Raw genomic sequence first — 72,089 nt, forward strand, 5'->3', positions numbered from 1 at the left:
AATACCAGAGGAATACCTTGTGTGCTATCAAACGTCACAACGTAACTGGGTGAGTATAAAGATGCTTTACACGTATCTCCGAAGGTGTTTGTTGGGTTGGCATAGATCGAGATTAGGATTTGTCACTCCGAGTATCGGAGAGGTATCTCTGGGCCCTCTCGGTAATGCACATCATAATGAGCCTTGCAAGCAATGTGACTAATGAGATATTTGCGGGATGATGCATTACAGAACAAGTAAAGAGACTTGCCGGTAACGAGATTGAACTAGGTATGAAGATACCGACGATCGAATCTCGGGCAAGTAACATACCGATGATAAAGGGAATAACGTATGTTGTCATTACGGTTTGACCGATAAAGATCTTCGTAGAATATTTAGGAACCAATATGAGCATACAGGTTCCGCTGTTGGTTATTGACCGGAGAGGTGTCTCAGTCATGTCTACATAGTTCTCGAACCCGTAGGGTCCGCACGCTTAATGTTCGATCATGATTTTGTATTATATGAGTTATGTGATTTGGTGACCGAGTGTTGTTCGGAGTCCTGGATGAGATCAGGGGACATGATGAGGAGTCTCGAAATGGTCGAGAGGTAAAGATTCATATATAGGACGATAGTATTCGGACACTGGAAGTGTTCCGGAGGTACCGGGTACGTATCGGGTCACCGGGAGGGGTTCTGGGCAACCCCCGGCAAACTATATGGGCCTAATGGGCCAAGAGAGGGACAGATCAGCCCCTAAGGGGCTGGTGCACCCCCTATAGGCCGAAATAAGGGGGAAAGGAAAGGAGGGAAGGGAGAAGGAAAGGGGAGGATTCGGCCTCCCCCTTCCTCCCCCCCCCCTCTCTCTTTCCTTCCCCCCTCCTATGCATATGGAAGGGGGAGGCCGACTAGGAGGAGGAGCCCAAGAAGGATCCCTCCTACTTGGGGTGCCCCTTCCGGCCCCTCTCCCTCTCCCACCTATATATATGTGGGGGGCACCGCTAGAACACACAACATTGATTCCTAGCCGTGTGCGGGGCCCCCCTCCACAGTTTACGTCCCCGGTCATATTGTCGTAGTGCTTAAGCGAAGCCCTACGCGAATCACTTCACCATCACCATCACCACGCCGTCGTGCTGACGGAACTCTCCCTCAACACTTTGCTAGATCAAGAGTTCGAGGGATGTCATCGAGCTGAAAGTGTGTAGAACTCGGAGGTGTCGTACGTTCGGTGCTTGATCGGTCGGAACGAGAAGTTCGACTACATCAACCGCGATGTCAAACGCTTTCGCTTTCAGTCTACGAGGGTATGTGGACACACTCTCCCCCTCTCGTTGCTATGCATCTCCTAGATAGATCTTACGTGAGCGTAGGAATTTTTTTGAAATTGCATGCTACGTTTACCAACACTTTGCGTCCCGCCGCACCATCTGCGGGTGATGGCACACAACCCGGAGGACTTCTTCGTCATCTTGACGCAGCCTGCCCACCACGACAATGCGGTACGCCGCGGCTCTCTGCGCGTTGACGACGCCAACTTCGCCATTGCGTCGTGGAGGGAGAATGACCATGCTGGCCACGGCACCTTCAACCTCCATGTGCACTGCGTCATCGAGCATCTGCCACGGCAATACTGGACGCTCGAGGGCGTCCAAGAAGCCTTTGGCGACAAGAGGCACATCGACCGGCTCGATAGCCGCACCCTGGAGCGCGACCACACCAAAACCTTCGCCTGCTGGGTTTGGGTCTAGGACATGGCGTTCATCCCGACCAGGCACACCTACTAGAAGCTTCCACAAGGCACCGACAGGGTGGAGGAGATGGAGGGCTTCTAGCCACCCGACCGGAGGGTGCCCCCCGCCCGGCATGGAGCGATACGACCTGCTCATCCATGTCGACAGGGTCGAAGACTGGTCCCCCCGCTCCCCGAGATCATCGCACTCCGCTCAAAGTGGCCTGCCCTCCTCCGACTCCGACCACGATGACGACCTGCCCCGCACCTACCCCGGCACCTGGATCGTGCACGTCGAGGACGGCCAGCCCATGGAGCAGCACCGCCAACAGCAGCGCGCTCCCGTGGTGGACACAGGCTGCCGCGGGCTCCTTGGGGGCGAACCCCTCCGCGACCATGACGGTCACGACGGGGGTGGTGGTGACAGCCGGTCCTGGAAGGACACGCTGCTCGGCCGAGGCCGTGGCCACAACGCCCAGGCTGATGGTGGAGAGGCCACGAGCAAGGAGCGCCAGTGTAGCCGCTCCCCTCTGGCTCGCCATTCAAGGAGCTCTAGGGGCCACGGGCGGCACGGCTGCCGCTCGTCCGCTCAGGCCTACCCAAGCAAGAAGCAGCATGGCAAAGCAAAGCTCGCCAGCCAAGTCCACGTCCCCACCCCCGCTGCGTCCACGCGCACCCCAGCTGCGGCTCCGATCGGCTCCAACGCCACGCAAGACGACATCGCAGAGTTCTTCGCCACTGCCGAGAAGGCGCTCGCCACCCCCTCCCTGGGCGATCCGACCGCTGCGCTCCTGGACGAGGAGATCGTCACCTCCGTCGCGGTGCCACTGGAGTTCCAAGGCCATGCCAAGCCGGGGAGGGGCAAGAACGCGGCCAGGGAGCCGGACGTGTTTGGCCCCACGCTCTCTAGACCGCACCATGCTCCGGAGCACTTCAGCTGCTAGACTCCGACATGCGCTGACACGGTCGCCATCCAGCTTGGTGCGGTGACCCAGCAAGTCCAGCTCCTGGAGATCGAAGAGCAAAGGGAGGTGCCTCGACGCCTCTTCCATGACAAGCCTGCCTCCCTGCTCGGACCGGCACCGACCAAGCGCAACTCTGCCCTGCCAAAGACGCGGGCGACCTCTGTCCCTCCTCCACGCCAGAGTGCACGCTAGGCTGCCCAAAACTGCAAGGTGCCTGTGGCGCAACGCGGCTCACTCCGGCTGGTGTAGGGCCTCGGTCTGCTGGGCCCCAAGGAGCGGATGACTAAGAAGGTGGTGGAAGTGCTCATCCGCAAGTTCGACGAGCCCCTCTCAAACGAAGACATCGCCATCATTACGAAGCTCACCAACATGGACAAGGGCGCTCTCTGCATCGCAGCTGGGCTCTACGGTCCTGACGGCGTCGCCGAGGAGGCCGCAGTGTGATCATGTTAGTGTGGCCATGGTTCCATAGTAGTAGTAGTAGTTTCCGGCGACGGCCAGCGCTCGGTTGGCTAGAGTTAGGTTTCGTCCCCCTCTGTTCTAGTGGTAGCTTGTGGCCTGAGTTGCGCCGTTGTAGTTTGGGGCCTATTGGTGGTCGACGGCGTCCCCCGGCAAGATGGTGGGTGTACCAGTGCAGTTTCTCTCTTAGTAAGTGTAGTCGCCGGAGATCTCTCTCATGTGTCCCCATGAATGACGACCACTCCACACCCCCGATCATGAGTTGGAATGTGCGCGGGTTAAACTCACCGGCCAAGAGGGAGGCAGTGCGTGAGGTTGTCGCGGCACACCGTGCTGCCATCCTCTGCCTCCAAGAGACGAAATTAGATGCTTGGACCCCAGATCTCGTGCGCGACATCGGTGGTGGCACCCTGCTCGGCTGCGCCGTGATACCAGCCATTGGTACACGAGGAGGCGCAGCCATTTTTTGGAACAAGGATGTAGTTTCAGTAGACACCCACGTCGTAGGTCAGTTCGCGACCACGGCGAGGATTACCCTTGCCTGCAACCTCACACGTTTCTGGCTCACCACGTTCTACGGACCGGTGGACGACGCGAACAAAGACTCCTTCCTCGCCGAGCTAGCCAAGACTGCTCCACCTACCACCGAGCCCTGGCTCATCAATGGTGACTTCAACCTAATCTACAAGGCCAGAGACAAAAACAACCACAACCTAAATAGAAGGCTCATGGGCCGTTTTAGAGCCGCGATCGACGGAGCAGGGCTACGCCAGATCAATTGCAACAATCGGAAGTTCACCTGGAGTAGCGAGAGAGAAAATCCAACCCTAGTTAGCATAGATAAGTTCTTGTGCAACACGCAATGGGAGACCCTATTCCCGCGAGTCCTCCTCATGGTGGCATCTACAGCATGCTCCAACCACTGCCCGCTCCTGCTTGCGGATGCGATAGGGCCTCGACGGCGGGGAGTGTTCAAATTTGAATCCTTCTGGCCGCGCTTCCCGCACTTTCTCGACACGGTCACCGCAGCCTGGTCACGACCGGTGGCCACAACCTGTGCTTTCTCCCATCTCCGCATCAAGATGAGTTGAACTGCCAGGGATCTTCGCATTTGGAGTAGAAGTCTGATCGGGGACACAAAGCTTCAGTTCCACATTGCATGCGAAGTAATCTTGCGCCTCGATGTGGCCCAGGAGCGATGGCAGCTCACGACTACCGAAGCGGAGCTAAGGAAAGGGCTGAAGACCAAGCTCCTGGGCCTGGTGGCGATTGAGTGCTGCAGGAAAAGGCAAGCCTCTCGCCTCACCTGGCTGCGTGCGAGTGACGCCCCCACCAAGTTCTTCATGGCCAAGATCAGCTTGAAGAGGCGCAAGAACTTCATCCATGCTCTGAAGATAGGTGGAAATGTGGTGACGGTGCACGAAGACAAGGAGGAGGCCATCCACGAACACTTCAGTAGCATCTTGGGCACATCCCAACACTGACCCATGTCGATCAACTGGACCCAGCTCCAAATTCCATTGGTGCAGGGAAGCGGGCTGGACAACCCATTTTCGGAAGAAGAGGTCTGGGCTGCGATTAAGGCCTTGCCAGCTGAGAAATCTCCAGGGCCGGACGGCTTCTGTGGAGTGTTCTTCAGATCATGTTGGAGCATTATAAAGGAAGATATCATGAAGGCATTCCATCAATTCTACCACCTGGCTGGCCAGAATCTTGGGGCACTGAACTCCGCAATCATCGCGCTCATACCCAAGAAAGACGGAGCCGGCTGCATTACCGACTATAGAACGATCAGCCTAATCCATTCAATAGCTAAACTGATTTCCAAGGTGCTCTCGATCTGCCTCACAGCAGTAGTGCAGTCCATCATCTCCCAGCCCAGATGGCTTTCCTGAAGACCAGATGCTTGCACGACAGTTTCGTCTACGTCCAAAATTGTGTCAAAATTTTGCACCGCAGGAAGACGCCGATCGTGCTCCTCAAGCTATACATCTTGAGGGCTTTCGACAATGTATCCTGGGAATACCTCCTCGAGTTGATGATGATGCTAGGTGTTAGTGCTCACTGGAGGGATTGAATCACGCTGCTGCTCGCCACCTCATCCTCGGCTTTCCTGCTCAATGGATCGCCCAGCGCGCAGATTGTTGATAACCCACAAGTATAGGGGATCAATTGTAGCCTCTTTCGATAAGTAAGAGTGTTGAACCAAACGAGGAGCTAAAGGTAGAACAAATATTCCCTCAAGTTCTATCGACCATCGATACAACTCTACGCACACTTGACGTTTGCTTTACCGGAAACAAGTATGAAACTAGTTTGTAGGAGTGATGCTAGAACTAATTTGCAAGAATAAAACTAGAAGTACTTTGCAAGATAATAGAAGTTAGGTGTTTAGTAAAAGGGTTTGTCTCAACAAGAAAGTTATTTGTCCCTAGGCAATTGATAACAAGTACCGGTAATCATTCTTGTAATTTTATATGAGGGAGAGGCATGAGCTAACATACTTTCTCTACGTGGATCATATGCACTTATGATTGGAACTCTAGCAAGCATACGCAACTACTAAAGATCATTAAGGTCGTGAAACCCAACCATAGCATTAAGTATCAAGTCCTCTTTATTCCCATATGTCATACCCCACCTACTCGGGTTTAAGTTTCTGTCACTCTCGCAACCCACCATAAGCGAACCATGAACATATTGCAACACCCTACAGCGGGGGCCCCTCAAGTTTGCGCGAGACAGAGGGCGCCGTAGGACAGCACCATAAATAAAATATACAATCATACCAACCAAGATCACGATGAACCCATAGGACAAAACGGATCTACTCAAACATCATAGGATAACCATAGATCATTGGGAAATAATATATGGAGTTGAGCACCATGTTTAAGTAGAGATTACAGCGGAGAGAAGAGGTGTTACACCGCTGCATAGAGGGGGAGAAAGTTGGTGTTGACGGTAGCAAGATTGTTGATGTAGATCGCCGTCCCGATCCTTGCCACGGTGGCACTCCGGCGCCACCGGAAGCGAGGGGGAGAGAGCCCCCCTCCTTCTTCTTCTTCCATGGCCTCCCCCCTAGATGGGAGGAGGGTTCCCCCTCTGGTCCTTGGTCTCCATGGCGGCGAAGGGGCGGGAGCCCCTCCAAGATTGGATCTCCCTCTCTGTTCTCTTCTATTTCGCGTTCTCCAGATCTGGCCGAAAACTGTTTCATATATTCCCGGAGATCCGTAACTCCGATTGCACTGAGATTTTAACACGATTTTTTTCCGGATATAAGATTCCTTGCGCCCGAAGTAGAGCTCCAACCAATGTTCGAGGAGGGCACAACCCACCACCACGCGCCAGGGGCCTCTAGCGTGCCCTGGTGTCTTGTGGGCTGTGTGGGCCTTCGTTTGCGGTGATTCCAACTCCCAAAAATCACATATATTCCAAAATAATTCTCCGCGAAATTTTATTGCATTTGGACTTCATTTGATATGGATTATCTGTGATACAAAAAACATGCAAAAACAGGAACTGGCACTGGGCACTGGATCAATAGGTTAGTCCAATAAATCATATAAAAAGTTGCCAAAAGTATGTAAAAGTTGTATAATATTGGCATGAAACAATCAAAAATTATAGATACGACGGAGATGTATCAGCATCCCCAAGCTTAATTCCTGCTCGTCCTCGAGCAGGTAAATGATAAAAAAATATAATTTTTGATGTGGAATGCTACCTAGCATAAACTTGATCATATATCTAATCATGGCATGAATATTAAGACATAAGTGATTCAAAGCAATAGTCTATAATTTGACAGAAAGACATCAATACTCAGGCATCCCAACAAATAATCACATCTTTGAAAATATCAATGCTAAAGAAAGCTATCCCCACAAAATCATATAGTGTTGTCATGCTTTGTCTTTTTAACACAAAGTATTTATCATGCACAACCCCGATGACAAGCCGAGCAATTGGTTCATACATTTTAACGTGCTTCAGCTTTTTCAACTCTCACGCAATAAATGAGCGCAAGCCGTGGATATAGCACTACGGGTGGAATAGAGTATGATGATAGGGGAAAATATAAAGAAGACAAAAAGGTAAGAAAGTCTCACATCGACGCGGCTAACCAATGGGCTATGGAGATGCCCATCAATTGATATCAACGTGAGGAGTAGGGATTGCCATGCAACGAATGCACTAAGAGCTATAAGTGTATGAAAGCCCAATATGAAAACTAAGTGGGTGTGCATCTAATCCTATAATGAAAAATTCCCACTAGTATATGAAAGTGACAACATAGGAGACTCTCAATATAAAAAATACGGTGCTACTTTGAAGCACAAGTGTGGTAAAGGATACTAACAATGCCCCTTCTCTCTTTGTTTATTTTTTCCTTTTTTTCTTTCTTTCTTTTTCTTTTTTTCCTTTTTCTTTTTTTCTTTTCTTTTTCTTTTTCTTTTTCTCTCATTGTCCGGAGTCTCATCCCGACTTGTGGGGGAATCCTAGTCTCCATCATCCTTTCCTCACTGGGGCACTGCTCTAAAAATGAATAATGATGATCATCACACTTCTATTTACTTATAACTCAAAAGAAATAAAAATTACGACTCGATACCTATGACAAAGTATGACTCTATATGAATGCCTCTGGCATGTACCAGGATGTGCAATGATCTAGCGTAACATGTATGAAAAATGATGAACGGTGGCTGACCAACAACTACTATGTCAGCTATATGATCATGCAAAGCAATATGACAATGAATACTCAAGTCATCAAACGGAAGCGGTGGAAGTTGCATGGCAATATATCTCGGAATGGCCATGGAAAAGCCATAATAGGTAGGTATGGTGGATGTTTTGAGGAAGATATAATAAGGCTTATGTGTGATAGAGCGTATCATATCACGGGGTTTGGATGCACCTGCGAAGTTTGCACCGACTCTCGAGGTGAGAAAGGGCAATGCACGGTACCATAGAGGCTAGCAAATTGCGGAAAGGTAAAAGTGCGTATAATCCATGGACTCACATTAGTCATAAAGAACTCATATACTTATTGCAAAAGTTTATTATCCCTCGAAGCAAAGTACTGCTACGCATGCCCCTAGGGGGATAGATTGGTAGGAAAATACCATCGCTCGTCCCCGACCGCCACTCATAAGGAGGACAATCAATAATAAATCATGCTCCAACTTCATAGCATAATGAGGGACTATACGTGCATGCTTCGGGAATCACAAACCTTAACACCAATATTCCTACTAAACACAACCATTTACTAGTACCTCCCACATATTACCATCTCTATATCGCTAAACTATTTCAAGGAATCAAACATATCATATTCAGTGATCCATAAGTTTGATGTAGGATTTTATGACTAACCATGCAATTGACCAATTCCTGTTGACTCTCTAAATAGATATAAGTGAGGCATGAGAGTTTAATTCTTTCTACAAAAGACCATTGTCGGTGTCAAAACCGGCGGATCTCGGGTAGGGGGTCCCGAACTGTGCGTCTAAGGATGATGGTAACAGGAGACGGGGGACACAATGTTTACCCAGGTTCGGGCCCTCTCTATGGAGGTAATACCCTACTTCCTGCTTGATTGATCTTGATGAATATGAGTATTACAAGAGTTGATCTACCACGAGATCGTAATGGCTAAACCCTAAAAGTCTAGTCTGTATGACTATGGTAATGATTGTCCGTCTACGGACCAAGCCCTCTGGTTTATATAGACACTGGAGGGATCTAGGGTTACATAAGGTCAGTTACAGAGAAAGGAATCTACATATTTGATCACCAAGCTTGCCTTCCACGCCATGGAGAGTCCCATCCGGACACGGGTGGAGTCTTCGGTCTTTGTATCTTCACAGCCCATCAGTCCGGCCCATGGCTAACAGGCCGGACGCCCGAGGACCCCTTAATCCAAGACTCCCTCAGTAGCCCCCGAACTAGACTTCAATGACGAGGTGTCCGACGTGCGGATTGTCTTCGACATTGCAAGGCGGGTTCCTCCTCCGATAACTTCAAAGTGGTATATTCGGCCTTGCATTTAAGGTCGTACCCCTCGGCTTCTGTGTATCAACAACTTTAGCTTCCACGTGTCGAGCGAATGCGAGAGGTCAGGGTATTTTTACAGATAACACCCCGGCTGGGCGAGGAAGAATGTCTATTTAAAGAGATTGGATCTCGGATCCATTCGGCACCACGCAGAAGAATCCTCAGAGATTGCTAGAAAAGACCACTCCAACATGGCTAGTGCTCCTAGCTCCTCCTCCCATCCCTGCGGCCCAGAAAAAGGAGAGTGGGAGAGGTGCTCCGTTCCCCATAGTTAGCTCGAGAAGCTACAAACGCAGGGATTTCTTCCTCCTGCGGATCTAGTCCCTGTTCGAGCAGGTTTGACCTCCTTCAACGGTGAGACCCAGGCGGAGGACTTCCCCAATCCGTCTGGGGGGAACGAGTGTGCTTCGTCCCCTATCTGCTAAGAGGCGTCGGATTTCCAATTCATCCGTTCCTCCGAGGGCTTATGGAGTATTACGGTCTCCAACTGCACAATTTCACTCCGGCCTCCATCCTGCACATCGCGGGTTATGTCGCTTTATGCGAGCTATTTCTGGGTTGTGAGGCCCATTTTGAATTGTGGAGAAAGCTATTCTACCTTGTCCCACGTAACCACGAGGGATCAATATTCGAGGTGAGCGGAGCCGAAATATGGCGCATCGCCGATACCGGATACCTGGCCGGCACACCAAGGAAGGCATCCAAAGAATGGCCTTCTGAATGGTTTTATATTGAGGACGTCGCACTTCCCGACCCAGTTCGGAGGGGTCTCCCCGAGTTCATAAGCATTCCTTTGAAGAAACGCTACAGCTGGCGCCCTCAGAGTCTCGAGGAGGAAGATAGTGCGGATGTTCGTCAACTCATGAGCAAGATAAGGATGCTCGCTCAGTCCAGATTATCAATAGTCAAAGTAATGGCGCCTTCCATAGTACGGGAGGTTCAGCCACTTCAATACAGAGGGCTTCCCATGTGGCACTACAATGGGGAGGATGATGCCTCCTGCTGCGGCAGGAAAGGTCCGGACACCCCCGCCGCTCTGGCCAAAATATTGGCTGAACTATTCAAAGGGGAGGAAGAGGAATTTCTACGAATCAAGCGCAAAGATGGATATTCCATGTACAGTCCTCCTAGCTGGGTAAGTCCCAACTCCTCTGCTCTACTTACTCCACTCCCTGAGCTATTTTCGATGAATATTGATCCATCCATTTATAACAGCACTGGCGAAAGATTTCCGAAGGGATTCACAACCCCGCCCCACAGCCCGAGGGCCAAAATCGGGACCTTGACCCCGGATTCGAAGAGGATTCGGATATATTCGTGGTGCTCGAGGACGGGGTGTTTTACCAGGTGAGCTACAACGGCACAGAAGTGGCCATCATCGCCGATTACCCTGGTCTTCTCCCCGCTTCACACGTAAGTAGTCAGGAGACATCTCCCCCGAAAGGGTTCCCCCGTTCCGCCTCACCCACCGCACTGTCTCGTCCTTCAAAGGGGTGGCGTTCGACGTGTCGTGCTACTCCAGGAGCGACTCCGAAGAGAGCGGCTCCCGCACCGGGCAAGCCTTCGAAGAGGAAGGCAAACGAAGACACGGTCGGGCCCTCATCAAAGAGGTGTGGGTTTGCAAATATGTTTTTTAATAGTCGCATCCAACTATGACTTTCATGTTCGTCCTGTATCAGGAAAAGAGTTCGCCGGACTGTGTCCGGGGATCCGGCCAGTTATACTCCCAACAGCTGGATCCGGTCCCAGCCGAGGAGACGGGGGCCGATATGGGAGTGACGCCGGACTGTCCTCCGGCTGAGGGCTCGGAAGATATGTCCGTCACCAACTCGGAAGTGAAGAGCGCCATGAATCATCGGCGCCGGCGGGCCATTTTACGAGACCCCCGCTTCTCGGAAGAGGCGTTTAATGCCTTCAGCTCGGCTGATGCATACATCCGAGCTGCTCGAGATGGGCTTAGCAGAGCCGCAAAGCAGCATTTAAAAGATGTGTAGGTAAGTTTACTGTGTCTGAGTATGATAACCATATGCCAGTAGCCCCAGAGACTTAAAGTAGTTGGTACAACTGATTTGAGGATCGCTGCATAATCAGGTTCTTTCTGAGAAGAACGACCTGCTGGCCCAAGAGCTAGATAAGTGTCGGACACAGTTAAATGCAGTTACCGCCGAACTGAAAAAAATCCAAGAAGGCGTCTTCCGGTAATATTTCCCTCCATCGAGAAATAGTAATTGTATAGCGGCTGTGTTAACACTGCGGCTTGTCTCATAACAGGATCGTCAGATCAACTGGAGGAAAAAGAGTCAAAAAGACTACATGCCATAGGCGAGTGGGTGCTGGCCCGAGTCAGACGGGAGAAAAACAAACTCCAAGATTCAAACACCCAGCTGGGCAAAGAACTGAAAGATGTGCGGGCCCAGTTGGCCGACTCTGTAAAGGAGAACAAAAGGCTGCGAGGCGGCATATTCAGTATGTGGCCGAAGTTACCTTGTGATAGTTCGGAGATTAAAGGTACTGATAGAGTTATGTTTGTAGGTATGCTGACGGGCCGTCCCGAAGAGGAGATGTCTGGATTATCGGGCGATCTGCTACAAGAGCTGTCGCGCATGCATGAGCAAGCTCGGTAGGCGGTGTGAGGCATTGCCAAGGCCTTGTGGCCATCTGCCTCTCCTCCAGGAAAGATGGAGGAGCTCCTAGAGCTATTCAAGGGAGCGCGGCGGTGCTTTTGATTGTGGAAAATATCGGCCTGCCGGGAAGGTGTGCGAGAGGCCTGGGCCATGGTGAAAACACGGTACACCAAGCTTGATCCGAATCAAATGGCTCGGGTCGGACCTCTAGGGTCAGATGGGAAAGAAGTTCCCGTTAGTTTGGTATATGACCAAGTAAAAGTAGCCACCAAGTATTCCCAGCAGGATTGTAAGTTAAATAGCCTGCTGGACGTTATAGAGGAGGAAGTTTTTGAGTCCTAAGTGACTATGTACTTTCCTTTGCATATGTAACTCTAGCTGAATTGTAAAACGATTGTCATGGCAGATCTTTTCGCTTCGACCTGTGGACCCGAAGGTGCGGAGTATTTCCGAATACCAGAGCGGCCGAGTAGACCGGGGTATGCATGGAAACTAGGCGTAGGGGTCATAGTTGCTTGAACAGACAAGTATCCGGCTAGTTATGTTATATTACATTAAGATTGTAAGAAACATCTTCCAGAGAGAATAGTTCCATTAAGGGTTCCTTTCCCTGGGTGTGCATGCGTTAATGTGCATGTCCGAACTGTGATTGAAAAATCGCGGTATGTTTTAACTTTTGGGGGTTCACAATGTAGTAAATGCAAAAAATGTCTTTAATCCACCGACCGAATATTCCCTTAAGAATGCTAGCTTTTGGCTTCACCTAGTCTGAGGTAAACATCTGGATGACCCGGCAGTAACAATCGCAGAGGTGCTCCCTTTATGCCCTAGCCGAACTAACGGGAACGTAGGGCATAAGCACAGGAGCCAGGCAACCCAGCTTGGCCAAAACTTAAGTCATATCGATGCATATAATGGCAAAGAAAAGGGACATATGAAAAAACGCATATGTGATGAGCTTGATGCTCGGAAAATAATAATAGCAAGCTTCTGTACAAGAAGCCCCCAGGTATGATGGACGTACATATTTAAGTATGTATATGTCACCAGTGCACGGTTGAGCTGCACGAAAAGCTTTAAGGCTAAAAAGGGGGGAAAGCGAAAAGAGAGGAAAAAGCAAAGGGAACGGTAGGGAGAAGGAGACAAACAAAGAGTTCGGCGCTAGGCATAGAATCTTCGGAGTCTGGCCACGTTCCAAGGGTTCGGCTCTAAGCGATTATCTGATGCATCACGCAGGCGGTACGCTCCTCCAGTAAGAACTTCGTCAATGATGAAGGGACCCTCCCATTTGGGCTTGAGTTTGTCCTTTTTCTTCTCCGGCAAGCGTAGAACGAGTTCACCAACATTGTAAGTCTTGGCCCGTACTTCTCTGCTTTGATATCTGCGGGCCTGTTGTTGATAAAATGCAGAACTGGCTTTTGCAACATCGCGCTCCTCCTCCAGGGCGTCTAGGTTGTCCTGCCGATCGAGCTCGGCCTCTCTCTCTTCGTACATGCGTACTCGAGGTGAGTCATGAATAATGTCGCAGGGTAGCACTGCCTCTGCGCCGTACACCATGAAGAAAGGTGTGTATCCGGTAGTGCGATTGGGCGTGGTCCGCAGCCCCCAGAGTACGGAGTCGAGCTCCTCAACCCAGTGCTTATCTGATTCCTTCAAAGATCGCACCATCCTGGGTTTGATGCCACTCATAATAAGATCATTGGCCCTTTCGACTTGACCATTTGTTTGCGGGTGATAGGCGGAGGCGTAATCGAGCTTAATGCCCAGATTGGCGCACCAATTTTTCACCTCATCGGCTGTAAAGTTGGAGCCATTATCAGTGATAATGTTGTGTGGAACACCATAACAGTGTACAACGCCGGATATAAAGTCTATCACTGGTCCGGCCTCGGCCGTTTTAACTGGTTTGGCCTCTATCCACTTAGTGAATTTACCCACCATGACCAACAGATATTTTTTCTTATGGCTTCCTCCTTTAAGGGGTCCGACCATATCGAGCCCCCGGACTGCGAAAGGCCAAGTGATGGGGATTGTTTGCAGAGCGGTGGGTGGCATATGGCTCTGGTTAGTGAAAAGCTGGCATTCGACTCAATGTTGGACAAGGTCCTGCGCGTCTGCTCGGGCCGTCAGCCAATAAAAAGCTATACGGAAGGCCTGCTAACAAGGGCCCGAGCTGCGGCATGGTGGCCGCTGAGACCAGCATGAATTTCAGCCAAGAGTTGCCACCCCTCCTCCTCGGAGATACATCTTTGAAGGACTCCGGTAGCACTTTTCTTGTAGAGCTCTCCGTCGTGAACCTTATAGGCCTTCGAACGCTGGACAATGCGGCGGGCCGCATTCTGATCCTCAGGGAGTTCCTTCCTATTAAGGTAGGCCAGGTAGGGTTCATTCCATGGGGCAATTACTGCCATAATGAGATGGGCCGACGGTGTTATTTCGGTGGCTGAGCCCCCGATGATATCAGTGTGTTTGGAATCTGGGGTTATGTTCGGGTCCGGACTAGCGTCGCCGCTCTCCCCTTGCCACACCACAGATGGCTTAAAAAGCCTTTCCAGAAAGATGTTAGGTGGGACGGGGTCGCGCTTGGCGCCGATGCGAGCAAGGACGTCCATTGCTTGATTACTTTCTCGAGCCACATGATGAAACTCGAGCCCCTCGAACTGAGCCGACATTTTCAGGACGGCATTGCGATAAGCCGCCATCTTCGGATCTTTGGCGTCAAAATCTCTGTTTATTTGAGATATTGCGAGGTTTGAGTCCCCACGCACTTCGAGGCGTTTTATGCCCATGGAGACGGCCATCCGAAGACCATGCAATAAGGCCTCATATTCGGCTGCGTTGTTGGAGTCTGTATATAATATCTTGAGTACGTACTGGACTACATCTCTAGTGGGGGACGTTAAAACAACGCCGCTCCTAATCCTGCCAGCATTTTGGAGCCATCGGAATACATGACCCAGTTGGAATATGTGTCGTACTCCTTAGGGAGTTCAGCCTCTGTCCATTCGGCGATGAAGTCCGCCAATACTTGGGATTTACTGGCTCGACGTGGTTTGTATGTTATGTCGAATGGAAGGAGCTCAATGGCCCATTTGGCAATCCGGCCCGTAGCATCGCGGTTGTTTATTATATAATTGAGTGGTACTTCGGAAGCCACCGTGATCGAACACTCTTGAAAATAGTGTCGCAGCTTCTGGGATGCCATGAAGACTGCATATGCTATCTTTTGATAGTGGGGGTACCGGGATTTGCATGGTGTGAGAACAGTGGATACGTAATATACCGGCTTCTGAAGCAGGAACTTGTGTCCGACCTGCTCTCGCTCAACAACGAGCACGGCGCTCACCACCTGGTGTGTTGCCGATATGTATAATAGCATGGGTTCACCGACGTTTGGCGAGGCCAGGATTGGGATGTTCGCTAGAAGGGCTTTTATTTCTTCCAGTCCGGCCGTGGCCGCATCCGTCCACTCGAAGTGATCGGTGCGCCAGAGTAGGCGATACAGTGGCAATGCCTTTTCTCCCAATCTGGAGATAAAGCGGCTTAATGCTGCCACGCATCCGGTGAGTTTTTGGACCTGTTTAAGGTCTGTTGGTGTAGCCAATTGTGACAAAGCTCGGATTTTGGCTGGATTTGCTTCGATTCCTCTATTGGAAACAATGAAGCCCAGCAGTTTTCCGGCAGGGACGCCAAAGACACAGTTTTCTGGATTGAGCTTAATGTCGTATGCACGGAGGTTGTCGAATGTGAGACGTAAATCATCTATTAGCGACTCGACGTGCCTGGTCTTAATGACGACGTTGTCCACATATGCTTCTACTGTCTTGCCGATCTGCTTTTCCAGGCATGTTTGAATCATGCGTTGGTAAGTGGCGCTAGTGTTTTTGAGCCCGGAAGGCATAGTGTTGAAGCGGAAAGGCCCATATGGGGTAATGAATGCTGTTGCGGCTTGATCGGACTCCTTCATCTTGATCTGATGGTATCCAGAGTATGCGTCGAGAAAACACAGTGAGTCGTGTCCTGCGGTTGCATCGATGATCTGATCGATCCGGGGGAGGGGGAAGGGATCCTTAGGGCAAGCCTTGTTGAGGTCTTTTAAATCGACACATAGGCACCAGGATTTATCCTTCTTTGGTACCATCACCAGGTTGCTAGCCAGTCCGGGTGTTTTATTTCTCTGATGAATCCGGCTTCGAGTAACTTGGCTAGCTCTTCTCCCATAGCTTGTCGTTTGGGTTCGGAAAAATGCCGCAGTGTTTGTTTGACCGGTTTATATCCCTTTAGGATATTGAGGCTGTGTTCGGCTAGCCTGCATGAGATTCTTGGCATGTCAGAAGGGTGCCAGGCGAATATGTCCCAGTTCTCACGCAGGAACTCTCGTAGCGCGGCATCAACTGTTGGGTCGAGTTGTGCCCCAATAGATGTTGTCTTGTTGGGGTCCGTTGGGTGGACTTGGAATTTGACTATTTCTTCCGCTGGTTTGAAGGAGGTGGACTTGGGTCATTTGTCTAGGATCACATCGTCCCTATCCACTGTAGAGCGCAATGCGGTTAATTCTTCACTCGTGAGGGCTTCAGATAATGCCTCGAGGGCCAGGGATGCGGTTTTGTTTTCAGCGCGGAGTGCTATGTCTGGATCACTGACAAGAGTGATTATGCCGTTGGGCCTGGGCATCTTGAGCTTCATGTACCCATAATGAGGTATAGCTTGGAAGCCTGAAAAAGCGTCTCGCCCCAGCAGGGCGTCATATCCGTTGTTGAAAGGGGCCACTTGGAAGGTTATTTCTTTGGACCGATAGTTCTCGAGTGTGCCGAATACCACGTCAAGTGTGATTTTTCCCGCACACCGTGCCTCCCGACTGGGAATGATTCCTCGGAAGGTCGTGCTGCTTTGCTCAATGCGGCTCCTGTCTATTTCCATTTTATGGAGTGTGTCCTCATAAATGAGGTTCAGTCCGCTGCCGCCGTCCATGAGAACCTTGGTGAGCCGAAAGCTGTCCACGATTGGACTGAGGACCAAGGCGGCTGGTGCTCGGACTGTCCTGTATTTTGGTTCATCGCTGCCATTAAAATTTATAGCCGTGTCATTCCAAGGATTTATTTCTGTGATTTGGCAGATTTCGGTGAGTTCGTGGAGTGCCCTTTTGAGCCTATTGTTTGAGCCGAATGTCTCGAAGACCGTCAGTACTTTGGGGTCATCGTCTTCTGGGGGTGTTGTTCTGATGTATTCTTTGGCGAGGATATCTTCACCGCTCTTGGCCATTGCCGGAGTATCCAACATGCTCTAAGGCTGTGGGTTGGTATGTTATCCGGTGTTGCGTGTATTTTGCATGGCCCATCAAGCCATCCTTCCAGAACGGTTCCGCGCCCCGTAGTGGATTTGTATTTCTTTACTATTGGGCCGGGCGTGCCACGAGGGTGCGCCCTTTTTGCCTGAATGAGGGGTTGAGTGTGGACCGATGGTTCCCAACGGGTTGCCTGAGTTTTCCAGGCGCTTTCCATTGCGCTGTACTTCTGTACAACAGTTTCCAGGTCAGCAAAGTGTAATATGCGACGGCGGTTGATGTCGTTGAGGATTCCTTCGTCCATGCATTTGTTTCGGAACGCTGAGATTGCTTCCTCGTCGCGGCAATCTTTAATCTTATCTTTGACAAGAAGGAATCTGGCCTAGAAGTGGTGGACCGTTTCCTGAGACTGTTGTTGTATGCTCATGAGAGCGCTTATATTTGGGTGGGTGGGTGGTTTTAAATCCGAACCCTGACCCAATTTTGGATCCGGAATCTGAAGGTCGTCCGAATTTAACAGATCGGGCTCCGGGATATCCACTGATTTCTTGGGCCCGCCATCCGATTCTACGTTTGGAGGGAGGATGCATCTCCTCGTAGGTGGGTGTCCGGTTCTTTGAGATCGGAGATCGGACATAGTCTGTCTTTAGTATGGAGGAAAAGTTGTCGTCTCGCTCCTCGACTACCTCTATCTGGTGGGTGATCGGCGGAGATTTGATTTCTCTCTGATTGGGTTTAAGCCCAATTTGATCGTAGCCTGTAGCGACCCCCAGGGCGGCGATGCGGTCGAGGAGTTCGTTTAAAGATGAAAGCTCCACTGGATCCATCTGCTTGGAGTGTCCGGAGTCGATACGAAGGGGCGAAGGGGATTTTCGATGACCCGGGAGGTCACCGTCGGCTCAACGGCCAAACGGGCGGTCATGGTAAAGCCGCCCAGCCGGAGGGTTTGGCCTGGGTCCAGTGCTCCTCCGGAGGTGATATTGTCCTTGAGAACAAGGCGAGCCATTGATCCTGTCTTCGACGTCACAGTCGAACTCTCAATGAAAGCACCAATGCCGGTGTCAAAACCGGGGATCTCGGGTAGGGGGTCCTGAACTGTGCGTCTAAGGATGATGGTAACAGGAGACGGGGGACACAATGTTTACCCAGGTTCGGGCCTGTCGGCATTCTGGGAACGGGGGACCCCAGACTTGCCTGCCTGCGGCCCACGGCGTGGCTTTGCAACTAGGCATGTACGGCCCATCTTTATCAACAAGGCATCCAAGACCCTCGCGAGGGGCCAAGCTTTGCGAGGCGGACGACGCAAGACCTCCTCAGGAGCGGCCTCGCCAGGTTGGCTCGCGAGGAGCGGAGAGATCAAGGCAGGGCAAACCTCGCGAGGTTCTCGTGACGTGAGCCATGACGATCGAGACCAGGCAGGCGCCAGCGCGCGCAGTGTCCTTATTTCCCCTTTAGTGCTAAGGAGGCAAGCGCAGGCGCGGAGTACCGAGGAATCAAGCAAAGGTTTCCATATCAATGTAACGAGACCAAGACCAGCAGGACGCCAAGACGGAGGTCACCATGGAGCCCAAGGCGGCGTCACCACCAGAGCCTTTTGCAGGAGAAGACCGCTTTTATCAGGATAAGCTGTACTAGTTGTCCCCTTTCAAATTGGCCGTTGTTGGCTCCCTTCCCGCTCAATATTTGGGGAGAGGACCAGGGCCTATATAAGTAGAACTAGCCACCACCATAGGGGCATCTGATCTTTAGCCGATCCTTAGCCACACACCAGGCACAAGAACACCTCAACCTCAGGAGGCTGTTCTTCCCCTTGTATTGTTCATCATCAGCCCAAAAGGCAATCCACCACCACCACACTAGAGTAGGGTATTACACCACAACGGTGGCCCGAACCAGTATAAACCTTGTGTCCCTTGTGTTGTGAGTTCGTTGAGTTCGTCCGCGAGATCTTAGCAAGCTAGGGTGTGGATCGGTAGGGAAAGAACTTCGCACGCACCCAAAAGTTTGAACCTTAAGGGTTTTGCCGGAACCCATGATCCGACATTTGGCGCGCCGGGTAGGGGTGCGCCGGAGCCTCTTCCCCACCAGTCGATCCGCCGACGCCCTGCGGTTCCGATGTCCGGCGACCCGAGGGCTGGCACCGACCGCTGGGCAGCCTGGCCCGCCCGGGCGGCGCCGCCTGCCCATGAAGACCCAACCCCGCGCTCCAGGCAGCACGGGCGCCACCTAACGCTGCTAGGCGCGGGCGGCGCGGCCAGGCGCCGTCCACCCTTACTCCATGACAAGCGCGAGCCACTGCAAGGGCCGCAAGCCACGCCGCGGCAACGACGCCACACACCTGGCGGGAGCAGGCGAACATGCGGGCCGCACTCACAATGGCGCGGGAGCTGCTGCGGTGCCGACTGATGGAGAGCGGCCGGGATGCGCTGTTGGAACGTGTCGCCGAGCTACTGGACGCGGCGGCCACGGGAGCGCCGCCCTTCTGCTATCAGCTCACGCCTCAGGCGGTGGCTGGGTCCCACGGCGGGCCACGCCATGCCCGCGTGCTCTCGGGTGCGCCCGGGGGCCTCATCGACGTCAACATGACCCACGGTGGAGGGCGCCCTACCGCGCCCGCACCACCCCAGATGGGTGCGGGCACAAGTGTTGCCGCGTACGGCCCCTTCGGAGCGCCGCCCTGCCATCCTCAGGACGGCGTGATAGGCCGGGCAACATGGAGCGTGGGGCACTTCGGTGAGGTCTTCGGGGCAACAGCCTCGGAGGCCTATGTGCCCCGCATGATAGACCAGGAGTACACGCCGGAGGACGACCCTGGCTCGTTCCTCGGGCCAGGTTGGGAGGAGGAGGCGTTAGGAGCTGAAGCCTTCCAGGAGCCGCAAGAGAGCCCCACCGACCGCGCCGTAGACAACAGATACAGGGTACCACTAATCCCTCAGGAGCAAGCTTATGCTAACCATGAGTCGCAGGGGGATCAGGTCAGCACAGCGGCTGGTGGCCCCAGCTCGGCGACCTCCCTTCCGCCAGGGGGATCACGCTGGGGGCTGCAGGAGAGGGTTCGGGAGCCAGGTCCCTCCCCGCATCGCACGGAGCAAGGCGCCCCCTGGAGGTAGGCCCTCTGCTGGGGAGGTGTTGAAAAGCCTACCCCCGGCAGAGGACCCGTGGTCGCCGAGGGCGCCGCTGGCATCCCCTTTGCCCCTTTGGTGGCGTCCTGGTTTTCGGTCGCCCCCAACGGTGGCTGAGGGAGGCGCAAGGCGGGGCCCTCGTCTGGCGATATGAAGTAAGGCTCACGCATGTGAATATCGCCGCCCGTGACACTCTCACGAAATAATGAGTGGGGTTGTACATGCCCCGGAGTCTCCGGAGAGCCGCCCTCGGGCCTCGGGGGCTCCCTCCCACGTCCTAGTGGTAGCACTTAGCTCCGCGCTGGTGAGAAGACTCGAAGACAAGAAAACTAGACTAGGTGCCGGACGCGGCCATTTGCTTTGGATCCCTTTTCTGTAGCCTTGTTTTCTGGATTTGGATTTAAGCTGAAGTTGAATTTTTATCGATGCGCGCGGGGGTGCCTTTTCTCGTTCGAGCGATTTTTTGCTATCCGGTTCTTGCCTTACCCTAGACCTTACGACCGCTGCCCCCCCCCCCTCGTGGGCTCCTCACGAGCGGGGCAGGGCGCAGCATACGCGCCGCGCGCCGGTATCACGATCGGTGCCGGATTCTCGCGAAGCCCTCTCGGGCGAGCCAGCAGACCCTTCAGGAGTTCCTCGGGAGCTCACGATCTCACGATCCAGCACGGGGGCTTACCCGGCTAAGGTAAGCCGCAATGGCAAACTTGCCACCGGACCCACGGATTCTCGAAGGTGCATACTCGGCTTGACATAAAGGAATAAAGACAGCGGTTTGTTTACACGAGGGGCTCCCCCTCTCAAAATGCTCTTACAATCTTTAGGGGTCGCGCCCGAGTTTTTGCATACAGGATAAAACAGAAGGGGAACATGGGATCAGCTGGATATGTCGCTCGCCACATCGCCTTCGGACGCGTCGCTCGCATCGTCGTCACCTTCACCGGCATCGTCGTCGCCTTCGGCGGTGCCTCCATCACCGTCATTGACCACGTCGCCTTTGTCTACCACGACTACCACCGCGTCATCTTCGGAAGCGAAGGCTCTGACCAGCGCGTCCACGTTGTCCTCCACCCACCGCGCCAGGTCGCCCTGGATGGCCTGCGGTACTGGGGCAATGGCGGCGTCGAAGTCGAAGTCGGGGAAGGTGTTCCGAAGATGGCTGAAGACACGGGAGAACACACGCCGAGCAGGCCCGGGCTCCTCTCTTCCACGAGCTCGCGAGCTCTATCAGACCGGGCTTCCAGGCGCGTCACCACGTCGGCGAAGAAGCGCAAGTGACTGGCGTAGTCATCCGAGTGGGGATGCGGTGCATTCTCGTCACAAACGTGGCCCAGTGCCGCGTTGGCCCTGACCCTGAGGTCCTGGAGCATGGGGGCGTTTTCGCGCTCCAATGTCCGCCGCTGAAGCACTTCCTCCCTGTTTTGCCACGCGACCGCCTCGGTGTCATCAACCCGTTTTTGAAGAGAGAGCAGCTCGGCGCGGGCGGAAGCCAACTCCGCCTGCGCCGTAACTAGGGCGGCCACTGTGGCCTCCTCGCACCTCTCTACTTTAGCCAGCCTGGGCCTAAGGGCAGCGACCCTACCTACAGCCTCCGTCTCCGTAGGCTGCAACTTCAGATCATGCCAACCCTCAAGACCCGCGCAAACCGCGGCCACCCAGCGATCGACCTCCTCCTGAGCTTTGGCCTCGCGTGCGCCAACGGCATCTTCTGCTTGGGAAACTTGACGCTCCCTCGTCTCCAACCGCTCAAGCTCGAGGCTACGCTCCACGGCTTCCAGAGCCAACGCCTCCTCGCGCCCCCGGATCTCTTCTTCCTCGGCGGGCGTCCCCCTCAGCGACGCAAGGGCGGCTTTGCGTGCCTCCACCTGCTGCTCCAGGGACGCGCTCTAGGCCTGGAGCTCCCACGCACGCTTCTCCGCAGCCTCGCGATGGCGGTCAGCCTCGCGAGCTTCCTCCAAAGCTCTGGAGCAAGCCTCTCACGAGAGACCTTAAGGGACTCCTCGGCCTTCGCATCATCAAGATCACGCTGACGACGGCCGAGGTTGATAGCCACCTTCAACTTGTGCCACTCCTCCGCCAACCGAAGACCCTCGGCCTCAAGGCGCGCGTCGACACCCACGAGTTCTTCACCGAGTCGGTTCATCGCGCCCATCGCCTCCTGGAGGAGCTCATGACGAACGACGCTCCGCCCGTGCTCGAACTCAAGCGCATGGCCCATCTCGTCCTCCGCCACAGGGGTTGTGGGCAAGGCCTGGAGCGGTGTGCCCCCTCTCGGCAGGGGGCTGGGGGCTGGCGCTGCCCCAGGCGCCAGACGGGCCTCGCGAGGGGTCCGAACTAGACGGGGCCCGCTGCCTGAAGAGGATCCGAAGACCGAAGCCAACCAATTGCTGTCCATGACCAGAGGAGGGGCCCTGGGCACGCCCGCCAAGCTCCAAGCCAGGCCGTGGAGGAAGGACAATGAGACCGCAGATTCAAAGTGTCGTGGAGGCAAGCGCGCCTCTCCAACTGACCCTGCTCCAGGGACAGCATGCAGGCTCAGGGCGCTCAAGGCCAGCGGGGGAGTCGAGGAAAGAGGAGGCTACTCCTCAGGAGATGCAACGACCTTGGCGGAAGGGACCCTGAAGGACGACTGTCAGGAAGGAAAGCAGCACTAAAGAAATCGCTAAGGTACAGTACTTACTCGTCGACGGCGATGTACTTCCTTCGCTTCAACGGCCCGAAGATACCGCTGCTGCTCGGAGATCCTTTCCTCTTGCGGAGCTCCTCGAAGTCCATGCAAAGCCGGCCGAAGCGCTGGACGTGGCGGCCGGCACGGGGAGCGACCAGAGAAGCACTCGAAGGGACAGCTTCAGGGGTGCCGGGTTGCGGTGAGCAGTCGGGTGCCGTCTCACCGCGACCTCCCGAGACCTCCGGAGCTTCGGCCTCGGGAGCCGCGTGCTGCGTCGTCTCAGCGACCGACACCCTAGGGGAATGATCGTGAGTTCCTGAGGACGACGCCCCAGGAGCCCCAGACGACATTTGCACCTCAGCACTCGGGCCGCCAGCCTCCGGCGGTGCTCGCCCCCTGCATCCACTTTCAGGGCGAGCTCGGCACCAGCGATGGAGAAGGGAACCACGTTGACGGGGTTCTTGCGGGGCCCCACCAGGTCGTCTGGGCGCAACCCCCACTCATCAAAGGAAGGCATGTGCTCTACAAATTCTACATTGTTCATGCAGCGGTACAACAGACAGCTCTTCCCGGGCATGTCGTCCGGCAAAGGGACACCCGTCAGGACCTCGAGCACTGTTCGCCGCATCTCGAGAGGGAGCCCGGACTCCTAAAGCCTCATATGGTCCTGACTGCTGAGCAAAGCCCACATCGGGCGAGAATGGCGCTGAAGCGGAGCAACTCGGCGCCTGATGAACTCCTTCACCACCATGGGCGCATTCACGCCACGGTCCTTCAACCTCCTCAGCCAGAGCCAAATGGGGACAAGACAGGAGCTCGCGAGCCTCTCGTGGCCCCAACCGGAGTTGGGGACGGCAGGTGCTGACGGAGAATGGAGCAGAGGGCTGAGCACCCCGGCATCGACAAATACCCACCATGTCCAAAACTCGCTTGTGGATGGAGGAAGCTCGAAGTCGATCACTGCGCCTACCGTCGCAGCCACAGCCTGGAAGCTCACGCACCCCGAGCTTTGCCGAGGATCAATCAGGTGCAACGAGAAGAAGTGGCGAAGAAGGGCCACGGAAGGGGCAATGCCCACCATGGCCTCACACACAAAGGCGAAGACGGCAATGAGGGTCACGGATTGGGGGTCAAGATGCAGCAAGTGGGTCTAATAGTGTTCCAGCACTGTGTTGAAGAAGGCGGAGAAAGGGGGACCAGGCCAGCCCAAAGAGCATCGATGAAGATTGGGACCTCGATGGCTGCCCGGTCGATACGAGCACAAGACGCGGGCCAAGCCGCCGTATTCCCCCACTCATTGAAACTGGAGGTGAGCATGGGGCACACCTTGCCCATGGCCTCATCATTGAGCACAAGCGATCGGCCAACCGCGGGCTCGATGGCCGAAGCCGCACTGGCAGAAGATAGAGGCTTCTTCCCTTTGTCAGCTTGTTTCGGCGCCATGGCGATGGAGCGGGCAGAGCGCAGGCCAGATTGGGAGGAGGAGCAGAGTCTCGGGGAAGCAGAGGAATCGGGGAAGTATGGCGCGGGTGATGGAAGAATAACTGTGTAGGTTGCGAGGGGCGCATAGCAAGGCGGATTCCAAGGCAGCGTGGGGAAGCGGAGACGCCCACGTCCAATCAACCGCCACGCGTCGACCAAGGCCGCGGGCTTTTGGGGCCCGCGGCGCTCCGCACTTGACCTTTGGCTTCGCCTCGAAGCCAAGCCCGAGCGCGCCTTGGGCCCGGGGGGCTACTGTCGGTGTTCTGGGAACAGGGGACCCCAGACTTGCCTGCGTGCGGCCCACGGCGTGGCTTTGCTAGCAGGCCTGTACGGCCCATCTTCATCAACAAGGCATCCAAGACCCTCGCGAGGCGGACGATGCAAGACCTCCTTAGGAGCGGTCTCGCCAGGTTGGCTCCCGGGGAGTGGAGAGATCAAGGTAGGCAAACCTCGCGAGGTTCTCGTGACGTGAGCCATGACGATCGAGACCAGGCGGGCGCCAGCGCGCGCAGTGTCCTTGTTTCCCCTTTGGTGCTAAGGAGGCAAGCATAGGCGCGGAGTACCGAGGCATCAAGCAAACGTTTCCATATCAGTGTAATGAGACCAAGACCTGCAGGACGCCAAGACGGAGGTCACCATGGAGCCCAAGGCGGCGTCACCACCAGAGCCTTTTGCAGGCGAAGACCGCTTTTATCAGGATAAGCTGTACTAGTTGTCCCCTTTCAAATTGGCCGTTGTTGGCTCCCTTCCCGCTCAATATTTGGGGAGAGGACCAGGGCCTATATAAGTAGAACTAGCCACCACCATAGGGGGAATCTGATCTTTAGCCGATCCTTAGCCACACACCAGGCACAAGAACACCTCAACCTCAGGAGCCTGTTCTTCCCCTTGTATTGTTCATCATCAGCCCAAGAGGCAATCCACCACCACCACACTAGAGTAGGGTATTACACCACAACGGTGGCCCGAACCAGTATAAACCTTGTGTCCCTTATGTTTGAGTTCGTTGAGTTCGTCCGCGAGATCTTAGCAAGCTAGGGCGTGGATCGGTAGGGAAAGAACTTCACGCACACCCCAGAGTTCAAACCTTAAGGGTTTTGCCGAAACCCGTGATCCGACAGGGCCCTCTCTATGGAGGTAATACCCTACTTCCTGCTTGATTGATCTTGATGAATATGAGTATTACAAGAGTTGATCTACCATGAGATCGTAATGGCTAAACCCTAAAAGTCTAGCATGTATTACTATGGAAATGATTGTCCGTCTACGGACCAAGCCCTCTGGTTTATATGGACACCGAGGGATCTAGGGTTACATAAGGTCAGTTGCAGAGAAAGGAATCTACATATTTGATCACCAAGCTTGCCTTCCACGCCAAGGAGAGTCCCATCCGGACACGGGTGGAGTCTTCGGTCTTCGTATCTTCACAGCCCATCAGTCCGGCCCATGGCTAACAGGCCGGACGCCCGAGGACCCCTTAATCCAGGACTTCCTCAACCATGCTCTAACAAATATAACTCAAGCAAAAGAGCATTCTTCAAATAACGGTTTTCTATGTGAAGACAAACAGGCAATCCAAACTTCAAATGATATAAGTAAAGCACATGAAGCATTCTATAAAGGCCATACTCAAAAGATATAAGTGAAGTGCAATGAGCATTCTATAAATCAACCATGGACTATCTCATACCAGCATGGTGCATAAAAGAAAAGTAAAAACTAAAAGCAAAAGACGCTCCAAGATTTGCACATATCACGCGAATGAAACGAAACCGAAAACATACCGATACTTGTTGACGAAAGATTGGATGCCTTCTGGGGCATCCCCAAGCTTAGACGCTTGAGTCTCCTTGAATATTTACTTGGGGTGCCTTGGGCATCCCCAATCTTGAGCTCTTGCCTCTCCTCCTTCTCCTCATATCGAGACCTCCTCGATCTTGATCACTTCATCCACACAAAACTCAACAGAAAGTTCGGTAAGATCCGTTAGTATAATAAAGCAAATCACTACTCTAAGTACTGTTGCAAACCAATTCATATTTTGTTTTTTCACTGTAGCTACTGTAATATAAGTTTTTCATGGCTTAATCCACTGATAGAAATTGATAGTTTCATCAAAACAAGCAAAACAATGCATCAAACACAGAATCTGTCTTAAACAGGACAGTCTGTAGTAATCTGAACATTCACCATACTTCTGTAACTCAAAAAATTCTGAAACAATTAGGAAAAACAAACATTTTGTATAGAAATAAAGTGCAAAAATTTCAGAACCATTTGACGTTCCAGTAAAAAATGTAAAATCGAGCACGACAGCCAAAATTTCTGTTTTGCACCGCACAAACCAACAAGCAATTTAAACATCCTAAAGGCAAACCTTGGCACGTTATTTTTATAATACAATGGAATTGTACAAGGGGATAATTAGTTTTGTTTAAAAGTTTCTGTAATTCAAGATTCACAGAGTTTCCATGGGCATGAACAAAGTTCAAGGCATGCTCCCGCTTCCACGGTGCTCGTCCTTCTCACTTTCACTTTTCTTTTTGTGAAGTTTTAAGTTCCCATCTATATTTTTTGTTCTTAAACTTTATAAAATCACTCAACAGAAATAAATGACTCTCTAAAACTTCTGGGTTGCCTCCCTGGCAGCGCTTTCTGTAAAGCCATTAAGCTAGGCATAAGGTGCTCAAGTAATGGATCCACCCGGATCCCAAGGTATATCAAAGCCAATTTTAATTAACAATGATTTGGCATTTAATAGTGAGCACAAAGCAACATATATCAAGCAATGATGAAGTCTAACTCTCTTCCTATGCATTGGCATGCCATACAAGAACAATTCATGCACATCAAGTAAAGGCCAATACATAGCATAAGCAGTTTCTTGCAATTTTACCGTGTTGGAAACATAGAGAGGTGGAGATATAGTTCCTCTCTCATAATAATTGCAAGTAGGAGCAGCAAGCACATGCATATTATACTCATCAAAATCATCATGTGTAGTAGCAAAATGCAACCCATCAACATAATCCTTAATAAGAGCAAACTTCTCCGATATAGTGTAGTTTGGAGAATTCAAAAAGATAATAGGACTATCATGCGTGGGTGCAATAGCAACAATTTCATGTTTAACATAAGGAACAATAGCAAGTTCATCTCCATAAGCATAATTGATATTGGCATCTTGGCCACAAGCATAGCAAGCATCAAGTTCATCAAAAAGGGATACTTCAAATGAATCAACGGGATCATAGCAATTATCATAGCATTCATCCTTCGGTAAGAACGAAGGAAATTAAACAATGTATGAGTTGAAGAGTTACTCTCATTAGAAGGTGGGCACATGTGATCAATCCGCTCTTTCTCCGCTTGTTCTTCGCTCTCCCCGTCATCTTTTTCATCCAATGAGCTCACAATATCATCGATTTCTTCTTCCATAGACTCGTGCAAAATATTAGTCTCTTCTTGGACAGCGGAGACTTTCTTAATAAACACATCAATATCGTAGTTGCATTTATAATTATCATAGAAATATTTAAGGATAGCAAAATTTTCAGGTCTATAAACTGAATCATCAAAATCTTCATACTTTTCAAACAAAGATTCAATTTCATAAGCACCCTTAAAAGCAACAAATTCTTCTATTCTTTCCACATCATAGTATCGGTGTACAAAAGTAGGGGCTCTCCTTTTGACCCCTTAACTTGTGCACGGGCAGTCAGAGCCGCGCGCCACGGCCGCACATAGCAGGGCAGGGGAGGGAAGCCGGAGGGAAACTGAAGCACAAGACAAACAAAGGCAACGCCAAGACCAGAAGCATAAAAGAGCAAAGGGGCGAGGTGGACTCCCCCGGAAAGACCCTTGCCGGGGCGGCCTCCGCGGCCCCGGCAAGAGCCTTGCCGGGGCAACTTGCCTAGCACCAGTAGAGCGAGCCACCCTTGAGCCCAGGGGTTCCAAACGCTGCCAACAACTACATTGGACCCAGGGCTCGGGAGGCACCTCTGTGGTGCCATGCAGATCTTTGTCAAGATCATGAATACATGATCAGATGAGGACCAGAAGACGACGACCCTTGGCGGGATTCTAGCCAAGGAAATCCACAAGACCCCCGGCAAGCGCCTTGCCGGGGACGACCGCAGCGCCGCGGCAAGACCCTTGCCGGGCCCCCCGGCAAGACCCTTGTCGAGGGCACCAGCAGGGCCACAGCTAGGCCCGCACCAACCGAGACTCCGCCGCCGTTCGCATGCAGCTGCCAGCCCAACCAGCTGGGCAGGCACCTGCGTGGCAACATGTGGCCTCTACACCGGCCCAGCAAGCACCTGCGTGGTGGCATGCAGATCTTCGTGAACACTCCATCGTCGCGCCACCTCAGCAGCCTGCCTACCTACATGGCGCTGCACGCATCGCTGGCCTAGGCGCGTGTCGAAGCGAGGCGGAGTGGCGACGGACGGGACGGGCCTCGTTCCCGTCCCCGATAAAGCTAATGGACACCTAAGTATCACATTTAATGCGCTTTGTCCCATAATGCCGGGTGATAAGCTTGCGCACTATACGCCTTTCCACCTCCTGTGTGCCACTGTGGCAACCCCTTTTGCCTATAAAAGGAAGCCCGAGGTGACCAGGAGAAGGATTCGGCCCTTTGGAACTACGCAGCCACCATAGCTAGTTCGAGAGCTCCAAGAACACTCCGAAATACACACCAAAGCGGGACTAGGGTATTACGCATCCTTGCGGCCCGAACCTGGGTAAACGATCTTGGTGCTAGCTCCTAAACCTGCTCTTCTCACAACCCCACGCCCGCCAACCATAGAAGGGATTCCAGTGATCCCATAGGTGTCGTTTCCCCGACATCTTTGGCGCACCAGGTAGGGGGCGCAATTGCGAGAATCTAGTCTAGTAGTTAGCCTAGCGGTCCTTCATCGCCATGGCTCCCAAGAAGAAGACAATCACGGCGATCGGTTCATCGGGAGCCGAACGGCCCGTGCCAGTGCGGGCGAGCAGCGGGCCGATCGCGGACAGAACCCGAGCCGCAGCCCGCGAGCACCAGCATCGCTCTGGCAGCCAGAGCCTAGCGAGCAGCATCGTTCGTGCGCCAGACGACGGGCCGCACACCGTCAAATCCAAAGACGGGGCCGGGCCCCCCGCAGGCGGCGCGTGTCCCTCCAGGGGTGTCCCTGTGCCACCTACGGGCGGCGCAGCAACCTCCAAGATGCCTGCGCTGGCGCCCACAGCGCGCTCTTCCCAGGGTGCACGCGACGAGCAGCGCCACCACGCTGGAGACCCCGGCCGCCGCCGTGGGAAGAGTCATGTGCATCATCCGCGGGACGAAGGAGGCCAGCATGCCCGCCGAAGTGCTGGCAAAAATGGCACGCAGCCGCTGGGCCGTGATAGAGCTCCTTCTAATGTGGTTAGAAGTCGAAGCGCGCCACGGTCCACGCAGCTCTCGCCGCCACCCACGCTAGCAGAAGCTTTGGCGCGCGTGCAGCTACTCCTTGACTTCCCTCCTGCTGCGGAAAAACTCGATGAGTGGAGGGCCACCATCCGGAGCCTTGTCGGCGTCGCCAATCAAGACGAGCCACGGCCGGCGGGGCCCTCGGGCCGGCGCTCTGTCGAACCACCGCATGCGAGCGGTGGAGGGGCCGGAGGTGCTGCGGCCATGGTGCACTCTCCTCCCCCACGCCAGCCACCGCGGGTGTCGATCCATCATGATGACGCTTGTGATAACATTTCCATAGTGTCGTTCGACCCACAGACCCACCGCGATGTAACACCCCGCATGTAACTTGCCATATTTGTAACTCCGACTCTTGCCTTTTCCGGCTATGTGATATGTTTTTCCCTCCGTTGTTGGGTTTTGTCTTTCGTTTTGTATTTTGTCATGTCATGCATTTTCATATCATGTCATCATGTGCATTGCATTCGCATACGTGTTCGTCTCATGCATCCGAGCATTTTCCCCGTTGTCCGTTTTCCAATCCGGCGCTCCTATCTCCTCCGGTGCACCCCTCTAGTTTTCTTTCGTGTGCGTGTGTCAAACTTTCTCGGAATGGACCGAGGCTTGTCAAGTGGCTTTATTATACCACCCGGAGACTACCGGTCAAGTTTCGTTCCATTCGGAGGTCGTTTGGTACTCCAACGGTTAACCGGGCCTCCGCTATGTCCTTTTGAGTGTCCAGCAAAAAAACCCTCCAAATCCAGCCCAAAGCCCACCAAACTTTCTTCCATGCTCTAGGTCGTTCGATCACGATCGTGTGGGCGAAAACCGCACCTCATTTGGAGTCTCCTAGCTCCCTCTACCTATAAATGAGTGGGCATCCCGAAAAACGCATTTGCAGACGAAACCCTAACCCTCTCCTCGCGCCGCGCCGGACACGTCCGCCGTCGGCCGGACGCACCGTCCGCAGCCAATCGGCGCGCGCCACCTCACCCGCCTCTCTCTCCTCCGCCGCCGCCGGCCCGCTGGGCCCGCTCGCCGCCGCCGCCGCCGCTGGCCGAGCGCCTCGTCCCGCGCGCCTGCCCCGCCGCCCGTGCGCTCGCCGCCGCCGGTTGCCGCGCCTCCGCCCCGCCGCGGTCGGCCCCGCCGTCCTCCTCCCTCGCCGCCGGCAACCTCCCTCGGCCCCGCCTCGGTCCTCGCGCGTCAGATCCGATCGGTATTGCCCGTTGACTTCCCGAGTCCCCGTTTATTTTTCCAAGTGTTGGAAAAATTCTCAGTATCTTGCTCTATTCCCGATGCGATAACTTTGTGCATGTAGCTCCGATTCGCGCGTGTAATATGTCAAATTGTTCGTCTCATGATGCTCTTCATTTTGTTCAATTGCACCATGTTCATTAGAGGTCATATTGATGCCCAAATCTTCGTTGGAAGAGGGCTAGTTGCTGTTAATCTCTGGTTCTTATCAGAACTTGGAGATTTGTCATTTTTGTATCATTTATTCTGTGCATCTTTTGAGCATGAGCTCTACATGTGTTTTGAAGTATGCCATGCCATCTTACCAGTGGTATAGTCCATGTATTTTTGTGATCTATTTGGTGACTAGCACAAGCATGCAAAGTAGGCCCCGTAATATTTCTGATTTCAGGGACTTAGTGATTTCTCCAAGTCCTTGTCTGCTGTAATTTTGTTGCCATGTAAACTTGATACTACAGAGAGATCCATGCATATTTTGGAGATGTTCAATAAGGATGTTTTGTAGATATAGTTGTAATTGATCCATTCCGGCAATTTTTTGCAATTTTAGAGTACCATAGCATGACTCAATCTTACTCTACTTTTGCTATAAAATATTTCTGGCAGATTCTTAACATGATATGCATTTTTGCCAAGCTTATTGTAGTTTATCCATACAAGATATGCAATTGTTCGTGCCATGGATAGCTTCATAAACATGCCATCTTGCTGTATGTATGCTTGGTTTGTCATGCATTGCTCTGTAGTGAGTGCATCAAGCTCACAAAGAGGCCTACATATTAATATTTCTGCCATGCTCTGTTTTCTGCTAAGTCTGAAAAATGATAACGAAACTTGCTATGTTTACATGCTTGCCATCATATCTTATGGTCCTTTTTGGCTTATGGTCAGTAAGGTACTTTTGTCATGTGCATTTAGTAGAACACTACTATGCCTTGTTTTGCTATGTTAAGTTCCTGTAGCATGTTGATTTCGTGCTCTGAACATTGCTACCTGATGCTGATTTCTGCCATGTCCAGTTTTTCACTATGTCTGTGAACCTGTAATCGTTTGCACTTTTGCCATGCTTGTTTGAGCTTGATATGTTGTGAACTAGCCGTAGCTCAGTGTTCATCTTTTGTCAAGCATCTCCTGTAGATTACTGCCATGTGCTTTGTTGCTATGTTGGGGTGATGTAGCATTGTTACTTGTTGCATTTTAAGTGCTATCTTGCTGTTTATCGCAGATTAGTGTCATTCTTGTTTTGCTTGCCATTTGCAAACCGTGTATCCGATTCCGGTGATCTTTATATCGATTTCGACCGAAATCATCTCATCTTTCCAGTGGCATGCTTGGTTTGCCAAGTTACGGCCATGTTCATCATTTTCTTTCCGGAGCACGCATATGCATCGCATATCATATCTTGCATATCATACATGTTTTGCATCATGTTGCTTGCGCATTTCTCGTTGTTGATTGTGGTTCCGTTTGTTTGTGTTCTTGTTTTGGGTAGAGCCGGGAGACGAGTTCGTGAACGAGGAACCTGTCGAGTACGCTTACGAGGATCAAGCTTTCGACAACTCTGAGAATCTTGCAGGCAAGATGACCACCCCTCGAAATCACTTCTATCTTTGTTATGCTAGTTGTTCGCTCTATTGCCATGCTCGCTACCTATCACTTGCTATATCATGTCTCCTATTTCAGCCATGTCAGCCCCTAACCATCCTTTCCTAGCAAACCGTTGTTTGGCTATGTTACCGCTTTTGCTCGGCCCCTCTTATAGCGTTGCTAGCTGCAGGTGAAGTTGAAGTTTGTTCCATGTCGGAACATGGATATGTTGGGATATCACAATATCTCTTATTTATTTAATGCATCTATATATTTTGGTTAAGGGTGGAAGGCTCGGCCTTATGCCTGGTGTTTTGTTCCACTCTTGCCGCCCTAGTTACTGTTTAACCGGGATTATGTTCCTTGAGTTTGCGTTCCTTACGCGGTCGGGTGATTTATGGGACCCCCTTGACAGCTCGCCTTGAATAAAACTCCTCCAGCAAGGCCCAACCTTGGTTTTACCATTTGCGACCTATACCTTTTTCCCCCGGGTTTTCTAGAGCCCGAGGGTCATCTTTATTTTAAACCCCCGGGCCAGTGCTCCTCTGAGTATTGGTCCAAACTGTCAGTCGCCGGTGGCCACCAGGGGCAACTCTGGTCTGGCCTATCGGAAGCTTGGACAATCCGGTGTGCCCTGAGAACGAGATATGTGCAGCTCCTATCGGGATTTGTCGGCACATTCGGGAGGCTTTGCTGGTCTTGTTTTACCATTGTCGAGATGTCTTGTAAACCGGGATTCCGAGACTGATCGGGTCTTTCCGGGAGAAGGTTTATCCTTCGTTGACCGTGAGAGCTTATGATGGGCTAAGTTGGGACACCCCTGCAGGGTATTATCTTTCGAAAGCCGTGCTCGCGGTTATGAGGCAGATGGGAATTTGTTAATGTCCGGTTGTAGATAACTTGTCACTTGACCCAATTAAAATACACCAAGTGCGTGTGTAGCCGTGATGGTCTCTTCTCGGCGGAGTCCGGGAAGTGAACACGGTCTGTGTTATGTATGACGTAAGTAGGTGTTCAGGACCTCTTCTTGGTCATTGCTAGATGACGCCCGTTCCATTGCTTCTCTTCTCGCTCTCATTTGCGCAAGTTAGCCACCATATATGCTTTTGCCGCTGCAGCTCCACCTCTTGCACCTCTTTGCCCTATAAGCTTAAATAGTCTTGATCTCGCGGGTGTGAGATTGCTGAGTCCCCGTGACTCACAGATACTTCCAACACCAGTTGCAGGTGCCGACGATGCCAGTGCAGATGATGGCGTCGATCTCAAGTGGGAGTTCGACGAGGAACGTGGTCGTTACTATGTGTCTTTTCCTGATGATCAGTAGTGGAGCCCAGTTGGGACGATCGGGGATCTAGCATTTGGGGTTATCTTATTTTCATCTGGATTTTGACCGTAGACGGTCTATCTGATTGTATTTTGGATGATGTATGAATAATATTTATGTATTGTGTGAAGTGGCGACTGTAAGCCAACTCTTTATCCCATTCTTGTCCATTACATGGGATTGTGTGAAGATGACCCTTCTTGCGACAAAACCACTATGCGGTTATGCCTCTAAGTCGTGCCTCGACACGTGGGAGATATAGCCGCATCGTGGGCGTTACACGCGACCAGCGCCAAGTTCTTCGGGAGCGAGCCCATGAAGACGCTCGAACTACCATCGAGCGCCGGCACGATACACGCCACCAGTCAGATAGGCAGGCGGGGCCCGCTATGGACCACCCAGCACCGGGAGGCTCCGGCGGCCTACCTTACAAGGTGGGTTGCCCAGCCTTTACCCGTGAGCTGCGGCAGTTCCAGTGGCCGTCCCACCGCATGTTCAAGCCCGACGTCAGCGAGAAGTACAATGGCAAGACCCATCCGTCAGAGTTCCTCAGCATCTACACCATCGCGATGCAAGCCGCTGGAGCTCGTGACGACAAGGTGCTTGCTAATTACTTCCCGTTGGCCCTGAAGCCCAATGTCATGTCTTGGTTGAGCACTTGCCGGCGGATTCCATTTCTTCTTGGTCGGATCTGTGTCATGAGTTCGTTGGTGCCTTCACTGGAGGCCACCAAGCTCATGGCCAGGTGAGTGATTTGCATATCATTCCCCGGAAGGAAGGTGAGAACCTGCACAAGTACATACAGAGGTTCAGTCGGGTGCAATACAACATCCCAGATGTTCATCCTGCCGCCATGATCAGCGCGTTCCATCAGAATGTGCGCAACCGCAAGATGCGTGAAGAGCTGGCGATGAACAAGGTCAAGGATGTGGCTGAACTCTATGTTCTGGTTGATAGATGCGCTCGGGCTGAAGAGGGGATGAAGTACCCCGGCGAGGACGCCGGCGCGCAAACCGACTCTACGGACGAAGACACCGCCGCCCCGACAAAGAAGGGCCGGCACCGCAACAGGAAACGCAAGGATAAGACCGTGCTTGCCGTCGAGGGATCCGAGGACACCGGCGCTACCAAGAAGGCCAAGGCAGATGACCTCGGCAAGGAAATAGCCGGGTGCACCACTTGCCGGGCCTTGGCGGCTGCCGACAAGCCAGGAGGCTCCGACAAGCAATACTGCAAGATCCACCGGACCAAGGGCCACGACCTCCAGAACTGCCGGCAAGTCGAGCTGCTTGCTGCGAAGCAAAATGCTGAGTATGAGAGGCGGGACAAGGAGAAGGGCCAGGATAGTGCCGAGGGATCCGACAAGAAGTGTGACGGCCAAGGAGGTCGTCGCGGCAAGGATAACCAGCAAGAGAGGCCCGCTCGGGGCCGCGACAAGAAGCAGGAAGACGATGATCATGACGAGGACGACGAGTCCGGCGAGCATGAGTTCCAGAAGGCTACGGAGGCCATGTGCATCGATGGTGGCGCCTCGCTGCATACTTCTCACCGCCGACTCAAGCAGTGGGCGCGTGAGATCACAGCAGCAGAGCCGGCGTTCGACGCTCAGAAGCCGCTGAAGTGGTCCGGCACACCTATCATCTTTGATGCCGAGGACCACCCTGATCGCACAACTGCGGTCGGGTGCTTGCCGTTGTTGGTCTCACCAACGATACGCAACCTCAAGGTGAACAAGATGTTGGTTGACGGCGGGGCCGGTCTGAACTTGATCTCACCCGTTGTGATCAAAAGGCTGCAAATTCCTATTGGAGACCTCGAAGAGACGGGCACGTTTCAAGGGGTCAACCCTGGATGGAGTCAGCCGAAGCGCAAGGTCACGCTGCCTGTGACGTTTGGAGGCGAGCTGAACTACAGGACAGAGAGGATTGTCTTTGATGTAGCCGAGATCCCCTTGCCCTACAACGGGATCCTCGGCCGCCCAGCACTAGCCAAGTTTATGGCGGCGGCGCATTACGCCTACAACACGCTGAAGATGCCTAGGACGATGACCATCATCACCGTCCCCTGCGACAAGAAGGACGCGTTGATCTGCGCCGACCTACTCTACCGGGAAGCAGTTGCAGCAGCTGCCGCCAAGGCACTTGCTCCTGCCGCTGAAGCCCCGGGGGGGAGAAGAAGACCGGCAAGACCTCTCGCACCCACTCCGGCAAGCGCACCTCTTCGGAGTGTTGTGCTACCGTCGAGGACGTGCCAGAGAGCTCCACCGGCAAGAGCAAGAAATCCAGAGCTGCGCCACCAGAGACCAAGAAGGTGTCCGTCAAGGAGGATGGCACGGGAGGGGCTTTCACCATAAGCTCCACCCTCGACAGCAAATAGGAAAGCGCGCTCGTCACTTTCCTGCGGGCGAATGTTGATGTGTTTGCATGGCAAGCGTCTGACATCCCCAGCGTTCCCAGGGAAGTGATTGAGCACCATCTTGCTGTCTGCCCCCACGCGCGACCCGTCAAGCAGAAGGTCAAGAAGCAAGCTTTGGAACGGCAGGATTTCATCATAGAGGAGATCAGGAAGTTGGAAGCAGCAGGCTTGGTGAGGGGAGTGCTCCATCCGACGTGGTTGGCCAATCCGGTGGTGGTGCGTAAGGCAAACGGGAAGTTGAGGTTGTGTATTGACTACACAGATATCAATAAGGCTTGTCCTAAGGACCCCTTCATGTTGCCATGCATCGACCAGATTGTCGACTCCACGGCTGGGTGTGATCTGTTATCATTCCTCGACGCCTACTCGGGCTACCACCAGATCTTCATGACAAGAGAAGACGAAGAGAAGACAGCATTCATCACCCCATGTGGTACGTATTGCTTTTTACGGATGCCTTTCGGGTTGAAGAGTGCTGGCTCGACGTTCGCAAGGGCGGTCCAAATTGGTTTTGAGCCCCGGCTACATAGAAATATGGAAGCTTACATGCATGACATAGTGGTCAAAACCAAGGACAAGGCAACTCTTGTACAAGATTCAGAAGAGACGTTTGCCAACCTGTGCAAGATCAACCTCAAGCTGAACCCTGAGAAGTGTGTCTTCGGCGTTCCATCCGGCAAACTTCTCAGATTCTTTGTGTCGCGGCGTGGGATCGAGGCAAACCCAGACAAGATCAAGGCTATCAAGCAGATTGAGGCGCCCAAGCGGATCAAGGATGTGCGTCGGCTCACTGGCTGCGTTGCCGCCATGAGCCGATTCATCTCCAAGTCTGCCGAGCGCGCCCTTCCCTTTTTCAAGATTTTGAAAAAGGCAGGCCCAATGGAGTGGACCCCGGAGGCCGAAGCAGCACTGCAGGATCTGAAGAAATACCTCTCTTCTACACCAGTACTGGTGGCGCCTAAACCACAAGAGCCGTTGTTGCTATATCTGGCGGCGACGAATCAAGTGGTCAGTGCCACGCTAGTGGCGCAGAGGGAGGTCGAAGAAGAGGTAGTGGCAACGGCAGGACCGGCGGATGGCAAGTCAGAGATTCCCCCGGCAGGCCTGGTACCGGCAAGGCAAGGCCCCCGGCAGAATCTGACGCCATCGGGACAGGGCCCGCGCAGCCAAGTGAAGTGGTGCAGAAGAAGTTGATGCAGCACCCGGTTTACTTTGTCAGCTCCCTCCTGCAGGGGGCTAGGTCAAGGTACTCTGGTGTGCAGAAATTGCTCTTCGGCCTCCTTATGGCCTCAAGGAAGCTGCGTCATTACTTCCAAGCCCACGAGATCACTGTCGTCACCCGCCTCCCGTTGCAACGGATACTGCACAACCCAGACACAACCGGAAGGATTGTGGAGTGGGCCTTGGAGTTATCAAGCTTTGGTTTGAAGTTTGAAAGTACTTCGACAATCCAGAGCAGAGTCTTGGCGGAGTTCATTGCAGAATGGACCTCAACGCCTGACGAGGAGATCCAGGAGACCACTCTCCCCGGCAAGGAAACAGCTCGCGACTGGATTATGTACTTTGACGGGGCTTTCTCGCTACAAGGCGCTGGTGCTGGTGTGCTGCTCATCGCACCCACTGGAGCGCACCCCAAGTATGTAATCCAGATGCACTTTCCCAGGGAGATGTCCACCAACAACACTGCTGAGTACGAGGGGTTGCTTGCCGGTCTCAGGATCACGGCAGACCTCGGAGTTAAGAAGCTCATTGTCAGGGGTGATTCGCTGCTTGTCGTCAGACAAGTCAACAAAGATTATCAGAGCCCATTGATGGAGGCCTACGTAGATGAGGTGAGGAAGCTGGAGGAGCGCTTTGACGGTATACAAGCAAAGCACGTTCCCCGAGCGGAGAAGGACATCGCCGATTACCTGTCAAAGCACGCTGCATTCAAGTTACCTGTGGAACTAGGTACTTTTCTGCTTCGGTTAACTCAACCATCCGTCGAACCATCAACGGAGTAGAACAAACGGAGGAAATCAGGCCTCGGCAAGTACTTTCCCGCTGAGCCCCCAGGGGCCGCCGGCAAGGGTGTTGCCGTGGATCCTGAGCCTGCCGAGGAGCGACTGACTCCGGTAGGCCGTCAAGCCGTAGAGACGGCCGCTCCCATAGCAGAAGAAATGCCTTTGGTCCTTGCCGTCGAGCCCCAGGCTGCGGCATGGGCACAGCATACCGTCCAATTCCTCCAAACAGGGGAACTTCCTGAGGAGCAGGAAGAAGCGGAGAAAGTAGCCCATCGATCTGCTATGTATCAGTTCGTCGATGACGTCCTGTATAGGAAGAGATTGAACGGTGTGAAATTGAAGTGCATTCCCCGGGAGGAAGGACTGGAGCTGTTGGCGGAGATACACGGAGGCATATGTGATTCCCACATAGGGTCGAGGGCCCTTGCCGGCAAGGCGTTCCGGCAGGGTTTCTTCTGGCCCACTGCCCTCCAGGATGCAACGGCACTAGTAACCAAGTGTGAAGCGTGTCAGTTCCATTCGAAGAAGCTTCATCAACCAGCTCAAGCCCTTCAAACCATTCCTCTCTCCTGGCCATTTTCGGTCTGGGGGCTCGACATACTGGGCCCTTTCCCCCGCGCTGGCGGGGGCTTTGAGTACTTGTACGTTGCGATCGACAAGTTCATAAAGTGGCCGGAGGTGGAAGCAGTGAGGAAGGTGACATCACAGTCAGCTGTCAAGTTCTTCAAGGGGCTAGTGTGCCGTTTTGGTGTGCCAAACAGAGTCATCACCAACAACGGCACGCAGTTCACAAACCACGCCTTCATGCAATACATCCAAGACCTCGGCAGCAAGGTCTGTTTCGCTTCCGTGGCACATCCGCGGAGCAATGGCCAGGCGGAGAGGGCAAATGCTGAAGTGTTGCGAGGCCTGAGGACAAAGACCTTTCACAGGCTGCACAAGATGGAAGGCGCTGGATTGATGAGTTGCTGGCGGTTCTTTGGTCGATCAGGACGACGCCAAATCGAGCCACCGGCCAGACACCCTTTGCCCTGGTATACGAGGCAGAAGCAGTTCTCCCCACGGAACTCATATACGGGTCACCTCAAGTGCTCGCTTACGACGAGCTTGAGCAAGAGCAATTGCGGCAAGATGACGCAACGCTCCTTGAGGAAGATCGTCTTCGGGCGGCTGTGAGAGTAGCACGCTACTAGCAAGCCTTGCGCCGCTACCATAGCCGCAAGGTTCATGCCCAAAGCTTTGAGGAAGGCGACCTTGTTCTTCGGCGCGTTCAGTCGACCAAGAATTCCAACAAGTTGACGCCGAAGTGGGAAGGCGCTTATCGGGTAATACGAGTCACCAGGCCTGGCGCGGTCCGCCTGGAGACCGAAGATGGTATTCCAGTGAGCAACTCCTGGAACACCGAACATCTTCGCAAGTTTTACCCATAAGGCGCGGTTGCCGAGCTTCCCGGCAAGCCACCCTTTTGTACAAGCTTTGCCGACAAGGCATGTAACCCTCTGTACAAAGCCAGGCGCAGACCCTGAGCATAAATAAATGAAGCGCTGGCGCCCTAAGTTATAGCATGCGTGCTAGGTTAAGTCTCTCCCTCGGTTAGGGTTGATAGTGCTTAGCGGCGACTAACCCCTAGCCTAGAGGTCGAGTGTGCGTCTTTCTGTACTCTTTGGTTCACAGGGCACATGGACACTTCTGCTGAGCCACTTGGAAGGAAGAGAACGAACCGGCGCTCCGGCCCCGGCAAGCCAAGACTGCCGGGGGCTGAAGACACAAGGATCCAACCACGGCGAACCAAGGTTGCCGGGGGCTGCGGATTCAGATAAGTCTTTCATCCCCTGTTATGCATTTCTGTATGGAACTGGGACATGTGAAACCTCGTTTATATTCTTAAACCACCGTGCTCCCCTTTTCCTGTACCCAAGAGCTATCCCCTGGGTCAGAACTTGGTCGTAGTCGCGGTGGCAAGAAAATGAACGAGGGACCTAACTCTACTTCGCCCCTGCCTCCGCCAAGAGCGTGAGAATGGTCGACTGAAGTGGGGGGACGGCAAGGCCTGTTGCCGGGCAACAATGTTTATCTTAAAAGTAACAAGGATCCATTCCTTGGCATGGGCCTCGCTCACGCACAAAGAACCCGGCAAGCACCCTTTTTCAATAAAAACGTCCCATACAGGTACAGTTCATACGGGATAAAAAACATGAGCAAGGGGATTACAAGTTTTAAATATAACAAGTGCCCGCAGGCTTACAAACTAAAAAAGATAAGATGCCCGTAATCCCTTTCTTGTCCCTCTCCTCAGGAGATGGAACAAGGTAGCAGGAGGGCGAAAGGAGCGCCTAGGCGAGTGTGAGAAGCAGAAGGCGCCAAGAGAGCATCCCGGTGCCGGAGCTGGAAGATGAGGCAGCGGCCCGACAATACGCGACGAAGGCGTCGGTGCCCGCGTACTCCGACTTGACAGCCGCCGCCCGCCTTCTTCGCCCTCTCCGGCCCTCCTACGCCAGCCGCCCAAGGAGGCGATGGGGAACGCGCCGATGGAGAGCTTGACGAGGAAGGCCCTCGACAGGGCGCGTGGCCGAGGGAGGGGCGACGCGGTCAGTCGGAGTAGGGGCCGGCGCCCCGCCGCTCGACGCCCTCGTTGTCGCTGTCGCTGTCCTCCTCGTCACTCCCGCTCGAGGAAGAATCTTCATCGTCGAAGGAGCTCTCCACACAGCACTTCAGGCGAGTTCCAAGATCTCCGAAGACCTTGATGGAGAGCAGGCCGTCCTCCATTAACTTGAAGTAGAGGACGAGCCCCGCCGTCAGGCTGTGGATGCGAGCGAACGTCTTCCATCCGCAATAGAGGTACATGACGTGAGGAGCGGGGAAGTCGACGTCGACCCGCGTGCCGCCGTTCCCGCAGCCCCTCATGTGCAACCTAAGGGTCTGGGGTGGATCGAGCTCCATCTCCCGAGCGAATGGGGTAGGGATACGAAGGCGGCGACGCGGTGGCCGGCGCAGCCTGATGAAGAACTCGTGGGGCTGGTCCCCGATGTGGCCCTCCATCGGGGGAGGCATCACTGGCGGGGGCGAGGACGGAGCTCCGCCCCGTCCCCCTCTTCCCCGAGCGCCATGGCGACCTCGGCCTCGCCCCCTCCCCCTTCCTCTCGTGGCTGGCTCCGCCGCCATGAGTTCTTGGGAAGGAGGGACGCGTTGTTGAGCAGCAACCCTTGCCGCCACCGTTGAAGGGCCGGCGCCTCCTCTCGCCATGGCAGATGGAAGAAAGGAACCGAAGTGAATGAAGACGGATGATGAAAGGATGTGGGATGACATCCCCCTCCCCCTTCTTATAAAGGGGCGGGGTCGGGGCTCGGCTGCCCCACTCGGCTAATCCGGCCATCGGGGGTGCAGGGAATCAAGATCGACCCGCTGCCCCAATCAGCGACGGCCCGGTTTCCCGCCTCCACCGCCTGCCACCTGCATGGGGAACACGTGGTGAGCAAGCAGAATCGAGGGGACGGGTGAGGCGACCATTCCCCACCCCGTGATCGTGGGGCACAGACGCCTTGAAGACCACGACCCGAGTCTGCCCAAGTAAATGAGCCGCGCCTCTGCGCCTCCCTCTTTTTATGGGGAAGGCGCGAGCCGCCTCTTTACTACGATATGACGCATGCATGCGAGAACCGCCCCACGCATGACCCCCACGTCACGCACGATCCTCCACGTTGCGTGTTCAACGCTGGTCGTGGGGAAGCGCAGCAGACGAGAAGTTACCACAGTTACTACGGTAAAATCCGCCCCACCTGCCCACGCACCGTTCTAGGCCTGGCCCAACAACGCGTCGCACTTATGTGTGGCCCAGACCCGGGGGCTCCTATCGGTGTACAAAAGTAGGGGCTCTCCTTTTGACCCCTTTACTTGTGCACGGGCAGTCAGAGCCGCGCGCCACGGCCGCACATAGCAGGGCAGGGGAGGGAAGCCGGAGGGAAACCGAAGCAAGGCAACGCCAGACCAGAAGCATAAAAGAGCAAAGGGGTGAGGTGGACTCCCCCGGCAAGACCCTTGCCGGGGCGGCCTCCGCAGCCCCAGCAAGAGCCTTGCCGGGGCAACTTGCCCAGCGCCAGCAGAGCGAGCCACCCTTGAGCCCAGGGGTTCCAAACGCCGCCAAAAACTACATTGGACCCAAGGCTCGGGAGGCACCTCTGTTGTGGCATGCAGATCTTTGTCAAGATCATGAATACATGAGATCAGATGAGGACCAGAAGACGACGACCCTCGGCGGGATTCTAGCCGAGGAAATCCACCTTGCCGGGGACGACCGCAGCGTCGTGGCAAGACCCTTTCCGGGCCCCCGGCAAGACCCTTGCCGAGGGCATCAGCAGGGCCACAGCCAGGCCCGCACCAACCGAGACTCCGCTGCCATTCGCATGCAGCTGCCAGCCCAACCAGCTGGGCAGGCACCTGCGTGGCAACATGCGGCCTCTACACCGACCCAGCAAGCACCTGCGTGGTGGCATGCAGATCTTCTTGAAGACTCGACCACCGCGCCACCTCAGCAGCCTGCCTGCCTACATGGCGCTGCACGCATCGCTGGCCTGGGTGCGTGTCGAAGCAAGGCGGAGTGGCGACGGACGGGACAGGCCTCGTTCTTGTCCCCGATAAAGCTAATGTACACCTAAGTAGCGCATTTAATGCGCTTTGTCCCGTAATGTCGGGCGATAAGCTCGCGCACTGTACGCCTTTCCACCTCCTGTGTGCCACTGTGACAACCCCTTTTGCCTATAAAAGGAGGCCCGAGGCGACCAGGAGAAGGATTCGGCCCTTTGGAACTACGCAGCCACCATAGCTAGTTCGAGAGCTCCAAGAACACTCCAAAATACACACCAAAGCAGGACTAGGGTATTACGCATCCTTGCGGCCCGAACCTGGGTAAACGATCTTGGTGCTAGCTCCTAAACTTGCTCTTCTTACAACCCCGCGCTCGCCAACCGTAGAAGGGATTCAAGTGATCCCATAGGTGTCGTTTCCCCGACACATAGTAATCATATATACCTCTAGCATAAGAAGCCAAGGTTTCATTATCATTAAATTCACATGAAAAGGGAAGATGTGGAGCGTTCATCCTAGAGCAACAAGTGAAATCATATCTCTGACATAAATGCATACCAATGCAACATATGAATTTGATCCCATAAAAATTTCCCTTTTTGTGTCAAGCGATAATCCCTAAAGTATTCATGTTGATGCAACATTACTCCCATTATATAGTTGAATGGGGTTTTCTCAGGATTATCAAAGTAGTGCATAATATTTTTCACATAACGAGCATCGAGGGTTTTAGGAGGTTCCCCATCTCCATGAGTAGCAAGTACAACTAATTTTTTTGGTGTTTTGTGTTCCATATCCATAACTAAAGATAGAGAACAACTTAGAACAGGAAATAAAACTACTTAGTGATAAAGCAAACAAGCACACACGAGAATATTCACCCCACGCTATTGCTCCCCGGCAACGGTGCCAGAAAAAGGTCTTGATAACCCACAAGTATAGGGGATCAATTTTAGCCTCTTTCGATAAGTAAGAGTGTCGAACACAACGAGGAGCTAAAGGTAGAACAAATATCCCCTCAAGTTCTATCGACCACCGATACAACTCTACGCACACTTGACGTTTGCTTTACTGGAAACAGGTATGAAACTAGTTTGTAGGAGTGATGCTAGAACTACTTTGCAAGAATAAAACTAGAAGTACTTTGCAAGATAATAAATGTTAGGTGTTTAGTAAAAGGGTTTGTGTCAACAAGAAAGTTATTTGTCCCTAGGTAATCGATAACAAGTGCCGGTAATCATTCTTGTAATTTTATATGAGGGAGAGTCATGAGCTAACATACGTTCTCTACTTGGATCATATGCACTTATGATTGGAACTCTAGCAAGCATCCGCAACACTACAAAAAAAATACACTTCCGTGATGATACGTGTTTGTCACAGTAGGTCACGTTTTCTGTCATGCATGTGCATCCATGACGATTTTATGATAGAATCAAGATAGTCATACTTGTGCTGTCGTAGAAGTGTTCCATGACATTACCAAAAATATCAACACGAAAGTGTCCACTTCCATGACAATAAATCCCGCGTCATAGAAGTGCTTTCGTCAAGGCTGACCGACATGTGGCATCCACCGTAACGGCTCACCGTTACGCTATCGGGTCCGGTTTTGGATCCGATAACCCGTTAACAGCCTCGACCAATGGGGATTTTCCACGTGTAAAATCATCATTGGCTGGAGGAAACACGTGTCGGCTCACCGTTGGGACAGATGTCATCCACTCATTGGACCAAAGGCGCCTATGATACATCAACACGTGGCACGGCCCAACAGAGGCCCATTCCCTGTGAAAAGGCTGGCCCATTTGACTTGGTCAAAAGGTGGCGGGCCGGCCCACGGAAAGCCTATTAACGGCCTGTTCGCATATAGCCCATTTAAAGCCCGCTAACCCAGGGCCCGTTACGACCTATCCGAATTAGGCCCAATAGTGTCATCTGGGCCATCCAATATGATTCCAGCCCATTTTAACTTCCGACCCATGTATAGCCCATGAAGTCTTTCGGCCCATATGAGGCCCTTTGTAACTCTTGCCCATTAACGGACCGTGGTGAAACTAGCCCGTAATGAACAGTGTATCACTTTATACCCATTAACGGCCCATTATACCGTTGGGCTGTTTCTAGCCCATGTTATCTTTCGGCCTTCTCGGGGCCCATTTATTCTTGGGCTCATTTCCAGCATTCGGTTACTTACGGCCCGTTACTGTCATTTTCTGCTCGTGGGCCAAATTCAGCCAGTGGTTACAGTCGGCCCGTTTGTGGCCCGTTAATAAGTTGGGCCGTTTTCATAGCGTCATCAAATACGGCCGATTAACGACGGCCCGTTATGGTCGGCCCATGAACGGACGATTCCAACTCTAGCCCGTTTACGGCCATAATGCGGTATGTTATTGGCCCATGTTTGGGCAGTCGATCATACGGCCCGTAGAAGGCCCATTGATGATGCGGCCCGTGGAAGGCCCATTGATGATACGACCCGTAGAAGGCCCATTGTTTCTACGGCCCGTAGAAGGCCCAGTTCACTACAGTAAATATGTAGCCCATGGTTATTGTGGCCTACTTTTTAAAAATAGGTTATTGCGGCCACTAGTAAACCGCGGAAAAAGAACAGCACTGACTACAAGCAAACAAATAAACAAGACAACAAGGAAATAAATAGGCAAGCAACTTACCCTAGGCTATCACGGCTATTACACATATTACATCCACTGGGTATCAAAGTTCGCCACCAGTGCAAATATAGGGAACAAAGCAGCATATCATATCCACTGGTTGTCAAAGTTGGCAACCAGTGCAAATAAACGCCGCAGCAAAACAAGTCCAGAACTGAAACCACTTCAGAAGATCTCAAGAAACAATATCCTGGGTACCCATAATGCTGGCAAGATGCTTAGCAAGCTTATTAACTTTCTCTTGTTTGGCGCTTAAATCCTCCAGCGCTTGCTGTTGCACCAAAAAGTATGCATCTGAATTCTGCAGGGACTTCCTCAGTCCTTCAGCTTCATGTCGCAGCACGTCTGATCGATGTCTTTCAACTTGAAGCTGAGACTCAAGAAGATGAACTGATTCAGGCAGCGAGTTCGAAGAGCTTGTGCCAGTAGTAGTGGCCAGTAACTCGAACACTACATCAAGACAGGACTTTTGGGTTCTCTCACTGTCGTCAAGGTAGTTTTTATCAGCTTTCTTGGAGACCAACAGGGATGTCTCACTATCTTCAACCTTATCTGCATTACTTCATTTACCATTGCATAACGGGGTACTGTTCTCCAATATTTTGTCTGCATTCTAAAAGAGAAACAAGCAGACACATCACACGTTTACCATGTTGTATATGAAACTCATTTTGGTAAATCAGTTCAGTAGTAAAGTGCACAGGATAACAGCATGAAACAAACATATATCTATGTACCATGGTCAATTTATGGTCTATATCATTCTAGTTTTTGTTGCCAAATCAAGATAGAGACACAGTTCAAATAATATTTGTTCAAGACAAAGCAGAATAGACAGAATATAAGTGTGGGAAACTATAGAGCAATAACAACACTTGTAATGTGCATGAGATGAGAACATAACTGTTTATTCAATTGAAACTGAAATCAACATAGAGCAAGTTACAACAGCAAACCAGTTAAAGAAACAGGTTTAAAACATACCTGTTGCGCCATTGGAGTTTCAATTCCATCCTTCAAATTTGAAAATAGTTGGTCTGAGTAAATACAATGATGCAAGAGCAAAGGAGTATGAACCATAGCTACAGAACCTGACTTGAGAACAATTCTTCTTCTCCTTTAAGCGTTGAGTTGGGATTCAGAGTGGTGGTCCTCGTGCTTTGGGCACTCCAGTTCCCTTACTAACTGCTAGTGTTTGGGTGCTCTATGGTGGAGACGGTGTTGTGTCAACTGGAACTAGGTTACTATCTGCTAGGGTTGGGGTTAGAAGGGGTGTAGCTGGTTCTCTGTCCAACTAGGTAGGGGTACAATCTGCGAGAGTCTGGGTTATGTGTGGTGGGGCTGGTTCTTGGGCAAGTACAACCGTGGTTCTATCTGCATCAACTGGTAGCACTATCTTTTCTGAAGACCGTGTTGTTACTCCCTTAGATACTGCCATCACCCTCTCCAATTCAAATGGCTGATAAACAAGAAAAGTAATTGAATGTACAGACATTGTATGATAGACAGGTGCAATGGATAGTGGGGAATAAAAGAGGGCATGAAATAATTCACATTTATGTTGTCTAACCAAACAGGATAGCATGACACAATTTCACATATATGATGGCTAACTAAACAGGATAGCATGACACAATTTCACATTATGATGGCTAACTAAAAAAGATGGAAAGACATAGTTCAAAATATGATGACTATCTAAATAGGATGACATGATATAACTATATAATGTGTTTATTAAATAGGTTGGCATGCCATAATTCACATACATGCCGCCTATGGAAACATGATAACATGATATAATTCCCGGATAGAATGACATAATTCAAAATATGATGACTGTAAACACTAAACAAGATGAGATGATATAACTATATGATGTCTTTATTAAATGGGTTGCCATGCCATAATTCAGATAGATGTTGTGTATGTAAACATGATGGCATGATATAATTCAAATATATGATTTATATAGTAAGCAAGTAAGCAGATGGCAATCCATATATGATGTAAAAACTAAGCAATGCAAGACAACATGCATGACATGGGTAATATAACCCTGCCAAGTTTGAGCATAGACCTCAGGGGGAAATAGGACTGGTCATCAGTCTGTGAATCCTCCTCTGAGGAGCTCTCTGTATCCAGCAAGATGTCTGCTTCAGCAGGTAGCATTGTCTGCTCTGAGTACCTTGTTTTCACTCCAGATACTTCCATCACCGCTTCAAATGGCTGATGCATAGGAAGAGTAGTTGAATATACAAACGTTGTCGACAAATGGAACACGTAATACAAAAAAAATATAGCATGATATAATTCACACACATGATGATTGGCTCAACAGCATGTCATTGCATAATTCACATATATAATGCCTTTGCAACAAGATAGCATTGCATAATTCACATATATAATGTCTTGCAACAAGATGGCAATGCATAATTCACATATATGGTAATTAGACACTAAACAGGTGGCATTCACACAAAGCATGTGTAAACTAATCAAATGACATGGCAATGCAAGACACCATACGCATGATATGAGCAACATAACCCTGCCAAGTTAGAGCATACACCTCGGGGGGGAATAGGACTGGTCATCTGTCTCTGAACCCTCCTTTGAGGAGCTATCCGTAACCAGCGAGATATGCTCTTCGTCAGATAGCATAGTCTGCTTTGAAGACCTTGTTTTCACTCCAGAATTTTCCATCACCGTGTCAAATGGCTGATGCACACGAAGAGTAGTTGAATGTACTAACATTGTTGACAAATGTAATACGTAACGGAAAAAAGGATGGCCTGATATAATTCACATATAAGATGACTGGCTAAGCGGGATGGCATTGCAAAATTCACATATATGATGCCTGGCTAAACAAGATGGCGTTGCATAATTCACATAAACGATGAATAAACTAAACAGATGGCATTCACACGAAGCATGTCTAAACTAAGCAGTTGACATATTAGATGTACAAAGTAAGCAATGCAAGGCACCATATGCATGATATAACCAACATCAGCATGCCAAGTTAGAGCGAAGACCTCAGGGGGTAAATAGGAGTGGTCTTCTCCTTCTAAATCCCCCTCAGAACAGATATCTTCCTCTCGATCGTCTCTTTTGCTCTACATGTTCAGTTCCATTGTGTACAATAACTGACATGCATAGGAATAAAAAATAGTGAGATTATGTAAGGAGTGCATGCAGAAATCCAGAGTGATGGTAGCAACCTGTGGATTGACCCAAAACCAATGATAGCAGGCAGATAATGGCTTCAGTTAAAAAATACAGATAATGGCTTCTTTACTGTTTGTTTCCCACCCAACATGAAACTCATAGTAGACACCAGAGATTAACCAGATAGTAGATAGATACTATTGATTGCGGCCCTGATATGTACCCCATAACCATTTAAAAACTCAAGTTTGACCATTAGTTTGGAGCTGACTCAGAGTCTAATCGGTGAACAGGACGATAAAGTAGCATGTAATATTAAGCGATGCATAACATAAGCAGACACGAAAGAGTGCGACCTCTCTTGCGGACCCGTGTAGTCCTCGAGGTCATCTGCTCGGTTGATGATGGTAATGCAGTTGTCATGGCTGCCGGCGGCGGGGAAGAAGATCTAAGGCACCGAAAGACAGTCTGGAGGCCGGATCCCTGCTGTGCTGGACCCTTCTGTCGTTGGAGCAGCTGAGCTTGGGTGGATGACAGTGCAGCAGGAGCGGGACAAACCACACAAGGTTTTCTTTGACAACTATCTGTAAGAGAATTAATTCTGTAAGGGCTCGTTTGAATTGGAGGATTCTAACAACACAGGGATAGGAAATACACAGTAATAGGATAGGAATGCACGTGCAAAATAGAGAATTTAAAAACACAGGATTCCTGCCAATCTGGGTGTTTGGTTCACAAGAATTGGAAGATCACAGGATGCAAAGAAGCATGGTGAGATTAAGTCAAACCACAAGAAAATGTACGGTTATAATGCTATTATGCTACTATCTCTTAGTCTTGTGCTTCATGAATAGGAATTTGAAAAGGAGGACAAGTGGAAATTAAAATCCGTACGGTTTTTCTTTCAAGGAGACACTAAAGGAACAAATCCTACATTTTTCCTTTGCTCCATTCCTTTGAACCAAATGCATGAATAGTAGTACCATAGGAAACTTTCCAATTCCTATGTTTTTCCTTCACTTTTCCTTTCAAGCACTAGTGATTCTAGTAGGCAGGCTTGAGCAAGGAAAAGCTACACTCAAAAAAAGTTCTTGTGCTACTTGCCTACTTCTACTACTTTGGACCCAGGCCACTGCCCTACTAGCTCAACTCCCAGGCCCATCGACAAATGCACAACTCAAACACGCAGAGATAAATAATGATGGCGTTCAAGAGAGTCCATCACGGATAGCTAAGTTGCCTGGTACCTCACTGCTTGTCATATAGTAGGAGAAACTAATCGTATTTCACGTTACTGCGTGTGCTCAATGGACAATATATATAACATGTAAAGTAAAAAAGAGATGCAACAAGTGTACAACCTCTTTGGCGAAGCCATGTCGATCTCAGCGTGATTGGGTTGGTCGGTGAGGATGATCCGGCTGACTTGGCTGTCGGAGGAGAGGAAGAAGATCTTAGGCATCTTGAGATGGATCCCGGGGTACCGTTCTGCTGTGATGGAGGGTTTCGTCGTTGGAGCAGCTCCGGTGAGTTGTACGACACCGAGGCTGAAGTAGGACAGGAGAGACAACGTTAACCTGAGTGGAATTCTAATAGCATCTCCAATAGATGACGTAAAATACATAACCACAAAGTGCTAGATGTAAAATACATCAGCCGCTCATCTCTGAACTTAACTGTCGAAACTGAATTTAACTTTCGAAACTGAACTTAACTGTCGAAACTGAATTTTGCTGTCGAAACTGAATTTTACTGTCGAAACTGAATTTTACTATCGAAACTGAACGCACTAGCTAATAGCAGAAAAGCAATAGCAGCAGCAGCGCGTGCGAGAGCCGGTCGACTAAATTTTTCATCTCTGGTCAGTCGATTTTTCAGCCATTGGACACGAAATCAAGGTCCTGCAGTTCAACTTCAACCTCCACCCCCCCCGAGCCGCCAGCCACCACCGACCAAACCGCCGCCCTCCGCCGCCCATGGCCGGCGGTGCGCCGCCCCGCCCGCCCTGAAACCACTCCCCACCGCCAGTCCGCCGCCGCCCCGGCCATCCCTCTAGCCCCCCCCCCCCGTGCCGAGCTATTTCTCCGGCGATCCCCACGCCACTGCCCCACCACCACCCCTACCCTGAACCCTAAGATAGATAGTGGGGTACCTCTCCAGCGAGCCCCCCTCCCCGCTGAGACTGGTTCTTCCTTAACCCGGTGAGCCCCCCCCCCCTGAAAATCGACTGACCCAAAAATCGATTCAGTCGACTGAAGTGTAGCTAAATTGGAGCAGCATCGCAAGCAAGAGTAAGAGCGAGAGCAGCAGCGCGAACAAGAGCAAGAGCAGACCAAGCAGGGGACCGAGAGCAAGAGCAAAGCAGCAGCGCGAGCGAGAGCTAAAGCAGTAGCATCTCCTACTGATGTGGACGTCACCGCCGAGGGAGCGACACCATGGAGGAAGTGTCCGGTGACGCCGCCGTGGATGGAGCCGCGCTGTGGAGGCTCGGGACCGAGCGCCGGCAGCACCGTGAGATCGAATCAAGAAGAAAATGTGGCGATTAGTGTACAAGATCTTTGGTGGCGCCGATTAGGCCTCACCTTCATCCGAGGAAACGGTGATGATGATGCTCTTCCGGTGGAGCAGGTGAAGACGGCGGTGTGGGAATGGAGGTGGCGCGAAAGACGAGTGAACGTCGGGGCAGCTCCTTGGAGGTGGAGGACGGGGTGGCTGAATCGGCGGGATGACAAGATCGACGACGGATCCTCATCCGGTACGGTGGATGAGGGACATCGAGGTGTTGCTGTGGACGACATCGTCGGGGAAGAGGCTCTGGCTGGGTGGCGGACGGAGGAGGGTGTGGGGCCTCGCGGGTTTTCGCAACCTCGGTGTATGAATGGGTGGGCGGATGGGATGGGAGTGGGGAACCATGGCTTAGGGACGCACTTGTCCGAAATGTGGGGTAAGTTACGAAAGTACCCCCACCGATTTGAGCTAGGTGGTTCTTTCAGTTCAGGGGTATCACGGGCATTTCACGTGTCGGGATTTCATAGGAGGTGGGAGTTTTCGCGCACGTTGTAATTTTGGAATAGCAAGGTGCGGGTTGAAATGGAGGGAGTTGTCGGAACACAACGAGACAAAGATATATCTTAAATATTTTGGGGTTACAAGGCGCGGGTTGAAATTTTCGGACAAGCCCAACGTGTACTGTACCAAACCAATTCGCACTTCCGTCGACGAAAAAACAAAAAGAAATCAATTCGCAGCACACAAGAGAGTCTGGTCCCGTGTACTGTACCAAATCAATTCGCACTACAAATGTCATTCAAAACTTTGAATTCATGTTATGTTCAATTAAAATATTTCGCTACGTGTATAATGCATGTAACCTGCTACTCAAATGAATGTTTTAGTGCATTCTAAACGTATATACTATCGCTTCAATATGAACTAAATTTAATTCGTTTCTCTATTTGAATAAGATCTACAATAATCATTGTTGTGAAGTCAAACCATTTGAATTCGTTTCTCTATTTTAATAAGATCTACAATCATCATTATTGTCAAGTTAAACCATCGTTTGTGTATTATCTTCACAACACACCACATGATTACTCTTGAGTTAGATATGAACTATGTGTACTATATGAACTCGAACTCGATTTTTTTAATCCACTTTATGTTGATTTCAAATCACAGCACATTTCAAGCTCTAGCTAGATCTTCACAATCTAAACCATGTCTCATATGTATAATGTGTTTATCACATAATGTATGGTGCCCCGCCCCCTACGCCTACAAGTATTTAGATGTGAGTTGCAAACACCACACATTACCACAAATTCAAATAAAATGTGAGATTGTTCGATATATATAGTATTGTTTAGATTGCTCGATATTTAGTTGTAAGCTGCAAACGCCACACATTATCACAAATTCAAATAAAATGTGAGACTGTTCGATATATAGTATGGTTTAGATTGTTTGACATTTAGCTGTGAGTTGCAAACGCCATGCATTATCACATTATGGTATAACATGTGCACAGCACGTGTATCACCGCTATATTCATGCATGCAATGTTTAAAACACTATGATCTCCTATTCAAATATATGAATCCGCTTTCATATCAAATTATGATCTTTGTTAGTCTCTTACACCCACACAATCCTCTAACCTTTGTAGCTACCACTAACTTTCTCTCGTGCATGCACACGCCCTCCTCGCCCTCCCCCTCCCTCAGCATTCTATCCATCGCGCACATTCATTTTATTTTCTTTAGGTCATTCTCCCACAATCTCCACAACTCCTTTCCGACACACGATGATCGATAAACCTCTCCAGCGTCTGCCTACAACATACGTACACACGCACCTTCCATCTCCTCCTTTCTGTGTCCATGCCTCGTGTCTCTCATACGGTCCCACACATGTGTAAACTCTCGCCCCTCTTTTCATCGATCTCACAACCGCATACTCCTCCCCCTATCTAGCTAGTAGCTCGGCCTCTCGCACCACCTCCTAGCTCCATTCTCTCTGTCTATCTGTCTCGCTGGGCCTTATTTGCCTCTAACAAATGGATGTACACCGACCGATCTCCCGCTATACATATAGCTAGCTAGGTCCTTATAACTCGTTTTTCCCCACACGTCGATCGATCTACCTCATTAGTTATGTCTCTCCCTTCCTTCGACAAACAACAATTGATCTACCGATCTAGTTAGGTTTGCTTAGCAAACACATGGTTCCCCTTCATCATCCATGCATGCGTCCCGATAGATCTATCACGCACAGGCACCCACAATAGCACGTCCCCACTCTTATTGATAATATTGCAGTTCTACCCTAAGTTTGTCTAGTAGGCATCTCCCACCATCTTCGAGAAGCAACTCCATCACCCATCCAACACTCTACCCCTCTCCCTCCCTCTCCTCTCTCTCTCTCTGTCCCAACCTATTTCCCGTCCTTCAGTTATGTATGGATGTCGGCCCATCTCCCTCAAGACATAGCTGGGTCTCTCCTTCTCAACACATATACGAGTCGTTCTACCTCTCTAGTTAGGCCTCTGCCTCCCCCTCCCCCCACCCCACCCCCCCCACACACACACACACCGATACATCGAGCGCTCTAGTCATGTCTCCCTGCCACACACAAACTTGCCATGTGCCCTCTGACGTTCTGGTAGGTCAGTCGCCCTATATCTTTGACTTGCACACACACAATTTCGATGGCTCTCTTCATCCATCTCGCACCCACCCACTTGATCCTCTCTGCGACTCTATCGATATCTATGACCCCTCCCTCTCTTCTCGTGGATCGCCCCCTCTGGCCCTCTCTATATGATATGGATATGCCTCTATTTCACACACATTGCATGCAAAATTTTGTTTTGAGATGTCATCGACACATATTCCCACAAATACATCAACGAAATCACCACCCCTCCCAAAACAAAAAACACTCACGAACGCACACGCCATCTGTCTAGGTTTGTATCTCTCTCACACACACCCACGTAGGTGGGGGACGTGCACGAAGAGAAGAGGTGCACGCACGGCGCACGTACTCCCGTCTCTTTCCCAACCACACCCGCACGGGTACATGGTGGAGCTCATTTCTGTATGAAAAGGCAGCCCACGTGGTAATTTGACACGCGTACTGGTTGTCCACTTGATGGAGGATCGTCTACCACGGGTGAACAAACAAATTGCGACTTGACGCGTTATGTTAAAAAAGAGGCAAACCATGTGGGGCCTACCTTAGAGGCAAGGCTCTATACACTGTAGTACTTTTGATGTGTCCCGTCAACTCGCAGAATGAGGAGAAGCTTGCTTAGTACGCCGTCTCCCCCGCCCACGGGCGCGGTGGCTCACAGGATGAGGAGAAAATTTTACTACTCCCTCCATTTACTCCTCGTCCCTACCTTGGTTAGAGAGATTATCATATTGTTTGGAATATATGTCCTTTAGTAGATTTTAATATGAACTACTAGTACATACTCCAAACACTGATGTATATAGACGTATTTTAGAGTGTAGATTCACTCAGTTTGCTCCGTATGTAGTCCATATTGAAACGGACGTAATAGTACACACTCTCCCTCGCTCCTCGACCCTCGCCCACGTGGTGGACGTGCAGCAATTCATTCGGTCTCATATAGCCAGAACAATATATACTACTGTACCATTATTGCTCGACTTCCCGAAGAGGCGAAGAGCCAATCGCAAGGTTAATATTTTGGAGATGCCAAGCACAAGGTCTATAGGAGAACGAGTAGTAGGTGCCGCGTCATTTATAAATAAAGTTTTTTTTCTTCAGTGGCACGTACGCAATATAAATAGGTTCATATGGAGAGAAAAGGAAACCGCTTCACTATATACATAGGTAGGACGAGCCTACACGGTTGCTTGTTGGGGTTGCTCTCTTTAGTCTTCACACTCTCTCGCACAAAACGACTGTGGCCACATCTCTAACATCCCGGCGGATGCTTTTAGTGTAGATGCGGTCACCGTCGCCGATGGTGAAAACCCACTGTCGGCACGTCCCGATTAGGGGTCCCCGTCGTTCTCTCTCACAAAGCCGGTGAGGTTGCCTTCATCCATTGCTCACTGCCGCGACATGGGCAGTTGCCTCCTCCCACTGCCCTCCTCTAGGTTGAGCTACGTCCCGACATCCCTTAGGTACAACTCCCTTTACAGCCGGCTTGCACCACTACTCCAGCTGCCCACATCACTCCATGTGGATATTTCTCTACTTCTTTGCCCCGCACATACCTCTACTGGCTTCTACGTACTGTATTTGTGATGAGTTTATGTCTCATCAACTAGTCCCACTAATCTTATTCTAATCACGCTTCTTCAATTTCTTTGCCACAGGGATGCTCATCTCGATTTTGGTGAAACTGCACAAAATGATCCGATGGTCAAAGGGTTGCAAACTTCATTTCTTCAGAAGCTCCAACGTTGCCAGCAAATTAAAGCCTGGTTAGGGTTTACGGTTCAAGGGCTAGGGACTGCATGGATTATTATTTTTCTTTAGCTGTCTCTGTTCCAAAATAAGTGTCAACTTTAGTAGTAGTAGTACAACTTTGTACTAAAGTTTGCATAAGTTGAGACACTTATTTTGGAACGGAGGGAGTACATATTGGCTATGATCTATCAATCCTTGAGATGCAATAGCATGCATGTTAGTCTCCTTTGTATTTGATGAAATGTTGCAACGGGCAACCTTGGACGCAAGATACATGAAACAGAAGCTGGAAGCTTCATAGCATTGTACAAATTTATCTCGCTGATAAATTACAGTACATACTATACTAGTACCATGTAAAGAGTTAGGTGTCGCACGGTGTCCAGAAAATATGGTGATAGTGTGAGGTGGGCCATGTAATCACTAAGCCTGCGTGTTTTCACTGCTCTCGCACTCCTCCGCTGAGAATGGAGAAAATTGTAATCTAGTAATACCTCCTTTCGCCGAAAGCGTGGGACATCCAGCAGTCCTACCACCTCAGTAATAATGACCAATGAGCCGTCAAATCACATAGACCCAGTAGTAAGTTGGACGGACGAAGCAACCATCACTCTTGAATCCGCTTCTCCCTTCAACGCAGGTGCCAGTGAGAGGTCGCGTCCGCTCTGCCCGGGCATGAATGCGACACCGATTCTTTGGAGCGGCGCTGACCGTTTCGGGCGGAAAGTGCGCGCGGGCGATGGAGGGGCTTTGGGTGGGCCAGGCTGGTCAGGAGCGAGCGTGGAAGCTGTCCCGCCTGTCCCGACCGGACACCCGGAAACGAGAGGATGCACTGACTCTCGCGGCTAAATCGTACACTACACACCATCTCTCTATAGGAGTAGGTTGATATGTCACTCTATCTAACACACACATGCTGTTAAACACACACACACACACATAGGCCGAGGTAAAATGAGTCTATATCTCAATTAATGAAGACTTGCATGTTACTATCCATATGTTACTACCTACTATGAAAGTAGTAACATAGACTAGTAACATATGCATGTTACTAGTCCAAGTTACTCACCACTATGACCAGCCTAGCAATGTAACCAAACGCTCCTTACTCTGCCTTGTTATCTCCCCCGGAAACCCAATGCATGGAGCGCAACTACGCGTTGATGCACGCGAGTTAATACGTGGCCTTGCATGGTAGCTAAAACGACATCTCTTAGTTGTTGTGATTAATTATTGCGTTTAGAGACAGAAATCAGGGATTTGATTGGAGGAAGGACCGGTCAAGTTTCTCCTTCTCCTCCAATCTGCTTGCACCTCGTTTCAAAAAAATATGCTTGCACCTTGGTCCCGCTGCACCTTCTAACGTGACTTATTACACCTAGACGGAGGGAGTAGTACGAGATACGGTGGCACACTGACTTAGGTCGAATACAAGTGCCCAAAATTGTGTGCATGTTATAATAAGGATTCACTTAAAATAGTACGTGAGCGAACAGAGGGATCAATTGGACAGTGTTCACGAGCAATAGTGAGATATGTGAGGTAAGATACACCGCTGGCGCTTTTATTTTTTCTTATTAATTTGTTTGTTTCACCCTCTGACTGGTGGGACCCAACGTACTACGTGGAGAAAAGTAAGGTGACTAAGGCTGCATTATTTCTGTACTACCAACACTGCTTTAAATCCCACCAAAGCCACATGACACGATTATGATTTAAATCGCAATGACTCCCACACAAAAAAAAAACACGGCATGCTTGTCACACGAATGCAGGAATGTATTAAAGGTTATTTTCCTCTCGTTAAACATAACATGGGGGTGGTGTAGCTGGCTAGCCTGTTCGCTCATCAAACTTGAGGTCTCGGGTTCGATAACTACACTTGAGCATAATTTTGTTTTTGTTCGACTTCTTTCTTCCACCCAATGACAGGTAGGCCCCGCATGACAGAGAGAGAAAGTGATCTCGGGCGGTGCCAGGAGAATTCTTTGACTGGTCAAAATGGATGGATGCGGAGTTATACGATCTCGTAGTGACCGTATAATCACCTCATCACGTATACGCTGCAGCCTCGGTGCTTGTTTTCTAGGGTTTGCACTCTTCACACTCTCTCTCCAGTATATATATATATATACACGCTAGAGCCTCAGCGCTTGTAGTTGCTCTCTTCACACTCTCTCACCCTCTCCAGATCTAAACAAGACTTTGTTGGCCTCTCTCTCTCCCCTCACTGCTGGTCAAAGAGCCGGCAAGATCCGTCCGCCGGGAAGGGAAGGAGGCTTAACGCTATCGCCGTCGGCGAGGGAGGGAATCCACTACCGGTGCAGCTGTTCTCTTTCACCCAGCAGTGGCACGGGAGGGCCTCCGACCCCTTCTTCCTCGCCGCCGTACATAGTGTGGGTTGAACAGCCTCCGGTCGCCCACCGAACCACACCCCAAGAACCTTAAGGTATAATTTACTTATTCCACATGCATTGCTCTAGCTGCATGTGGGCTTTTTCTGCTTCTGCACTCGAATCTAGGTGTTGGATCAAACAGGAAAGTAGTGGGGAAAGTTGTATAGCATGAATCTAGGACGTGGTTCAAAGAGGAAAGGAAGGGGGAAAGTACTAGTACAGACTGGCTATCCAGCACCTACGTTGGTCGAAAAGGGGAAACAATGACAAACGCAATACGCACATCTGTAACGAACTAATCTTTTGTTTTGGGGGACAAGGCTGTAGAGTTTGAGCAGGACTAGATTTGCTGCGCTCACATAGGGAAAGGTGTCTAAAGATAACAAAACTGGGACCAACACAAATATGCTCCTTGGTTGTTTTTGTTCTTTGTTACAACAGACTGTGCATCACCCCTTCATACATCGGTAGATGCACATGGTGCTGCTGCGTCCACTGTCCCGTGCAACTCTTTAGCTGTTGTTAATCTAAGGCCCTGTTTGGTTAAAAACTACCTAGTCCCTACCTTCTTGGTTCCAGGGACTAAACATAGACTAGAGGTTATTAAATGACATGCTAAAAGACCATGTTACCCCTAGTAATGAACTAATAGAGACAAGCTGCGATGTGGGGTAGGGGCAACTGTTGGAAAAAGTCCCAAAAAGACTCTCCCTCGGGGTCTTCTTTCTTTAGTCCCTAAAAGTCCCTCCTATTTGGTTTAGATGGGACTGACACGGACTTTTTTTAGTCCCTACACCAAAATTTCCCTGTAAACAAACACCCTCTAATAATGCCACTGGAAAATTGATGCAATGCCACAGTTAAAAGCAAATTACATGTTTAACGAATTTTATTGTTAATACAATCTCTCTGTTAATATTAATCAATGCCACCATTTGAGAAATGCTACTGTTTTGCTTTCTTTCCCATTTAGATAAGTTCGATGCTTCTTTTTGTTGGCTTCTGTGTCATCCATCGTTATTGACCACTAGTTGTTTCCTTTGCACCTCTATGTAAACAGGGTTATCTACTTCACCTCGTTGCTATTGTGACCTTTTGTTGCACTCCACAAAACACTTTTGTTTTCAGAGCGTTTTGTGTAGTTCAACCAAAATGTCACACCGACAACGTTGCTTGATTGCTTGATCTTAGTGGAACTGCACAAGAGGAGATCTTACTTCCTATCCGTGTTGGCAAATTTGGTTCAGATCTTCTTCTTGTGAGTTGTTTGAATTCCGCGTCATGAGAGGTCAGTACTAGCCTTCTTTCGCATGATTGTGTAGTGTGCTTTCATATGTTGTGCTACTTGTACGCTAATGTTGCTTGGTTTTAGGGAACTGCACAAATGGAGATAAGAATTCCAATATGTATGTGCACCGTAATATCCCATTGAGGTAAGATAAGGGTATTTCACAACTGTTGGCCTGTATTTTGCCACTTTCATCTGAAAATTAACGTCGTTGTTTAGTGTTATACTTGTGCTCCCTAATTGACATGCCAAATCTTACATTGAAGGCGAAGCTTGTCTGTTATTGAACCAAGTGATGAAGGGGAAGAACAAGCGGAAGAAAAACAAAAATCAATTCCCGGTGCTGTAATGAAGCACTGGAACTGTGATGACACAAGTAATGATATAGTTTTGCATCTTAATTTATTGCTATGGCTGGAACGAGCAATTGTTTTGCCACTGATTTGATGCCACTCTTAATGTAATATGTAATTATCTCTACTTGTGCAAACATGGATCTTCTTTGAAGATACCATATATTTTAGTGGAACTGCACAAGAAGATGTTGGAAACATTAAACTAATCGAGGAGTATATAGTAAGCATGGCAACCACAGTAGATAACAACAGATGGTTCCGGAGAAGTGCTTGATCTGTATGCTCTACACAATAAGCCTCCTGACAAAGGTTGGTACTCGCCTACGGATTTCATCCATATGATTGAGCTTTGTCATCTCTATTGGTGTTGTCCTACTTTTAGATACTGTCATGAGAAAGTGGTATTGTCCTTGAGAAGTGCTCCATCTGTGTTGTTTTAAATATTTCCTTTCCTTTTTTCGAGCAAACAGGGATGCTAGCATTTAGTTGTCCTCTTGTCTTTGCACAACAGGATTATCCTCCTCTGAAGAAGAATATAGAGTACGTGAAGTGCCTAGTTCCGATTATGCCAGGATAAAGAAGCCAAGCCTCTCTTCTTAAGTAGGGAGCATTTGAAGGATGGTTACATTATTGCCCACAAGAACAAACTAACTTCAGCTCAGAAGGACTCACGGATCTCCATCTTTGTTGTTGTGATGGCCAGTACAATGTTGTTTTACGATTCCTTCCAGTGAGTTCCATTTTTAAATGTGTGCTCTGCATGGATCATGTAGGTTGACTGTTTAAACTGTCAATTCATAGTACAGTTTGATTTATACTAATCACTTTTTTTGTATTTATGCAAACAGGGGTGCTCAGCTTGATTTCAATGGGAACTGCACAAAAATGTTCATGAATACATCGAATATTCTTGAATCATTCATTTCCACCACAAGAAAGGAGGTGCCGATATGTTCAAGGCGTTGCAACATATAAAGGTGAAATCATACAATCTACACACGAATTTGGTTGATTTTGGTGGAACTGCACAAAAAGAACAGCTGGTTTATTTAGCACGAGGTGCCATGTCAATGTCCGAAGTGATGGCAAACCCTGCCCATTCCACAATCGTAGGCATTTGATATTTTGGAATGGGAAAACCTTGGCAAAGTTTGCTCATTGATGTACGCAAAACAACACGCATTTGACATTTTGGAATGGGACAACCTTGTCAAATTTTGCTCATTGATGTTAGCAAGAAGACATGCGTTTGATATTTTCGAATGGGACGCCCTTTGCTGTTAGCAGTATTGATTGATTTTTCTTTATTCTTTAGTTGTGAAGTAAATATTGGCTCTGACATGTGAATCGTTGAGATGCATAATCATCGATTGTTTTGAATGTTCTCTATGAATTGCCAGGCCTGTGTGTTGATTGCAATGTACAGGAACGCTAAATTTTGTACTCCCTCTGTTCCTTTTTACTTCGCATATTAGATTTCTTTCAAGTCAGTTGATTTTACATTGTGAATGTTGATACTTTTTTCTATAAGATTGGTCAAAGTAGAGATACTTTGACTTCAGACAAAGCTTATATGCAGACTAAAAAGGACCAGAGGGAGTACATGTGAAACTGCTGCAAACGAGGTGATCACCCCAGGAATAATGCTAGTACGTATTGTTTTGCATGTTCATCCAATGGCGGTGATACAAGAATTCAAACAAATCGAACTAAATTCATTCATACACTGCCGGATTTCATATAAACATGCTGGATTTCATTACATTTCATACATTCTTCAACTAAAAAGGGGTGCGCTGGAGGTATAATTAATTAACCGTAGCACCCGTGTCCGGCTGAGCCGAACAGAAGCTTCTTCTCCATCCGACTGAGCTTCAGTGACATAACAGCAGGTGCAGTTACGTCACTTACATGTGGGCCAGCTGCCTCTTGGGCCCACATGCCAGTGACCCAACCGAACCTGCAGTTAAGTAACTGAAGCAGCGTCCTTCTCCAACATAGCTCTCTGACTCCACGTCGCCGCCAAGAAGCTAATCGGCCGTCAATGGTCAACCCACCTAGCTTGGCTTCAACCGGAGGGTAGCAGTGGTGGCCTTACTTGGACCCGAGCGGTGGCGACCTACCGTGTTCTACTCTTCTTGTTTTCTGTGTGGCACGGCCTCGTTGGCAGCGGGGCGGGGCCTCGACGGAGCCGGCGATGTCCTCTGTCTCGTTGCCGGCGGGGCGGCGCCTCGACGGAGCAGGGGAAATCCTCCCCCTCGTTGCCGGCAGGGTGGGGCCTCGGCTGAGCCGGCGATGTCCTCTGCCTCACTGTTGGCGGGGCGGGACCTCGGCGGAGTAGGGCCTCCGCCTCGATGCTGGCGGGGCGGGGCCTCGACGGAGCCGGCGGTGTCCTCTGGCTCATTGCTGGCACCGCGGGGCCTCGGTGGAGTAGGGCCTCCGCCTCGGTGCCGGCGGGGCGGGGCCTCGGCAGAGCCGGCGGTGTCCTGTGCCTCGTTGTTGGCGCCGCGGGGCCTCGTCGATGCCAGCGGAGCGGGGACTCGTCGGAGCCGGCATTGTCCTCTGCCTCATCCTCGGTCTTGCCAAATAGCGCCTTGCCCGCTTCATCGCCCTCTTTGTAGGCGACCGCAGCCTCTGCCATCCGCATGCGGTACCGCCAGCACTCGAGGCGGCCCTCACGGGCGGAGCGATACGAGTCGAGCAGCGTCTCCTGCTCCACCCGCTCCGCGGTGATCTGCTCCTCCACCTGCAGGTGCTCCTAGAGGAGATGGTGGTTGTAGGCGGCGTTGGCCTGCGCCTCCCGAAACTGCTCCTCACGCTTCTGCCTCACCATGTCCATGTATTGGGCATGGGCCTCGCTGATGGTCATGGTGCAATGCACCGGCGAGGATGCCGCGGAGGAGGGGGTTGGCGACGGATCATCGACTACCATGTTCTCCATTGGGACATCGTCGTCCTCCGGCTGCCTGCCGGCCAGGCAGTTGGCAGTAATGGCTGCCATCTCCTTGTGGTCCGTCGTCCGCCCATCCCGAAGAGCACTGGAGCGCGAGGAAGCCATGGTGGGCAGTAGTGGTGTGGACAGGAGAAAGGGAACGGAGGCAGATGACTGCGGCTATGGCCGGCGCAGCAGTTTATATAGCAATGGTGGGTGGCGGAGGGACGAACGTGTGGCGCTGGAGTAGCCGCCTCGGCAACCGTGTATCATTAATGTGGGCGGCAGACGGACGGACGGACGGCACTTGTGTCGTTTGAAGGCGGAGCAATCGCCTGCACCGGGAAGCGGGGCGGGTGACGCTGACCGTTTTGGGCGGAAAGCGCGCGCGGGCGAGGGAGGCAGTCTGGGTGGGCCAGGGCAGTCAGACTCATGCTTGGCAGCGGTCGGTCCAGCAGCCGGACATGCTGGCTCGCCAGCAAGCTCGCCGAGCTGAGCGAGGACAATCAGCCGATGGACGTAGCTTCCGACCAGGAGCCGGCGCCACTGTCCAAGCCGGTTCATGCCGTGTTCACCATAGAGCATGTGCGGCCCACTTTGACGCCCTAATGGCGAAAGAGCTACCAGCGCAGGAGGACCTGTGCTGCAACCTCCATCTCCTCAACGAGCACCGGTGAACAAGCGAACGACAATGTCGTCGCGGACATGTGGCCCTATGATCCTGGCTTCCTGAATGAGCAGCGGGCGTTGTATCAGACCATCCGTAGGGCCCACGAGGCCCTCTCCGTCGTCCTTCAAGTTGTTGCGCTCGCTGTGGCGCCGCCGTCTCGCGTTGTCAACATGGTCAACGGCATGAGGAATGAGGAGATGACTTTACTTGGAGAGGATGACAGTGGGGACCCACCAGGGCCATAGCCGTACGTACGCAAGTGCCTCATTATTATATACAACTGTAATATTTTTTGCTTCCACCTGGTTTCCTGACATCACGGTCCCACACCATTGTCAACCTATGTAGTCAATAAATGAGAGAATTGCACAAGGAGCGGCTGACAGCTGGGACCAAGCAGCTCGAGCAGTATTTGTCTTTTTGAGGTGTGAGCTGTGACGCCCCTAATTTGACCGTACACTAATCATGCACGCAAATGTGTACGATCAAGATCAGGGACTCACGGGAAGATATCACAACACAACTCTAAAACATAAATAAGTCATACAAGCATCATAATACAAGCCAGGGGCCTCGAGAGCTCGAATACAAGTGCTCGATCATAGACGAGTCAGCGGAAGCAACAATATCTGAGTACAGACATAAGTTAAACAAGTTTGCCTTAAGAAGGCTAGCTCAAAAGTAGCAACGATCGAAAAGGCAAGGCCTCCTGCCTGGGACCTCCTAACTACTCCTCGAAGCCGAACTCCACGTAGAATCATCCTCGGGATCTCTAGCTCTTGGACTCCAACATCTGGTTGCGACAATCCGGTATAGAAAGGGGAAAAGAGGGAGAAAAGCAACCGTGAGTACTCATCCAAAGTACTCGCAAGCAAGGAGCTACACTACATATGCATGGGTATATGTGTAAAGGGTCATATCGGTGGACTAAACTGCAGAATGCCAGAATAAGAGGGGGATAGCTAGTCCTGTCGAAGACTACGCTTCGGGCCATCTCCATCTTGCAGCATGTAGAAGAGAGTAGATTGAAGTCCTCCAAGTAGCATCGTATAGCATAATCCTACCCGGCGATCCCCTCCTCGTCGCCCTGTTAGAGAGCGATCACCGGGTTGTATCTGGCACTTGGAAGGGTGTATTTTATTCAGTATCCGGTTCTAGTTGTCATAAGGTCAAGGTACAACTCCGGGTCGTCCTTTTACCGAGGGACACGGCTATTCGAATAGATAAACTTCCCTGCAGGGGTGCACCACATAACCCAACACGCTTGATCCCATTTGGCCGGACACACTTTTCTGGGTCATGCCCGGCCTCGAAAGATCAACACGTCACAGCCCCACCTAAGCACAACAGAGAGGTCAGCACGCCGGTCTAACCCTATGCGCGCAGGGGTCTGGGCCCATCGCCCTATGCACACCTGCATGTTGCGTACGCGGCCGGAAGCAGACCTAGCCCCCTTAATACAAGCGCGAGCTTACGGTCCAATGCGGCGCGCGCCACTCAGTTGCTGACGTCAAAAAGAGCTTCGACTGATACCACGACGCCGAGATACCCATAACTACTCCCGCGTAGATGGTTAGTGCGTATAGACCAAATGGCCAGACTCAGATCAAATACCAAGAACTCATTAAGCGTGTTATGTCGAAGTAACCGCGGACACCGTCCAGGGCCAGACCCACCTCTCACCTAGGCGGTCTCAACCTGCCCTGTCGCTCCGCCACAAAGATCCACTTGCGGGTACTCCTACGAGCCGACCCGACTTTATTTACCACATGTGTCATGTATAGAGTATATAAGTATATACCCGTGATCACCGCCCAGGTGATCACGGCCCGATAGTATAGCATAGCAGACGGACAAGAATGTAGGGCCACTGATGGAAAACTAGCACCCTATACTAAGCATGTAGGATTGCAGGTAAAGGTAACAATAGTAGAAGCAAGAGCAGGCTATGCATCAGTATAGGATTAACGGAAAGCAGTAACATGCTACACTACTCTAATGCAAGCAGTAGAGAGTAGAGTAGGCAATATCTGGTGATCAAGGGGGGGCTTGCCTGGTTGCTCTGGCAAGGAGGGGGTCGTCGTCGACGTAGTCGATCATAGGGGCAACATCGGTCTCGGGGTCTACCGGAGAGAAGAGGGGGAAGAAACAGTAAATATAAAGCAAACATAGCTTCACAAAGCATAACGTGGCAATATGATGTGCCAGGTGTGACCTAACGTATGGCTACACGATATAGGTGAAGGGGGAATTCAACCGGGAAGGGGTTCCCGGTTCTGGACATGTGTCAGTCAGATGACTGGAGGGGGAATGTTCCATGTTCAGCATGCTAAGGGCATGTGACAGATGAACGGACCGCGTATTCGGATTCGTTGGATTTTTCTGAGCAACTTTCATATAGAAAACATTTTCATCGGAGTTACGGTTTAATTACTATGAATTTCTAAAGGTTAAGGTATTTTCTGAAATTATTAATATTAACATAAAAGGAATATTCCATCAGCATGACGTCACTGTGACGTCAGCGGTCAACAGGACGGCTAACCAGGTCAAACTGACCAGTGGGTCCCACCTGTCATCGACAGTGGACTGACAGTGGGTTATTTTAATTAAGCATGGCTAATTAGCAGCTGGGCCCCACATGTCAGTGACTGTTTAGTCTAACAAGTTAATTTTATTTATAAAAATGTTTAGTTAGCCTAATTAACAGACGGGGCCCACCTATCAGTGCACAGTAACTGCGTTGACCAGAGTCAACGCGGTCAACTGGGGCGCCGGGGCCCCCTGGCAGCCTCACTGGGGTGGCCCCCATAGGGCCACGTTGGCGCCAAGTCAGCACGGCGGCCGGAGCAACGCCGGCGACCAAAACGCACGGCGGCGCGCACGGGAGGCCGCCGGATTTGCGCTACGGTGGCTCAAATCGGACGCGGCTGGACTCGTTCGAACGAGAAGACGACGGCGAGGCGATCTGGGGTGGTGGCAGAGGCTGCGGTGGTCGGGAACGTCGACGGCGAGCAGCGAGGCGGACGCCGGACTTCGGCCCTCGCGCGAACTGCGGCTAGAGGGCACGGCAGGACTACTGGGGAGGCTCGACGGGGTCCTGGCGAGGCCTAGAGCACGGTGGCGAGCTCGGGTGAGCACGACATCGACGAGGATGACGGTGACGAGCTCCGTTGCGGAGTGGGCTTCGGGCGGCGATGGCAACGGCGGCTACGGAACGTGGGCGAGCTAACGGAGAGGGGAAGGAGAAGCGGGAGCTCACAGCGGAGCCGTAGGGAGTGGCAGTGAGCTCGGGGAGGGCGCGAGGTAGCCGGAATCGGCGACGAATGCCGGCGATCCGAAGGTTGAAGACGAGCTCGTTCCGGTCGGAGTAGAGGCGCTCGGCTCGATCCCGATGGCGTAGGCGACATAGACGATGACGAGGAAGACGGTGAGCTCCAGATCGAGGCGCGGGAGGCACGGTGGCCACGGAATCAAGCGGCGGCGGCGGCGAGCGCTTCGGGTGAGGTGAGGAACGAGAGAGGGAGAGGCACGCGGGGGCGAATGGATGAAGATGACGAGAGGGGAGGCCACGGTGGAGATCTTATCCACCCCGACGACCTGTAGCGGCGTGGACGGCGAGGTGGGTTCGGCGGCGACGGGGGGCGCGCCTCGGTCGCTTGAACAGAGAACGGGGGAGAAGGAGGAGGCCGTGGTGGGCTGAGCTCTAGGCACTGTGCACTTAGGCCTGTGCACAGTGGCCTTTTCTATTTTCCTTTTTTTTATAGAAAAGGGGTTTAGTAATATTTTGAGCTTCCATATGATTTTGCAAAAATGTGAAACTTGGTCACATAATTACTTTGCAATATCCAGCACTGCCACAAAAGTTTGGGCATTTTTGGACTTCATTTGAATTTATTCAATAATGAAAAGGGCATTTAAAGGCTGTTTTCGCTCTGTTAAAATGCATTAGGCCCATTTATAAATGATGATGATGTTGTGTTCCTTAACAGAAAATAGTTTTGGATTATTTGCTAAAAGGTGAACATTTTTCCAACAAGTTTTGATCAACTTCATTTTGCACTTGCAAATTGAATTTGATTCCAAAGTGGAATTTCAAATGAGATTTGAATCAAAGGTGATTAAGCACTGTTTGGAAGAATTATTAGCTTAATCATAGTGGTTACCGTAGCATGACACTGAGGGTGTTACAAATCTCCTCCACTACAAGAAATCTCGTCCCGATATTTTAAGGGGTAGAGTAAGGGGGGAAAACTCGGGAATGACGGAGCTCAACACATGATAGGTGCCTGGGGGCTATCTCAGTGAACATGGCATAGAGGCATCTCTCGAGTTGAAATTTAAGAAAGACGTCGAGAGCAAGGTAAGGAGTTGCAATAAGAAGCTTCAACCGGGTAAGCAATCGTTTGTTGCCCGAAATAGAGGGTGAATGGGATTCAGAGCAATGGGAATAATTATTGCGTCTGATACCAGAATAGATCGTCTCTCGGAAGGTGTCTCGGGACTTTTATAAGAAGCCAAGCGTGAGGAGTAACTTTAGAAACAGGGGTGTATAGGAGAGTCAGGTTTCGATCCTGTGGAACTGTGGGTTATGGGCCCACCATGTGGATTAAAAGTAGGAGGAATGGTAACATCTTGCATGATCATGATAGCAAGGCATGTCAGAGGGTAGCCTATCAGTTATATGTCAGCAACATCGTCGGTACCAAGGGCGAGGGACGAAGAGAACCACTTTCCTGCTCGTTGAACGAGGCAGACCAATAGGCAAGGTTCTCGTCCATCGGTGGCTACCGGAATGTCATCAACACTAGTAACAGGGTCTTATTGACAGAGTAGTACACCGAGGTGTTTACATGAGCAGTGAATTATTACTGCTTAGATCATATAGATCACAAGAAAGATTAAATAAAATAATGGAAAGGAAAAGGGTGATCACCAGATTAGACAGAACAATGGAAAGGAAAATGTGTTTAAACACATATTTCAAGGGTATATCCTTCCCAAGGACAAGCTGAGCACGATATCCATGACAGGATATAATGTAGAAAACTCTATAGGTAGGGGAGAGAAATTTCATGACATTACCCATACAACGGTGTTTGGATAATTGAGCGGGAAACATTTAGCATTGGGCTTCAAATGTTCCTGTTGAAAATCGGAGTACCATAGACATGCTTCGAGATAGCATTGACATGGTCAACAGGTGAAGATCAGACTTTGGAAACAAAAAGGATCCATTAGGAACAACTTATAGAATAAGTCTTACAATTTCCTCATGGAAGAATAGCTAACCTTGCTAAAAGGGAAAACTTATAACAATATGTCCTCCCGCCAGGTGTGCTGGGTATCATCACCTTACCGGGTCATAAATAGGCCAATGTTATAACTCTTGGAAATATGTTCCAACCATCATATCTGACCGAGATTCAGATCTGATTGGTGTCAGGATAACTCAGACTCAGGATGCCTGAGAAGAAAGGTGCAACACAAATTGTCGAAACGACATCGAAGATTCTCGGGAGATGAACTATGGAAGCGAGTTCCGAACAAGGGTTCATCATTACATCAAGGAGAGGTGAGGAGGTGACTGATTCACTCAGCGACAATCCATTGAGATTTCCAAAAGATGGATTTCCACCACTATGTGAACAAGGAGATAACATTAGCTAGATCGAATGACTTAATGATGTATGCTCAAGGAAAACATACACAGTTAAACATTGGTTGAAATGTGCACCCGAAATATGGGCTAGGTAGCACAATCAATGTTCGAATGATGATTCATTAAGCCATAGACGTAGAATGAAACTATAGACCAATAACTTCAAAGCAATAGGGTTGCTAGAAGTTTAGAATTTACACATCACAGACCATTTGTTCGTATTCCTTTTAGAAACAACACGGGGACCAAGAAAGAATGGTGATGGGGAGAAGTATCACTGTACCAAGATGTCATACGAGGTGGTGAAATTCTTACGACATTCTTGACATAAAAGATGGTAATACTCCAAGGTAGAACATATCATAAGCTAGATAGCAAGGAAATCAAGGTACAACACAAAACACGAACAAGTTTGTGTTGAATGGAAGGCAATAAAATGGTCGATGATAAAACAAATCATCGAGGGCAAGGATGGTATTTCTCATCCAGAATTCGATAGATATATTGGAAGAGCTCAGAATGTTGATGATGTTCACGAAACATTTGTAGCGAGAATTTATGAAGAGGTAATCGATCGGCGATGACATCAAGTCAAAGGAATGATGGAGCGAAAAGTTATTGGAACCAGGGGTACAACACAAACTCGAAATCAAGCTTGCTGTTCAAGGCGAAATGATATGACGAGGAAAATCGACGTAAGCTTAGCTCATCGTCGAAAGTGGTGCTCCGGGAATAAAGACCAGGTAGCACAGTTAAAATGTTGCATGATAATGACATAGCTGAGCAAGCTAGGGATGTCGTGATCGAGTACAAACTCGTAAGCAAAGGAGATTACTAAGAGTTGTTTAATCGTGATGCGGACTCGATTCAGTTATCGATGACCTTGAGTGTTTAATAACTCGGGGCTCGTGAAAAATTGGAATAAATGAGAATGTAATACTTGATGGAGAACTCATAAGAAGTTATGCAGTTCCGTGATAATCTCGAGATACCAGAGGGGTAATACTCGACGACAGATTAAAATAGAGGTTGGATTGGGTATTGCTCTACAGAAGTCAAGTGCTTAAACTTGCACGAGAAATGGTGTTTAAAGGAGAACATGGTCGGAACCACGATTGCAAAAGGCCAGATCCCAGATATAAGATGAACTTATACCAAGGTAATAATTAATTTAAGAGAAGCTTTTAATGATAAGATCTACATCGTGTCCATGGGCATGAACACAAAGTTCAAGGTCGACTCCCACTTCTGCAATGCATAACCTTTCATTCACTGCTCTATTAAAAATAATTTGAGTGCGAAGACCTACCTGGTGAATTACCAGAGGAGTATGAACCTTGGAAAACTTTTGGGTTCACACAGATTAAGGAAGGCATAGGTTCAACCCATCGGGGCATCTTAGAAACATATACCACAAACTTCGGAGTAAATATTACAAGCTCGAAAGAAGAGCATTGTTCAAAAGCAGATGATACAATTTACCAAAGGCATTATATACCCATGGGAAGGCTCACAAGGTTATTTAATATGAAGGACACTGTCGGATAAAATCCAACAAAGGAACTGATGGTCCACAAGGGATCTGATGTGAGCATCGGTACTCAACCAGAGGAAGAAGAATGCAAGGAGATCTGATTATAGAAACAACTGACTAACTCAAAGTTCAAATGCAAAAGAATTATGATTTCCAAATCAGGGGGTCAGAAGCAACGCTCTGATCAAGGATGGATAAGTTGAGTAGGCTTAGGGGTACAATCGATGGCGATTTGATAGGTCGAGATCCAGCTCACGTTTAAAACGACGTCTGAGCCGGAAGGATGAATTCTAGGATATGATTGAGGATTGCGAGCATTCGCAACAAATTGAATCAACGGACTCAAAATGATAATGACAAGAGATGCCAATAAGATTACGAGACTTATGGGATTAACCATAATGCAAGGAAACAAGAATTTCAAGAGCAATAGGCTCCTGAGGATTTTCGGAAGATCGAATAGTATTTTGAAGCCTATTGTGAAATACTTGAATCAACTGGGGATGAGCGGATACTCGGTAAGTGCGAGAATTATCCGTAGGGGTATTCAGGTGACAAAGAACAGCAAGGCAGTAAGCTCAAAGGATTCTCGTACAACAGAGAGAATTACGGGGTATCTTGTAGTAACAAGATCAACCGGGAAACATTGTATGAATAGCGAGTATACGTGGTTATCCATAGGAGTTTACCGATGAAAGGGAATTGCAAAAGTGATGAACACAAGTTCTCGGGTAATCAGCGGAGAGTATCTTCAGGGTCTTCACGTGCAGCAGACGATCATCAGCAATAAAGGGGCTCTCCGGGTGAAAGTGATAACGAGATCCTAATGTTAGATTTAGTAAAATTCACTTAACCCGAATAGAAGAGAGATCAGAGTCCCAGAGTATAGGCAAGGAGTAAAAGATCCTAATACCACCCAATGGCGAAGTGGGCCCGTAAGCCACACAGCCATGTTAGTAAAACAGTTTTCACTGACTAGACTCGACTTCGGCCAAGGAGTGTGGAAGGGGGATTCCTACAGGCAGCCGGCTCTGATACCAACTTGTGACGCCCCTAATTTGACCGTACACTAATCATGCACGCAAATGTGTACGATCAAGATCAGGGACTCACGGGAAGATATCACAACACAACTCTAAAACATAAATAAGTCATACAAGCATCATAATACAAGCCAGGGGCCTCGAGGGCTCGAATACAAGTGCTCGATCATAGACGAGTCAGCGGAAGCAACAATATCTGAGTACAGACATAAGTTAAACAAGTTTTCCTTAAGAAGGCTAGCACAAAAGTAGCAACGATCGAAAAGGCAAGGCCTCCTGCCTGGGACCTCCTAACTACTCCTCGAAGCCGAACTCCACGTAGAATCATCCTCAGGATCTCTAGCTCCTAGACTCCAGCATCTGGTTGCGACAATTCGGTATAGAAAGGGGAAAAGAGGGAGAAAAGCAACCGTGAGTACT

This window comes from Aegilops tauschii, chromosome 5, assembly GCF_002575655.3.
Source record: "Aegilops tauschii subsp. strangulata cultivar AL8/78 chromosome 5, Aet v6.0, whole genome shotgun sequence".
In the NCBI taxonomy this organism is placed as follows: Eukaryota; Viridiplantae; Streptophyta; class Magnoliopsida; order Poales; family Poaceae; genus Aegilops; species Aegilops tauschii.